This window comes from Neopelma chrysocephalum, unplaced genomic scaffold, assembly GCF_003984885.1.
Source record: "Neopelma chrysocephalum unplaced genomic scaffold, ASM398488v2 Primary Assembly neopelma1_22, whole genome shotgun sequence".
Classification (NCBI taxonomy): domain Eukaryota; kingdom Metazoa; phylum Chordata; class Aves; order Passeriformes; family Pipridae; genus Neopelma; species Neopelma chrysocephalum.
The window spans coordinates 25,042,811-25,103,996 of NW_020897689.1; the positions used below are offsets into that span (position 1 = coordinate 25,042,811).

The window sequence follows — 61,186 nt, forward strand, 5'->3', positions numbered from 1 at the left end:
TAATAACTTACCACTAATAAATATGAATCAGAACTTCTTGATGAACTCGCTGGCATTTGCAGCACTGCTTCGAGATTGGAAACTACACTTCACAGTTCATAGTATGCTGATTTATTCACATTGTATCAGCACAGTCGAGGTATTTTCTTTTGATCTGTTTGGACTTGGGCACCTGGTCAAGTTAATGCATGTTTAAAAAAGAAAACAACCAACCAACCAACCAAAATTCCTGTGCATCAGATGAGCTCTGGCAGCTGCATGCGCGTGCTCTTAGCCTAGAGAGCCTTTTCTTGTCCTGCAAGTGAAAGAGAGTCACCTAGCATTTGCCACGAATACACCCATAATTGTTTACTGTTCATCACTTAGAAAGCTGCAGTAATATTATTATCATCTGTCTGATCTCTGTGTTCATTTAATGTTGTTTGAAATTAACAACAGTTTGTGGAAGATCATATAGGTGCAATCCTAGTATTGTACCATGTCAGTTGAAAAAAATACTCTGTTAACATAAAGTATTTTCTTCATGAAGCTCTTGGCAAACATGCACTGGTGTTATGAAGCTAATTTTTATATTTGTTATTAATTGTCTGTTTTCTTCTTTGTTCCAGCTAACCACATGTACAGTGCTTAATGGAATCTCATGGGATGCAGTCAGAGAAACAGGGCTTTTTTTAACCACACAGAGCAGTGCAGACGGGCTGTCGTTCCTTTCAACATAACTATCACAGGCTTCAGGGTTAAGATTGCTATTACTGTCTCCTCCTTGCTTTGGCACAAAAGCACGCTGAGGGTGTTTAATTGCGGGTTTGCCTCAAGGTAGATTAGATTAATTATTACTATGTAATGCAAGTTAAAGCAAATAAAGCTTAGCTAGGTGTATAAAAAAAAAAAAGAGGTGCTGCCTTTTTGGATTTTTAAAAAAAGCCTGTCAATCACAATGAAATGCAGCCAACTTTCTTCATACCAGTGAAAGAAAAGGACTGTTAACCCTGTGAAGGGGATATTTATGTTAAGATGAGCATATGAAACCGAGTAGAAGAGGAAGGTTTCTCAATGAGAAGGACTGCAATTGCTTTCAAGACTCTAAGTTGTGCTCTTGAAGACTGCAGAACTAGCTTAAAATGAAGCCTTATCACTTGAACTTCAGTGCCTTCACTGCAGAGTTCTTTACAGCCTTAATGCTAACCACCCACTATGGAATGGATCAAAGTGTTAAATATTTTGCATTATGCTTTACAAAATACTGATGCAGCAGGTTTGTAAAGGGGGGAAACAAGTAATTGCCTTTAATCTATGCATTTTTGCCAAGCCATACTGAATTATTTTATTGTTAGAGGCATTAGAAACTAACAGTAAAAAGAACCACCGAGTTTGGAAGCATATTTTGGGGTACATCATTTCTATAACTGTATAATGTATTGCCTTACAATTTTAAATGATAACGTACATTAAGTTAACAAACATTTAAGAAATATATGCACTGTTTGAACTGTAAATTATTCTTAGAACACTTTTACTTGGTTTTACATTGTTCTTTTAGTGCCTTGATTTGAGATAATTGTATTATTGCCATGTCAATAAATGTAGAAACCTAAAACTAAAGAAACCTCTAAAAAACTGTTGCATATCAGTAGTTTTTACTGAATTTTAATTGGTTGAAGTATTTGTAGATGCTAGATGCATTTTCTAAATTAAGTACAATCTTTGAATGAGAATTCCTCTTACAAAGAAAGACTGATTCTGGTTCATAAGCCAAGAGATGTGTAGGCAATGCAAAAAAAAAGCATATGACGCAAAAGCTCTGGATAATTCAGGAATTTCAGTAAATGCTATCAGACTCTTGCTTTGTAGCAGGAATACATTCATGGTATGGGCAGTATGGTTTTATTTTATTTTATTTCTTAACCAAATACCTCCTCAGTAATTTATAATGGCTTTGCAGTTATGTATTAAATAAGAAGCACTGGAAAACTGATTCGTCCTTAGGACGATTTGCATGTTTCAAGTGGTATTGAAAGCCGCACTGATGGATATGTAATAATAAACATATCTGTTATTAATATGGTAATGACTCTGTGCTCATTTAATGAGAAATAAAGTAATTTATGGAAAGACCCTTTTGAAAACGACTGGCATGGTGTTTTCTCCTGACTGCAGCTTAAACATCTTTCTAAGCATTCAGACATTGCAGCAGCTTCCTGGTACAAGGTGCATTTACACTGTAACACCTAGGAGACTCTGAAATGTTTTGGGGTTTTTTTTAGTATTCTACATCAATAAGTTTCTGCTGTGCCTTTTGCAACCGGACATGCCTATCTTGTATTGGCCTTATTAGCCACCAACGCGCTTGCAACAAATGTGGGTAGAGCCCTTCCCAAATCTTCGTTCGCGAAGCCTAGCCATGACATCAATAAGTAAATACGATATTAAATTTAATTATTTCATTCCCTTATTCTCCTGGCCTGCTTAATTTTAAAATTAGTAGCCTAATTTATATTTGTTATTCAACCACCACCCTAAGCTGGCCTTGTCATTGCTTCATCCTTCATGATGCAGGTTTGAAGCTTCAGAAATCCCACTTATTTGGGGGAGGGAACATTGTTCAAAAGACAAGGTGGTTTTTGTTGGTGGGGGTTTTTGGGGTTAGGTTTGTTTGGGTTTTTTTGGAACAGCTTGTTCATCCCATGAAGCTACTGTCCCTAAATCTCCCTGGGTAATCTGCCAAGAGCTGCAGAACAATAGAGCAGTAAGGACATGAATGATTGTATGTCCTTTGAAGGTCACAGAGCCGGGAAGTATAGATAAATAGAAGCAGTTGATGTGGTAATTTCAGGAAGTTGCTCTATGTTGAGATTGCTGTATCAGAAGTGTCAGCAATTTCAAAGCTGTGGCTGGAGCAGACTAAAGACAACCTTCCATATCACCAGTCATGTTGTGAGCTTGTCAAGCAATATAAGGAATAATTATGACCTGCTTTAATCTACTGTCACATACTGAGAGGGGGAATAATAAAGTATAATGATTAAACATATCTTACTTAAATACATACATTACTATAGGAAAGTTGGAGCAGTAGGAAAGGCCTATGGTATCTCCAGACCCAGATTAGATTGTGGATTGCTTTTCTGCTTTCCTTTATGTGTAACTGGCTACCTCTACAGGGCCAACAACTCTTGCTTGAGTAATTTTATTAATAAAAAAAAGCAATGTCTTGTAATTTCATATTTCATTAATCTGAAAAATAGCATAAACTTTATTATGAATAGATAATGACTAGTGGGAAGAGGGTAGGATTGTGGAAAAATTATTTTGCTCTACAGATTGGCACCTACTGTCACTTTTGTAGTTTTTTAGCAATGCTGAAGTTCTGCAGTTCTTTTTAAATGCTGATTTTGCTTGGGAAAGCAGCAGAAGACATAATGAAGTGTAAAATTACATTGACTAGTGTGTTTGGGATAAATTGCAACTAAAATGCTTTAATAATAAAGTCTAGACGTGCAAATTACAGTTTGTGTGTTCGGGTACACTGATGTGGCACTTGTTTACTGTAAGCAAGGTACCTGTCTACAGCAATAGCTATACTTCGAATAAGAAATTCAGCCAAAGGTTTCTACTGCTAGGAAAAGTAATGCTTACAATCTCAACTGTGCAAACAGATATTTCAGGGAAAAATACCTATTATAAAACTTTCAGGAAGCATTAGCTTTACCATCCAGAAAAAAACAATCTGTGCTGCCATGTTCACTACAGCTCCACTTAATCCGACTCTTGCCACATTATTTTGCTTTTACTCTTGTCACTAATGATTCCTCTTACAGCAGGAGGACATTTTGATTACACTTACCTAATACAGCACCAGAAAGTCATCAAGAGACGTGAACATGTAAGCTGTGAGGAGCTGGCATAAATCAGCCTGGCTTCCTTCATACCAGTGACGCTATAGTTTTACACGCTCCTTGACAAATCAAGAAGTCTAGATTCTTATATGATTGGTTTTCTGTTGATTTGCCTCTACCTTTTTTTCAATTTTTTTTACAACTGTATTAGGTTGAAAGTTCATTAACATCGGTAAAATGCCAAAATCTGCTTTTTCATTCCCTCTTCAAGCTGCCATATTTCTCCTAGGCAATAAGAAATGGTAAGAGTAACTAACTGTAGCAAAACATCATGGTAATAAAAGGATAGGGCCTCTCCTGTAGGTGGGATTTAGCTATAGTTGTCACTGAGGCTGTAGCCAGAAGCAAGTTGGGAATTGTTAAGCGAGAGGTGGGGCAGCAGGTGCTGAGCTTTCCTCTGAGCTGGTGAACACTACTGGGATTTTTTTTTTTTTTTTAATGTACTAGTTACAAACAGAAAAAATGCAAATAGCTTTGTTCTTGTTCCTTCCCCCACATGTGCCCCCAAAATGCAAAAAGTTTGAAAACCACTGAAATGGAAGAGGTAACACGGAAATGGGGGATACTGCGTATGTTACTTTAAACACCTCCTGGGTTGCTATGCATTCTTTACCCTGCCATTTTCTATATCATCTGTTATTAGCAGTCTCACCTTATTGATGCCGTGTTTTAGTTTGTAGCAGCTGTGAGATAGGGATCAAGTGTAGCAGTGGCTTTCAGGTTGGGCGTGCCTGGGCTGTGCCATACCCTGGATCCCTCCTGCATGGGCAGCCACGGTGGTCTTTGCTTGGGCCTCACCCAGCCCTGCGCGGTGCTGGGAAGACCGTGTGCACCCAACTTGTGCTCAAGTATCTGGTTTCTGTTCCTCTTTTTCTGGGCACTCATTTGGAGACAGTCAAGGTTTGCAGTGCAGGGAATTGGAATGCTTAATTTATCACGGAAAAGAACTTTTAAACATGTAAAGCACTGTAGTATATCAAGACACTGAAATACTGGATCTAAACCACTTACAACTACTATTTTTTTTGAGTTTAATTTACATGGAAATTATCTGGAAGACAGCAGTTAATAATGTGATTGGATCCTACTTGTGCTGCGAATACACAATCATTAAAATGTTTCAAGCCTGAAGATACATAGAAGATACACTGAAGCTGTGGAAGCCTCATCCCTGTAAATGTTGGAGGCCAGGTTGGATGGGGCCCTGGGCAACCTGATCTAGTAGTTGACATCCGTGCACATGGTCCTTTCCACCACAAACCATTCTATGATACACAAACAGGTTCCCATGAACATTATGTCCCCCACAGAAAACAAAATGTATGTTAATAAATGTGCCTGTCAACGTATCGGATAATATATCTTGCCCTTTAAGGAAACAAAAAATGTAAATGTAGTATTTTAACTCCCAAGTGTCTGATTATTTAAAATGAATCTTTGTTCTATTACAGGCATTACAAAGGTGCCTAAAGCATGCCTTGGAAAGGGGTTTGCTTCCTCACACCTTTCGCTGTATCACAGCACCTGCTTGTACTGTCTGAGGATACACCTACCACTTGTGCTCATCAGAACTGGGCCAAGGGAGATTTCACAGTGTAAAAGCCTTTTCTAAACAGATCTGGACTTGCTCTGACCCATCTTCTGGCATTAATAAATCCTGCCAGGCCTGTTGGCTTGCAGCGCAGTATTTTGCTATCGACACAGCCCCAGCTTTTGGATCCAAGCTGGCGTACATCTATCCAGCTCAGGATGAGAAGGAGCCATGCTCGGATGGGCCTGCAACTAGCCAGAGAGAAACAGCCAGGGCAGGCAGTTGCTGACAACAAAGGTTCCCTCAGGGCCTGTCTTCACTAAGAAAAAAAAATGCATTTAATAATATTCAATCAATCTTTTCCATTTTAATGTCATCAAGGTAATCTGCATTTTGTATGTATAGATCACGTTGCACTCTTTTTCTCTACACTCCTTGTGACAGTTTGTGTAAGACTCAGGGAAACCAGCATCTATTGATTCCCTCCTTAAGGAAAAAGGCACACAGCTGTTACTGCAGGAAGAGGCCTACACGGTCTTGGAGGAAAGAAGAGGGAGGTAGTGGTTCTTCACCTTGCAGAGGTTGGGATGATTTTTCCTGTAGATACAACCCCCGATGCTTCTCTTTCAGCACAGCACCATCTAGTGCCTGTCTCAAATCCTGGAAATGCATTGTCTGTGACTGCCTGGGCCTTGATCCACTAAGGGTTGGTTGCTCTAAAGGGGAGAATGTGTTCAGTGCCACTTCAGACAATAGAGCATTCCACTTCCATTTAGCAGTCCCAAATAAACGGTCTCTATGTAGGTCACTGTTGGTGTTAAGGGGCTAGACTGGAGATATCCCAGACTCACAGGCAGGCAGCTGGGGTCTGCTCTCACTTGAATAGATGATCTGCAGGATCTCACCCTAGAATGGTATTAAAGCTTTTCTAGAAAGCTCCTTTCAGCAAGTCAAAGTAACAGAAGATTCATCACTCTTGCTGGTCAACTTTAACAATACTTAAATTGCCTCAGTAATTGGAAACTCCACCTTAATTCAAGATCCAGCTTAATTTCAGCATAACACCCATTGGAGCTTCTCTGTGAAATGTAATCCTTGGTCCCCCCACACCTCCTTTTCACATCTAGGAGCCTACACTGAATAAAATCAACTTTCGCTCTTCTCCACGACAGTCAGAAAAGACTGGAATTTTAAGCCAAGATTGAAATTTCTAAGCCTTCCATTTAGGGCTTACTTTGAAACCTTGGATTATTTTTATGGCCATTTTGTATATTATTCTTCTACTGTTTGGAATTGAAAATCACATTTGATGAACAGCACATTTATCAAGGAAAGATCCTTCTTTTTTTGGATATCACTTCTATGGCAAAAACAGGACCAGAAGTGCACATGCAGACAACCAGATGGTGATATAAGCTGTGTCAGAAGCTCTTAAGAGCTGCAGACATAAGCAGCAAAGGACTGCCAGGTTCCAAGAGGTGGTATCTAGGAGGGGTCCATTTCTGGCATGGTCTCCCTTTTTGTATGTTTAAGCACTGCTTTGGTTTCTTTAACCACAGCCTAATACTGAGAGCTTTTGTAGAAGCACTTGAGACTAGTGTCTCCATATCTACTGATTTCAGTATCTTTAAAACTTGAAGGCTTTTGTGCTGAAGGCTCCTGGTTGTTGCCATCACACTCATGTTTCAGCACTCCTTATCTATCACCAAGTCTCAAAGTCATTGCTGGTAGATTAGTCATCCCCTCTCCCCTCAGTAAAGTTCTTCTGTTTACAGTTTCATCTCTTACTCCACCTTTTCCTATAAACCAAACATATTTCATCCACGACAGCCTTTTTATTTTTTCTGCCTTCCTCCTCCTGCCTTGTGCAATCACAGCAGATTTGGGCAGACCCCCCAGGGGGTCCATAAGCCCACCTCAGCTCTCACAGAATCACACAGAATCGGTTAGCTGGAAGGGACCACAGCAGCTCATCTGGCCCAACCTCCCAGCTCAAGCTGGGTCATCCCAGAGCACATGGCACAGGATTGTGTCCAGACAGTTCTGGAATATCTCCAGTAGACTCCACAACTTCTCTGAGCAATCTGTTCCAGTGCCTGGTCACCCGCATAGTAAAGAAGTTCTTCTTTACTTCAGGTGGAACTTCCCGTGCATCAGTTTCTGTCCATTGCCTCTTGTCCTATTGCTTGGCACCACCGAGCAGAGCCTGGCTCCATCCTCTTGACACCTCCCTTCAGATACTTATAGACATTAATGAGGTCCCCTCTCAGTCGTCTCTTTGTAAAGCCGAACAGGCCCATGTCTCTCAGTCTTTCCTCGTGAGATACTCCAGTCCCCCTGATCATCTCTGTTGCCCTCCTCTGGACCCGCTCCAGGGGCTCCACGTCTCTCTCGTACGAACTGGACACACTCTCCCTCCAGCCTTGCGCTCCCCACACCCATGTTCCCCGTTCACGGCACCAACACCGGGGCCCGTTCCCGCCCCACCCAGACCCTGCAGCGGCGGCTCTCCCCACGGCTCGCAGGTTTAACCGGACCCGGACCCGCCCGGACCCGCCCGACCACCGCCCCCGCCCCCGCCCCGTGCGCGCTCCCGCTGCCGCGGGGGGCCCCGCCCGTTCCGGCGGTGCGCGCGCACCCGCCCCGCCCCGCTTCCGCCGAGCGGCCGCGCTTGCAGCGTCATCCCGGGGGCTGGTTTGAATGAGACCCCGAGCGGGGCCGGGACCCGCCGCCGACACCGCCCGCCCGCTGCCTCCCACCCCGACAGCACCGCTTCCCGCCACGCTTCCTCTTTCCCTTCCCGCCCGCCCGGGACACGCCGCTCCGCCATGCCGCTCTTCTCAGGTGAGCGCGGCCCCGCCGCCCCGCGCACTCCCGGCGGGCCCTTCCCGGGCGGGAGCGGGAGCGGGCGGTGCCGCCCAGGGGCAGCGGGAGCGGGAGGCGCCGCACACGTGAGCGCCGACCCCGGCACACGGGCCGGCGGCGGGAGCGCCGCGGCAGGCGCGGCCCGGCCGGGGAGCAGGGCGGGAGGGAGGGAGTGCTGGCCTGGCCCTGTGGGTGTCCGGGAGGGAGGAATGGAGAGCGAGTGTCTCACGCGTCCCGCGGGTCTCGGCACTGCCCTGTCTCGGCTTGTTTGGATTTTCTGCTAAAAGAGAAGTGATGCTGCCCGTCAGGTGAGCCAGAGTTCTGCATCCGTGCCTCCGAATTTATTTAGGTGCGTCTGCCTCTGCTCTTTTAAATCCATTATATCCTAGGTAAAACTGGACGAATCACAAACTCAGATAGGTTGGAAAAGACCTCTGAGATCATCGAGTCCAACCTGTGATGGATCACCACCTTGTCAACTAGACCATGGTGCTAAGTGCCACATCCAGTCTTTCCTTAAACACCTCCACGGATGGTGACTCCACCACCTCCCTGGGTAGTGCATTCCAGTAGATAATCACCCCTTCTATAGAGAAATTCTTCCCAATGTCCAACCTAAACCTTAAGTTAAAGCTTACTTAAATTGTACTGCGTTCCACTTACCCTCCTTGCTGTGAGGCAAAGTTTCTATGGAAGACTGCAAGAGCCAAACCTCCAGTGACACTTCCTTGCTTATATCTCACAGGTCTGGCCTATTGGGGGTTTTTAGTTTTTTAAGTTGTAGGTGACATCAGTACACAGTTTCTCCACTATTTTAATTGTGGTTGTCAAACTGGGATGCTTATGTCAGTGTAACAGAACTTTTCCTGAACTCATCCACATTTTGTGGAGTCTTCCTCACTGGAGATATTCAAGAACTGTCTGGACATAATCCTGTACCATGTGCTCTAGGACAACCCTGCTTAAGCAGGGAGATTGGACCAGATGACCCACTGTAGTTCCTTCTGACCTGACCCATTCTGTGATCTGTGTGAGCTGTGTTTTCTGATCAGTGGGGAAAATACGTCCTTCCTTTTTCTTACTTTACATTATTTTCAAATTAACAAATTTCTCTTTTGTTTTGGATGAAGTCTTGGTTGCGTTCTTTCAAGAGAAGACACTCACGCTTTTCAGTTCCTCCTCTTGAGTGCTGAGTTGTCAAAACCAGTGACACTACAGATTAATAATTGCTAACTCTTCTGCATATTTAGCAGTGGATGCATGACTGTTCAAAAATTCAAAACCCAAAAGTCTGTGCAGCTGACTTGTTCAGTGACTGAGTGGGTTGTCTTCCTGGAAAATGGGGAAAACTGTGTGCTTGGTAGGTCTTAAATATGCAAAATAATAAATGTGTTTAAAAAAACCCAGAAGGTTGAGCAAATCAGAAGGTACTTTCTGCTAGAAGTACTGAAAAGTCAGTCATTTGAGTTGCTTTGTAGACTAATTTAGTCTTAGCTAATTTAGACTTACTTGTGATTATTCTGTCGTATTACCCATCACAAGCACTGCATACATCTGAAATCTGAACCTTTTTGGAAGGGTTTTTTTAAATTATGACTTCTAAGAGTTTTGTGTTTAAAAAATAAAACCAAAACACAGGTAGAAGAAGGTGGCTTTCCTAAACTCTGATATTTCAGCCATTTACTGTGCGTGTAGAATATTACTGCCTGCTGTATTTTACAGATTTTCAGCGAACCTTCAGCTTGCTGAAGAAGCCTTGTGTACCTGTGATAGTGATAGGAAGTGGTCATAGATGTTCATTAGAAACACACGGCTTATTCCAGGCACTTTTTTGTCTGCTCTTGGTCGGTAATAACTTCCCTAAAATGAAGTTAATATTCCATTGTGCCACTCTGCTTGATGTTTCTGCTTGTGATCCCCTTTCCAGCATCAAGAATTATGCTTTGTGTAACCAAATTTCACTTCACGTCTTAATTCCCATCCTGCACCTTTCCTGGGATCAGTAGCCTTGCTTTTAAAGAACATTGTATTGTTTTCCGCTGAAGGAGAACGCAAATGCTATGAAAAACTGAACTGGAACTGCACCCCTGAACTTCTTTCAGAAAGTCCATTTGTTTGCAATGAGCAGTACCAAGAGAATGGGAGGGTTGGTTCCAAACTGCTTTTGTGAAGACCTGCCTAAAGGATTTCCGATGCTGTTATACACATTCATTTCTTGCAAAGTTTCTCAATATGTATGTTGCTTACAATGGTTTTGTAGGATATATTTAGATTTGTTGGAAGTAGTATGTTCTGATGCCTGGGGTGCCATATAAAAAGGTGTCCTTCAGCTTGGTTATTAACAGGTTTTAAGAGCTGAAAACTGAATGTTTTGAGACAGTGTAAAGTCTTGGTGATCTTGGTAATTACATTCCTATATATTAGGAAATAATCCAGTTTCAAAACATTTTGTTTGCAGTTAATGTGAAATGGGGAAAAGAGAAATTTGATGGCGTGGAGCTGAACACTGACGAACCTCCAATGGTCTTCAAAGCCCAGCTATTTGCACTGACTGGAGTTCAGCCAGCTAGACAGAAGGTTATGGTTAAAGGAGGAACTCTGAAGGTAGAAATCCACGTTTTTTCTATTATTTCTAACTTTATTATGTGATAACACGAGCAATGACCATATTTCCAGGTGTTCCTCCAGAAGGTCTTTTGTTGTACCTGTTAAACTGATTGCACTTTTCTGAAATAATTGTGCACAATTTGTTGCCTACTGCTAGAAAATACTGGCAAAAGTTTGTAGCTAAATAGTTTTGAGATACACTGTTGTTTTAAAACACTTCTTTACTCTTTTATACCAAACACTGCTCTGCTTGGTGGTTTTCTTTTCCTGTTACTGTTTCATGTTCAGAATCCAAATGCAACTTTTTTCTTTTTAGCTTGTTTAACAAAAGTTTCTCTAGCACTTCTTTGCTGGAGACTTTCTGATGTAATGAGATAAAGTCAACTTTGCTTCAAAAACCTGTTTACATCTAAGCAGTGTTGAATAACAGATGAAGAATTTTATTGAAAAGATGACTGCTGCTTTTTATTTCAGTCAGACAAAATTGATGATGTGTAAAGGGTTAATGTTGTGTAATCTTGTCTGAAACACAGTTATATATTTAGAAATACATGATTAATATTAATGAAAATGCTTGCTTGTCTTTTGCTGCAAGATAATTAACTTGTCTTTTATTTTATTTCACAGGATGATGACTGGGGGAACCTAAAAATAAAGAATGTAAGTTCTCAGCAGTAACTAAATTTTACTGGTTTGATTTTTATTTTGGCGTTTAAAGAAAGACTTAAAAGTGCTTGCTGTTTCTCTTTGAATGGGTAGCGCTTTCTTAAAAATCACATCTTGATGAAAAATAATTTTACAGGTGTCATACCTAAGGATGCTTACACTGATTTGTAAAAAACCTTTCTTTGGCATCAGTAGGGAAATCGCACCATCTTTTTTGAAGCACTTGGGAGCATGTATTTCTTTCTTTTTTACAAGAAATGCTCTGGGTCTGAGCAGTGGTCCTTCTGTGTAGTCCATCTGTGACCATAAAAATAAGTGATGTTATGTAGAGAGAGCTTGTGAACCTGGGCACTGTCTGTGGATCGTTGTGCTCATTTGTCCCCAGTGTGGACAACCTCTGTTGGGAATGCTGAAGTTACAGGTCTTTCTATGTCCTTTTATACCATCCTCCTGAGATTTGTTCTCCTGTACTAAATAGCTGCTGTTTATAAACAAAGCCATTAGTAATCTTAATTCATACCTTTGGCTAGTTCAAAAAGAAAACAAAAAGTGAATGTATTTTTGCTGCTTACCTATATAATGTTGCACTAAGGAATCCCACAAGTTTTTGTTTGGTTTTTTTTTTTTTTTAGTCATTTTCGTTTCTGTACATATCTTGTAACATTTTGGAACATCTGTTACAGGTTTTGCTCCAGTTCTTCACTGAGCAGATTGACTTAGGTAGCATTACTCTTACCCTTGTAACTAGTTCGCAGTTATCCGTTAGCAACCTGTAGATGCAGCTATTGTAGCAAAGTCATTCACCAAAAAACCCAGTAATATTCTTGTCCTTTTCTGCATACTGTTGTGCTAATAGCTGCCTTTATTAATTTTAATAATATTATATAAAAGTTCTAGGGATTTATTTGCACTGTCAAAGCAGTTTCTTTTCATTCTGTTGTTCATTCTCTTCCTTAGCACTATATTTTTTTCAAGGCCCCAGATAGTAATTTTCTCCTCCTTTGATAGATCTTATTGTGTAGATGTACTCCTATTGAATGCTAAAAGACTCCTTTTCCTTATGCTAGTTCAGCAAGCATGGTAACTTGATTGCTGCTTTTTTCCCCCCCTTAAATATTGGTCCTCATGCCTAAACTGATGGGGTAATTTAGGTTATTTTTTACTTTCCAATTAGTTTAATGACCTCAGAACTTGCCAGGCCAAAAGATGGCACCTCCCTTTCCTGCTTGCTTTTCAGGTGAAAAAAAAACCATCTGAACTCAAAGCTGTGGTCCTCATTATTACCCGCATCTGTCTGAAATGTCTCCTCAGATTCCAAGTGAAGGATGAGGGACCTTTTTGTTGTTGTTTAGAGAATTCTGAGTTTGAGAACTGGAGACAGTTGATTGAAGCTCAAGTGTTGCAGCTTCTTTCAAAGCAGAATTTAGTTGCTCAGTTACCCTTGGTAATTTGTAAGGCTTAAAGGAAGGAGGAATATTTGCACTCAAGTGTTGAAGGTGGTCCATCCCGAGTGATCCATCAGGAAGGGAGCTTCTCTGAGCACTTCATGTTGGGGTGTTCCATGAATGTTTAGTCCCAGTTGGCATTCCGCGTTGTCAGCTGTTGGCAAGCTCACTAGATGTTTCAGTGGAAACATCTAGCATGGATAATGCTGTGGAAGTGTTCTCAATAAGTATTTTCTAGATAAGAGGAAGTTAAGGTATACCCTTAAATCACAATAGTGCGGTATTGGTTCTGTAAACCAAGAGGAAGGTTGTGTTTATTCTCGGGGAAATAGCTAAAATATGTTAAGAGTTTAATGATTTTTTTTAACTGGAAATAACTGTCCTTAAATATTTATTGCTATTTTCACTGTGTTTCAAGGGGATGACCTTACTGATGATGGGTTCTGCAGATGCACTTCCAGAAGAGCCAATCGCTCGACCTGTCTTTGTAGAAGACATGACAGAGGAGCAGTTGGCTTCAGCTGTAAGCATATTTCAAACTTTGGTTTCTTGTAAACCTCAGAGTAATGGCAAGTTTTTAAATACTTGCAGTTGCTTAAAACTGGATTTTAAAACTGTAATGTGTGTTTACCATCTTCTCCAAGAAACGCAAATTTACATTGATGACCCAACTTGAAGCAGTGAGGAGAAGTCTGGGATTTAATTTAAAAGTCATATAATTAGTGCTGTTTTTTCTTTGAGCAGGCAGCTTAGTAGATTTTCTAAAAATAGCATTGCTAATGTTTTTAAAGACAAAATTGTATTGCCCTTGCTGTATTAGTGTCCTGAACTTTGTCTGAACAAGGGCTCTTAGATATGCGAAATTGTTTCCTGCCTCTTTCATAGCTGTGGAGGGAAACCAGTGTTTGTCTGGTGTAGGGTGTGTTTGGGGTTTTGTATTTCTGTTAGTAGTATTAAGTCAACTTTTCTTTGTGAAAAATGAAAGTAAGTTTGCCATTAGTAGAACAGATTTTATGTCTTGCTTTATTGGAGTAAATTCTGAAAGAGCATAATTAATCTATTATTTTTTAATGAAGCAACTTCTGAGTTGTTTTCATTTTTACCATTTGAAAGACTTCATTTTCTCATCAGTCATTTGAACTGGGAGCTCTTTGTCACACTTAACAGTTGCATGACTGTTGTCAACTGCACCTGCAGAATGGGAATACTTTTATGCATGTCTGTATGAAAAAGGATCTGTAGTTTAGGATTGTGTTTGTGCTTCAGTATTTAGTGCCTTCCAGGCTGCCTGCAGGTGAAGGATATTTATGTATTTTTGAGATTAACCCCGTACACAGACTGAGATAACTGAGAGGCAAGCAAGGAGATGATTCAGTGTCAGATAACATTTTGAAAAAGTTAGTCTCAATGCATTTCTCTGATTGAAATTTTGTAATACATCAGAATTCAGTTGTCTGTACTGCATGTGTTCAATAATGGAATACACAGCTAAATGTGTATTCAAATATTTAATTGGTATTGGTATGCAGTACTACTTCAGTTTCATTGAACTATATGATTTTCCCTGACAACTACCTAAGCATTCAGGATTAAAAAGAAAAAGAAATAAAAATGCTATTACATGGTAATTTATAGTTGTTTCTGAAACTGGTTAGTTTAATTATTAGTTGGCCTTCACGTTTGTCAAATTCACAAGTTGTCTGAAAAGATCAGATTAATGATCTGTTGTAGACTTCTGAAGAGGAATTTAAATAATGCTTTTGTTTCAGACTACAAACTCCATCACTTTCAGAGTTTTACTGAAAACTGATTTTAATTAAAACACCAGTGTTTTGTGCAAATGTATTCATGTGGAACTTTCCTGGAAATAGAACTTTAAGGTCAAAACTTGAATGAGATTATAATTGAACTTTCTGAATGACTGCTTGCTTGAAGAATATGTTCATTAAACTAAACATGCACAGGAAAGAAAACCAAAGCATTCCTGAATGTCCCCTAAAAACAGCAAATGGTGAAATGATTAATATAATCATAAAATGCATCTGGAAAACTTCATAAAATTTGATGGAATATTCCATGTTTTATGCATCTCTGATAGCTCCTCTTCTTAGAAGTTGATGTAACATTACAGCGTTTATAATAAATGGTTGCACATCTCTCTGGCCTTTAAGCACCCTTGTGAATTTTTTGGTAGATGGAATTGCCATGTGGATTGACAAACCTTGGCAACACTTGCTACATGAATGCTACGGTTCAGTGTATCCGCTCAGTGCCAGAAGTGAAAGAGGCCCTTAAAAGGTAGGATTCAGGACAAAAATACCACGACTAAAATGTTTTGTTTAGCTTATGAAATAAGATATTTTGTGGAACTGCTATCTTAATACTGGTATGGATTATCATAACAATCTGTTACTCTTAAAAAGTATTCACGGTTAACATAATGATTGAAAGTTTATCCTATGGCTGTGTTAGTCTGTACTTTATTAAAGAACTTACGGCTGTGTATTTCTTGGAACTGGCTTTTAGTAGAGAGAACGTGTTTTGCCTAGCTGGAAAGTGCTTCCTATCAAGACTTGTTTAAAATGCTAAAACAAGCTACTGAACTCCTGACCCTGTTTTTTGGTTAGTTTTTATGGTCTTGTTCTGTATAGAAGAATCATATGGGAGTCCAGTTCCTTTGAGGAATATTTCCTTCAATGTCTTTATTGTACAATGTGTTTTCAGGTGCGAAATTCTGATGTTACTGACATTTGCTACTTGGAGGTACAGCAGGAAGTTCTCAGATAGGACCATAGGTGTTATTGTGGTAGCAAACTGGAATATGCCAGAGTCATGTGGATGTCTAGGAAACAGAAGACATACCTTTATGGAATTTTGTTTCATTTTCTAATTTGTTCTGATTGTAGGATAACTTTTCTGATTTTTGTTTGTTTGTTTTTGTTATTCTGGACTGAAATGTGAAAATGGCCAGTGTAGGTTTTGTTTGTTTTTTTTTTTTTCTTGTAAGGGATCTGCAAGAAACTCGAAAATTATGAATATCAGAGGAAAAAAGAATAACTGGTAATGTGAGCCTGAATTTGTCCTCCTGATGAATTGTAATGAGAAAACAATCAGTATTTTAAAAAAGTGAGAATTAGGTAGAGCATTACCATCTTAGGGTTAACTTAATTCCTTTAAAACACACTGCTTTCTTGGTTCCATGGTACCCAGCTGGATATTCTGGATTACTGTAAACACTGGTTATTTAAGTAGTTTTAAATTTTTCTTCATTCTGTTAGCAGGTGAACCTTAATTATTTAGCCCTGAGGACTATTTGTGAATTACAGAAACTTAGTTTTAAAGGTTTTTATTGTTTATCAGTGTTGCTATTTCAGGAAAGTCTGTTTATTTCCATGCGAAGGACTCTTGAGTTGCTGCGCTGAATTTGACAGATTTAACATTCCAAATGGCAAAATGTAGCCTGTGAAACTGGCAGAGTGCAGTACAAGATGTGGCTGTATTGTCTGTGGGAAGTTAGGTTCACACTCAGATTCAAGCTCTGTTTTTCCTGGAGATTTAGCCTTTATTTGGTCTTCTCTGCTTGACGACAGCATGGAAAGCTGTAGGGTATATGGCAGTAGGAGAGGAGTGAAAGGGCTCACGTGGGAAAGCTTAATGTTACAACTTTGTTTCTCACCACCTGCTCCAGTGGTCTCCATGTTTTGTAGCATGTCAGGGAAAGTTTCCTGCTCGTCATCTACTGATTGTCAGAATTTTAAAAATGCAGTCTGAGATTGGAGCATGTGTGAGACCCTCCTTTCACTTAACAGCGTATATGCTTTGAGGAGTCGATCTGTTTCTCATCCAGCTGCTAAATTAAGACTTCTTTCAAAGAAGAGTGGTAAGTTCTAGTAATGTAGGTGGACTCCCATACCTCTTCAATGTAGGAAATATCTCCCCAAGGAAACATTGCACCTCTCAGTGTTTTGCCTCTGCTCTGCAGGGAGGAAGCAAGCCTGCCTTCCATCTCTGTGCGTTGTATCTGCCATCTATCCTCAAAAGTGTCTTTTTTCCATGTATCTGAAGGATACATGTTTCAGAAATAGGGTAGCTTTTATTTAGACTTCTTATTTTTAAAGAAACTGAGAAATCAAGTCTTTAAGGCAAATGGATTAGGGAAGTAGCAGTGATGTATCCAGACTTCTTGGTCTGCCTTTATTTATCGTCTGAAGGATGCCAGTTTTCCTTTGCTTCCATGCAGTGCTTGCAAAATATCTGAGACTTTGAGGTGAATGTGAGTAAATCTTACCTTCAGTTACTTCTGGTTTGGTGATTGATTTCCTTTGATATATTTAAATAAATCTAGCAGCTGCCTGCTTCGTGATCTAAAAACCCAACTGCTCTTCTTAGTTGTGTTTAATTGCATACAAATTATTTTTCTTCTCCTTTAGGTATGGTGGTGCCTTAAGAGCTTCAGGAGAAATGGCCTCTGCTCAGTACATTACTGCAGGTTAGTGTTTAGAGTAGAAAACAGGGTTTAAAGCTGGTGTATTATTTCCTGCTAACTGCAGATGAAATTTGCACTTAGAACCCTGTGTATTGTTCTTTGGTACATATGCCTTAGGAATTAAAGATCTGCTAGCACTGGAGGATTCATTTTGCCTTTAAGGGTTATTCTGCCCCTGCCTGCAAAGTGTGTATCTCTGCATATTGCCCAGCTGCACTGTGGGGAAAAGATATTCAAGTGTGGTCTAGGCTTAGATAGAAATAATCTGTATCTTTTAACCATTTCACATGTAGGCATAGAGTAATTGGAACTTAGTAAAGCAGACTCCATCCATCCATTGGTTGATTTGATCATTTTGTTTAGAAATATTTTAGTGTGCTGTTCTTTGTTCCACTTTAAGGTAGGCTAACGCCATACTCCTGGAACATGTATTTCATTGGTAGTTTTTAATATGATTTATTGGCTGAGCATTATTGTTAGGGTAGTAGCTGATGCCTTGTCAGTGGTCTTAGCCTTTACCCTAAAGATCCAGCTTTCATAACTGAAATGGAAAGTAGTGTCTTCAAAATGAGAGTTATTCTTTGTTGTGGTGATCTGGGTGCTCACAACATGGGAGCTCACGATGGCCCCGTATCTCAAGTTCTAACTAGAATTCTAGTTAGACCCCTTACACTTGAACAAGGGTACTACTTGTCCGCTTTTTCTTTTTTTACTCTATTTCATTGCCCCACTAAGATGCTGGGCCAGGACATTGGGATTTCTACCAGTCCATTTAAGGAAAAACAAAACAATATAAGGAAGGAAAGGTCCAGTTTGTGGGTATGCCTGCTGATCGAATTTTGGGGTGGTAAGTTCAATGGTTACTCTATACAGCCATGCCTGCCCCTCCCCTTTTAACTGCCTTTACTTCGTGTCCCTTGTTTTCTTTTAAGGTGACAGCTCTGCTTCTTAGTTGTTTTTTTTTTTAATAGTTTAAGTAATTTGTAGTTAATTCTTGGGTGCTGAGCTGTTCAGGAACTCCTGCATGACACTTGTGGCATTTTTTTTTAATTGCTGTGTCATATTAGTTACACTTTTATCAAGGTCAGTGAAGATACTTCTGAAAGAGAGGAAGCAACTGACCTTGGTTCCTTGTAATCTTGCCTTTGTTCACTTACTCGAGTACCATTCCTTAGTCTCTCCATTTGTAAATTAGTGACCATGCAGACTGTTGCCTACCTCACAGGGTTGTTGTGAGGATTAACAGGTCTCTGAAGTGACCTGTGGATTTAAAATGCTGTAGCCTGAGTAGATAAGACATAGGTGGTAGGGTGTGGAGCAAAAAAGAAAGCCATGTGTGTTGTCATGCAGTCAGTATCATTTGTTGGATTGCACATAGTTATGAGCTGTCTGCACATATGCATACACATACTTGTTTTCCTGAGTCTTAAGCATGAGTATTTCCTAGATATTTTAGTTGGGAAAAATAAAAGGTTTTTTCCCAGTAGTTGGTGAAACTTAAGTTACTCTAGAGGATGGATTGTGGATGCCTTCTGGTTTCTCTAAGTGTAGTCCTCTTGTTTCTCAAATGTGTTTCAAATTAAATCTTAATTGCTCAAAAAATTTATTTTATTTTATTTTTTGTTAGCAGCCAGGAAAGACAAGGCATTATGTGCTGAACTCTCAGAATTGTCATCTTTATGGTTGCAAAGTCATGCTCAGAAATGAGATCTTAGGTACACCTGTTATGCCACCTGGAAAACTTGATTCTACTTTGGAAAGATCAAATTGGACACTGTTAAATGATTTGTCTTTAAATGTTGTTGCTGGTTTACTATTCTTTTTGCACTTCCTGGCGTGTTTGAATTGGTTTTGCACTTCTCAAAGCATTCACTTACTTTTTCTTCAAGCTCTTAGAGACTTGTTTGATTCCATGGATAAAACTTCCTCCAGTATTCCACCTATCATTCTCCTGCAGTTTTTACATATGGCCTTCCCACAGTTTGCAGAGAAAGGTGATCAAGGCCAGTACCTTCAACAGGTAAAGACTGATTATTAGCTTATTGTTTAAAAATTCTATAGTATGTTGGAAGTTGGGAACAAGAATATAATATAATTTATCCCAGTAAAGTGTCTTTGTAGCATGGAAAAGTTGAACATAGTATCAATTGCTAGCTCTGAAAATGCATGGTGGAATTAGGGAGAAATTCTTACTTAAGGAATCCTTACAATATTTTTTTTAATAGAATAAAGGTTGATGGGTTTAATATTACTGAATCATAATGCTACTGGTCAGATGTAATGTTGTGTTCTCTTCCTAGGATGCCAATGAGTGCTGGGTGCAGATGATGAGGGTGCTACAGCAGAAGCTGGAAGGCATAGAAAGTGATACAGTTATGGAGGTAATTGTAGTCTTACTCTAACCAGCTAGGATTTTTAATATTTCACATGTTTTTTTGCCATGTATTATCTGTTAGTGAATTCTTTAACATGTAGTCCAATCAGTGAAATTGCTTTCTGATGTGTTTGGTCAGCATAATGCTACCTGCATCATGTCAGCCATGCTGTGGAGTGTACTAAAGGGATGCCTTCACTGTGGGCTTTGTAAGGCATGTGTTGGACCAAGCTGGTGGTGACATACTCACATGCATGGCAGCTGGCCCTGATAACCTGTGAATTCAGCACATAAGAACTTATCTCTGAAAAAAGTGTGCTACAGTTTTAACTTATACTATTTTAAACAGACAACTAACCAAATCAACCTGATCAAAAATTGCTTGAAGTTTTTTCCCCAAGATTTTACCAGACCAGCTCTCCTCTTTCTCTGTAAACTGTTGGCAGTGGCAAAAATCTGATAGACTACCCTGAAATTTAAGATAGATTTAAATGGGGGAGGGAGATGTGAGTTTTTGATTGAAACCTTGCTTGCTAATGTGCTTTGATGTGGTTTTTAGTAGCATGCTATAAGTACGTTGGTTTTGAAACCTTTATGCTGTGTAAAAAGATTGGCTGATTAGGAAAAAATGCACTTATAGAAAGATTAAGGAATAGGCTTTAAAGAATTTAAATAAATGGGGTTATTTTGTCTGTAGAGAAGACTGTATTTACATGCTATTTAAAGTTATATCATAAGAGAATTTGTTTTACAGACAGACTCTGGAGCTACAGCAGCGTCTTCTAAAAAGAAGAGTTTAATTGATCAATTCTTCAGCATTGAATTTGAAACAGCGTATCCTAAAGATTAAGGCAAGACACAATGAACAGCAATTTCACACTTAATCAGTTGAGTTCAGGGATGAAAAGCATTGTTCAGAGTAGTATAGAAAATTAAGGTGGGTGTTGTGGAAGAGGGGGAATGATGTCGTGCAGGAGTACACGGAAGTTGAAGTTAAGGTTGGATATACTTTGATAGAGAGGATGATGTGGGGAGGAAGAATGGTAATGGAAATTTACAGAAAAAAAACTCGTTGACTTTAAATAGCAGATTTCTTCCCCAGAGAAGATTGGCACTCGTCAAATTGGAGGATGCTGACATGTTTTATCCAAATAAAAGTGGTTATTGTCCTAAATAGGCCTTTTTTGGCTTGTAGGGGTGTGTTGCTGCTATACTTGTCGTACTAAACGTGCACAAAAGGTAGCGTGATTGATTTCTTAAGAAATAAATTAGATGTCCGCTCTTAGATGAGTAAGAAACAAATGCAGCTGACAACTTTGTAGTAGCTTCTTTACAGTAAGAACAAAAAGTATATGACCACATGGGGCACACATCTCACAGTAAGTATTACGCTTTTCCCACTTTTCCACCCCAAAATCCTGGCTGTCATGAAACCAAGCACCACTTTAGAAAGAATTACACTGTGCATTTCACTTGTCTGAAATAAGGAAGCATCCCCTTAGGTGAGGTGCTGTATCTCATAGCTTGGTAGTAATGAAGAATAAAGGCCTTTTTTAAGGTAAGAGTCACACATCTCTCTCCCTGTATCGTGATATTTGTTATCCTTGAAATAGCTGGAGTTGCAGAATATGTAGCTAAGAGTAATGATGCCTAAGCAGTAGCAAAAGGAAGAGGCTTGTTTGAAAAGGGGTGTTGCAAACCTCCAAAGTGTGATTGTGGCAACGTTTGTAGAATAGGTACAGTCAGAAAAATAGCTAGTTGGAAAGAGGTGGATGAGAGAAAAGGATAGGGGTAGAAGTATGAAAAGAGAGGACAGACAGAACAATTAGAAGAAAGTGTAGAAAACAATGAAAGAATGGGCTTCATTTCAGTGAAGAGGACAGATATAAAGCAGGGAAAGGAGGCTGTGCATGTTGAAAGAAAGGAGAAGTCTGACCAGCAACAGGAAGAGGAGAATTTTATTAATTATAAACAGCAATGGAGTATAATGTTGCTCTGTAACTTGGTGTTGGCAGCCAGTTGGTATGTTTTGTGTCATGGGGGTTGGATGGTGGGGTGGAGAAGAAAGAGCAAAGTGGGCCTCAGCTTAAATGGTGATCAAAGACTTATTTTACTTTGTTTGCTATGCTGTCTGCCTCAGATGCCCCTTGTCATTAGCCACGAAGGAACAGATTGGTTAGAAGGAAGGGCTCTTTCAAATCTTTTTTACACTAGTATCGATGCACAAGTACAGAAATCCCTTAAATTACTGTGCTGTTTTCACCAGACTAGTAGTTCAGCTCTTGGTGCATGATGGTTTTCCTTAATTTTGTGAAGCATGAAATGTACAGAAGCCGAAGAAGAGGAAGTAACTAAGGGAAAGGAGAATCTGCTTCAGCTTAGCTGTTTTATCAATCAAGAAGTGAAATATTTGTTTACAGGACTAAAACTGGTAAGCCATTGCAACTTTTATTTAATTGAAATTCTAGATGACCTCTGTTTTTAACCTGTGACTTGGAATTGATATCTGCTCTCCAAGCTTTACAAAGTTTCAAGAATCTTTTTGGTGTTCAGTGGGAAGCTGGCTGGGAAATGAATTGCATGTTAAATGTCAAGTAGACTTCAACAGAGCATTTTCTTGACCCTGACATGGTCTTCCCCATGCAGGTAACCAAGTGCAGAACAGTTTGCTGCTTCTTTGTTTAGCTGGCTTTCACTCTGAAACAGACTGAACAATATCATGATTTAAGTGTGCAGTAGTTGCTTCCCAAAAAATCGAAAAGTCAACTTTAAAGTAGTGTGGCACTTTGGTTGCTCAGATAAAAATAACCCAGATGATGGAACAATTAAACTTAAATTTGATTTTGTAGGAGGTGTTGTTTTTCGTGAGGCAGCATCATGTTTAAACTTTATTTAAGTAGAACTTCTTAAAGTAGTCTGTGCTTTATATGTATCTGTGTATATATATATATTTTGAAATTCTATGGGCTCTCCAAACATGGAGAGTCTGAAGTAGCAAGGAGAGGAGTACTTGTATAAGGTCAGGACAGTGATCTGGTTTGTACTTGACTGAAACCAAGTTGCATGGTTCTCAGAAAATCTTTGTATCTGCTTTTTCTTTTTCTTTTTTTTGACAGAATTTAGAAGAAAAAGTAAGATAAAATAGCAAATGCTCACAAATTAAAAGGATTATGAAAAAAGAAAACTTCACTTTTAGGCCAAAAAAGATCTAGAATTCTTATGCTGGATTGCCTGTAGCAGGAGAGTTGCAACACTAAGAACCAGGCTGGTCTTTCCCTGATTTTTATAAGGAGACACCAGTTGTCTCTGGTTGAGACACAGCTGAGAAATTTGCAAATATTCTCATCACAAGAAACTTCAGATTTTCTTTAGTTGTTACAACCATGACACAATACATTTGTAACCAAATCCAGATACAGTTCATAACCAAATCCTATTGTTCTATTCCCGTAGAGTAAAATTTTCTGCAGAGAGAAACTTAGTGTTGTCAGGGCTCAGGAATGAGCCTGGAGCTGAAGGAATGAATGGACATGGTCTTTTGGCCAAGGAATTTCAAAATCCTGCGTTTCATAATGGCTAATAGCAACACAAGAGACTGGCAGAACAAGATTTAGTTTATGGTTTGTTTACCTCCATTGTGCTTTTCTTTAAGCTGTGTTTTATGATGAACATGTATTACTTGTTTTTCTTTAAACAGCGTCTTCAGGAGGAAATCACCAAACTCTCTCCAACGCTGCAGAGAAATGCACTCTATATCAAATCTGTGAGTGGTACTTCTGTTTCTATCTGTAATTCCTTTAAATTTTGTCATTTTTCTGTCCCAAAACACAAAGTCATTGCTGCAACAACATGTGATTTATGTTTGTAAAGCATCTGAATATCCACTACCAAGAAACTTAAGACCAGTTGAAAATTATTTCTTTGAGTACAGTTCTATACAGAGCTTCAAAACAGGAGGCCTTGTTATATTCCTATGGGTTTGTGTACAATATGTTCCCATAATAAGTTGCAGTGCTTAAGATCTGTGAATATCAAAAGTAATAGCTTTTTCTAATTTGTTTTTTTGTAGTCCAAAATTAGTCGCTTGCCAGCATACCTGACTATTCAGATGGTCAGATTTTTTTACAAAGAAAAAGAATCTGTGAATGCCAAAGTTCTTAAGGTAAGTTTTTTACATATTAAAGTTTAAATCTTCTTTATACTTTTCTATGACTTTTTATTGTAAGTAGACAACTAGTACTTGAAGAGTATTTACTAAATTGTTTGCTTTTAAATTGCATTTAAAAATATTAACAAAGTAGCTTTGTCCCAGTTGTGATGGTGTGTGGCAAACTACACTATCAGACTGAGGGAGGAGGTGAGAGGCAGAAGTGAATTTGCCCCAGTGCTGTTAAGATGTCTTTTGGTGTCTTTTCACCAGTGGTTCAGAGGAGAATGTTTAATTAAGGAGAGGGCCATGCTTTCAGTTGTTGAGAATAAGTTGATGAGAAATGTCTATGCTGTCAAACACTTCCTGTCTTAGTTACTTTAATTGTTTGGCTTTCTGATGGACAAATACAGGAACCAGCTGCAAACAGGCAAATGTTCCAGTTTTGTTTTCTGTTGGCCTTGGCTGAGAGACCTCATAGGCTGCCTAGGGAGCATCATGATAGATGCTCCTTTCTTTCAAGAGGAGGAAAGGAAATAAAGATTGAATTTTAGAGGATTGTTTGGATAGCAAATACTGACATTTTTTGCAAGTGTACAGTCATTCTACATGCCTTTTTTTTTTCTTTACCCTCTGTAAGTATTTCTGTAGTGTAAAAGTAGGACAGTTAACAGTAAAGAATCTGATTTATTAATTATTAATGTATACTGAATGTAGTAATTTATTGTGGTTTGTTTGTACTGAATTAGACATTCTTCTGTGGTGGCATTGTAGCCCTTTAGGTAAGTACTGTAGAGCAGGTTGCCATAAATGTGAAGAGAGTTGCATTTAATTTGACTTATTGTTGTCTTCCCATGGGAGAATGCTTTAATGTGGAGTACCAAATTATGCTAGTAAGTCTTTATGCTCTTTACTTCCTAGGATGTTAAATTTCCTCTTATGTTGGATGTGTATGAGCTGTGTACGCCAGACCTTCAGGAAAAAATGGTTTCTTATCGATCAAAATTCAAAGATCTAGAAGACAAAAAAGTAAATCAACAGCCAAAGAATGTAAGTCTCCTGACATTGTAATTAAGTCATACACCTGAAATTGGGGTACTAATAAAACTAGAGAAAACTTGACATCCTTAAAGATATTATTTTCTTATGTGTTATCTTTGTATTGAGCTTTAGATCTCTTTATCATGCATCTTCATGAAAATACAAGATCTGCTTTGGTATAATTGCTTGATGAGAAATATAAATGCTGTAGACAGACAGCATGTATTTAACGTATTAAAATGTAGTGCTTCTGCTTACCAGGGCTATGCCTAAAGGTTTTCTGTGAATTACAAAAAATTATTCTCTTCAAATTTTACTGCTTGCTGGCTGGTCATTTTTGAAGTGCCGTGTAGGAAGCTGTTCCCTGCTCACCAGCTGGAAAGGGTTGTACAAGGGACTGCTACGTGTCTGACTGATAAAATTTAGAATATACGTACCACTGACCTTAAAATTAGTACTCTGAAAACTTGGTAAATGGTTTCATGTCCTATCCTACGTACATGTTCTAAAACTGACTTCTCTGTCTTGAGTGAAAAAAAAAAAGTGAATGAGCTAGAAGTGTAGTGCTTTAGCCGGTTTTTTTAAGTTTGCTAGTCTTTTCCTGGCTTAACTCCTGGCAAATTCATTTAAACATTTGGATAAGGCTTGCATCTCCTCTTGCACAGATGGGAGCAAGGAAAGAGTGTTTTTCTCAAACAAAAAGTATTGGCACTTAGAGTCTGTCTCTGGTATTTTTGTATTGGCACTTCTGCTGCCAGCAGGCCCCTAACAAGGAACCAATCTTCAGCTGCAGAATTGTTTCGTAAACAAACCCATAAATCTGGTGGCTGAACAGCGTAGGCAACACATGCTAAAATGGTTATATATTTGTTTTAAAACTGGTCTTGCTTAGATAAGGCTTTTGTATGTCCACCTAAAAAATACAGTAATGGCACTTGTTTCAAGTTGAACAAAAAATGTTTAGGCTTAGAAACATGTTTAAATCAATGCAGAGTTGGAATTTGATACAATTGTGCTAAAGCTTTTATTAAAACATTCCACATTAATTCAGCATATTCTGTTTTTTAGTCTAGTAAAAGTGATGGTGCACAGAAAGAAGTTAAATATGAACCATTTTCTTTTCCTGATGGTGAGTACAGGGAAGCAAATCTACTTTAAAGTAACTTTCTGTTTACTTGTGTTTAAGTGTGTCTGATGGTAGGAGTATTTTGGGAACCCTGGCTCCTTTTAATGCCTTTGAAAATTATTCTTCGGAAACTGACAGAAATTTAAGGAATGGAAAGATTAGATGAGCCAGAACGTTGAGATAGTCAAAGGCATAATTGCCATCCATCTGACAGGCTGGTGATAATAGAAGACATGCACATCAAAAGACATTTGCATGTAATGTGCAGTTGTTTTGCTCTCTGCCTTGTCAGTGGGTGGTAGAAAGTTGAAATCAAAACAAAAACTTCAACTGGACTTGTAGAAGTGTTGTGGTTGTGCTGGTGCTGCCTCAGTTTTGGGGGGCTTGGAGATTGAAGGCCCAAAATATTCACCTTTTGTATTACATCAGTAATGTTTATGGATATATGTTTTATTTAATGAGAACACACAACATCCTGTGTTTCCTGAGAGACTCTCCTGGCTGAGAGCTGCTGCTTTTAGTTCACAGGGGTTTTGTACTGTCCTGCACATGGGGTTTTACACAACTACAGTGCTGCAGCATGGTTATGTCTTGGGTCTGCAAGCTACTCAAAATTACCGCAGCTGTTCAACTAGGACTCGACATAACTTTTCCCCTCCCCTCTTCCCTCAGATATTGGTTCTAACAATTGCGGCTATTATGACCTGCAGGCAGTGCTAACACATCAAGGCAGATCAAGTTCCTCTGGGCATTATGTGTCTTGGGTTAAAAGGAAACAAGGTAAAAAAAATTAACAAATTGCAGCACTGTTAACCACCCTTCACAGCTCCTTTCATTCAAGGGGCTGTTCAGCAAGCTTAGATTTTATGTATAGATAATCCTCTTGTTTTTCTTGCAGATGAATGGATTAAATTTGATGATGACAAAGTCAGCATTGTTACACCTGAAGATATTTTGAGGTTATCTGGGGGTGGAGACTGGCATATAGCTTACGTTCTACTCTACGGGCCTCGCAGAATTGAAGTGGTTGAAGATGAAGCTGAACAGTAGTCTTCCGTTTTAGTCATTCTGCCTAGGTGTGAAATAAATGTTGATTACTGATCACTTCTTTAACCCCAGAGCTTTAGCAAGTGGATACATAATTTGTTCAAACCTTTTCATGTGAAGAGGGATATTGTTTTAAAACTGATCCATGTACCAATTAGTCACTACTGGACTGGACTGCCAATTGTGGTGGTGACAATACTTAAAATAGCTTTAATGTCTTGCAGAAGATAATTTTTTTTTTAAATGAGCCTGTCCTCCTTCTTCTCTAATGTCATCAAGTATTTATTACACACCTACTCTCACATTTGTTACTCTTGCATGGTTTATACCACAATTCAGTATCTGTCCATCCTTTGCCTTACCTGGCAGTTTTGTTAGGAAGGTAGAAGAGGAACCGTTGCCTTGTTGTGTAACTCAGTGCTGCTGCCTGTAGCCAACAGCTGTGGCTACAATCAAGTATTTGTCCAGCCTGACCTGCTGATTCAGTCTGTTCTGTTGCTGGCATCTCATGATTTCAAAATAAATTGTGATCAGCAATGTGTCTCCATTAAAAACACTTCCTGTCCTGGTAGTGTAGACAGTATGCGTTTGTTTTCACTTCTTGGGCCACCACTGATGAATGTCTCAAAGCAGTCAAGGAATAAAGCCACTTTTTTTTAAGCTGTAGGGATGCTTCTCCTGTCCTGTTACTCTTTACTCAGTAGATAAGTCCAGGGTGGTGGCTGCAAAACGACTTAGTTACTAAAGAAGTTCTTGTAAGTAAGCAAACTGTGAGTCAGTGTGACTGCAGTAAAAGAAACAGCCAACACTATCAAGAAAAGCACTATCAAGGCCATCACCACACTCACCCCTTGGTGTGGAGGTTCCCAGTTGTTGATGTGTCCCAGTCTCTTCTGGGACAGCTGGTCCATATTCATATGAAATACCTTCACTTTTGTTGGTATAGGGGTGAGTTTGCCTGTGCCTCACTTGCTAGGAGGGGGGCCCTCTTTTATCCTTCCCTGGGGACAGTGGCATCAGCTTTGGCCTTCACAGGTGGTTTCTCTGCCTTAAAATTGTGTTGCCGGTTGCTGCACTGCCACCTTCCCTGCACAGTGTCCCCTGGGAGCACACCAAAGGCCTCAGGGTATATTAAATCAATTGCATGGTACTTCAAGGCAAGCCCTGCCCAGTAAGGAAGCCCCAGTGGTTCTGTTCTTGTGTGCACTACAGAAACACTACAGACTTTTCCCCATGTTAAATGCTTGTTCTGGCTCCTGTTAAAGAAGAAGGAGGGATGGTGCCTGTGTGTGGTTGCTGCTTTGTGGAACTACATCCTCCCATTGTCACCCTCAGCTTTCCCACCTAGGAGGTGGCAGGCAGGCCCCACTGAAGAGCTGTCAGTCATCCCTGCACACCTCCACTCACAATATGTTCAAGTCCCTTAAACAAGTGAAACTGTTACATGTCGTAGCTTCTACTAAACTGTACCTGCAGCAGGAGGCAAGACTTGGGCTGTTATTTCCAATAACTCTTGTATCTTGGCCCCTACTAACCTTCACCACAGGACCCAGCATTCACATTACTAACACATTTAAATCCGAAGTGGGGCAGCAGGCACAAAGCTCTCATCAATGGCTCTGCAGACAGGAACTCGCTTCTGAGGTGGCATCTCACCACACTAGAAATTCACAGCTGTGATTTGATAGCTGAAACAATACAGAGAGGAGTTCAGTGGTATGTAGTTTGCCAAACACTCATCAATCAGAGAGATGTTGGTGAATGGCAGAAACACTACAAGAAACACCCACAGAACAAGTTGTAATCAACTGCCACTTGACACTACAAAAATCTCCCACTCGTTGAGGGAAAATGGCTTGTACCCATCTACAGACAGCCATGTCCTTAAAACTCGCACTTCACAGTAACCTGGGACAAAAAATTACCATGTTCCCCATGACTCAGGGGAGTTGCTACATGGAGAGGCTAAAAATAATCACTAATAAAAATAAGCATGGAACCCCCCGATCACCTAATTAAGGTTCAGACAGAACCAGTTCTTCAGCGGGCAAATGGGACAACAGCACTTCACTGGAAGTCAATGCTATGACTTCGAGTTCTATCACCACCCTCTTATTTTACCTATAACAGGTATGTTTTGACAGTCTACAGTTCCCCATCACCCAAAGGGTGACTCAGAAGTCCCTAACACACAGTCCCACCCTGCTTTGAGAAACCACGCAAAGGCAGCAGCAGTTGGAGAGGCTGCTCTGTCCAACGGGAGCAACTTGAGCTCTGCTGGTGCCAAACCCTCCTGCTGCCCGCACAGAAAGCTGCCTCTCCATCCTCCCTTTTATGTTTCCACCACCAAAGATGAAGCTTCCCGTTTCTGGATTGGGATGACTAATCCTTTTCTCAGAAAATCCGGACAACCCTACAGTGTTATTAAAAAGCTTTATCATTCCTGAACAAAAAATACCTATCAAAAATCTGTTACCTAGCAACAATAGTAACAATTATCAATGACAACCACCAGAACAGTCACAATTAATGACACCCCCAGCCCCCCAAGTCAAAGAGCAAGTTGGCAGCTGAAGCGAGTTAGCTGCTGCCTTCGGTGTCGTTGGTCAGGCTTTCGGCAAGGTCACTTAGCCCAGCTTTGGTCAGCGCCGTGATCAGGTTATCAGGAGTTGCATGTGCACCCTCCTGATCCTGCCAGGCCACCAGCAGCTGCTTAGCTCTCATCTTCACATCCTCGCTGTCCAACTCGATCTGCCGGATATCAGAATCCTTCATTTCCAAGTAGGGGGCCAAGGCCTTCCACTGCTCCCCAAGCCTATTTGCAAATAACTCGATCTGTTCGCCCGTCATGGCTTTGTCCCGTTGTACCTCTGGACCTGGGGGAAAAAGAGAAGGAATCAGTCAGACATAGGGAGCATCTCCAGACACTGCAAATTAATCTACCCTGATCTGCCCCAGTATAAATTTTCTGTTTATTTACTGACAGACTGACTCAGGCCTTTCCTGTGGTTGTTAAAACCTATTCGAGCTCCGAGAGCAGGTTTTCACAGATGTATTATTACCTGGGTTTCAAGAGGAATGTCCCTTATTGCCTGTGATAAAGAAAATCTTGCTTTTTGTGTTATCTCCTGTTATATTGAGAGATAATTGCTACATCAGAACTACTTCCTCCAAACGAAAACACGAAGTTTTACAGGCAGACTACAGTACTCAACACAAGTCAACTATAACATTAAAATACAGAGTGATCTTTAATATTTATCTTTTGGAACTTTTTAGTCACTTTAGTCAAAGTTAACCTAGGTAAAAAACCCCGTTTCCTTCCCTTTTTTCTCATGTTCCTATTGGCAGCAGGACTGTAACAGTAACTTTAGTGTATAGTCAGTACTTTAGGGAATTTTCTGTCATTCTGGCATTGAGATAAAAATCATGGAATACTATGCTCTGCTGAAAAGCCAAGCGCTGCAGTGATTACACGGGGGGGTTGCACATTCATAGCTTATCATGGTCTGCAATCTGTGGCTTACCACCTGTGTTTATTTCACAATTTTAAACAAAAAATCCAAAGACTGAATTACTTACATATAGAAATTAACCATATTCTTAATTTTTATTAAATATCTCACCCTTGTGCCACCTGAAGAGCTAGCTGGCATGGAGCAGAAGTTTCAATTCTGTCCAGTACTTATCAGTCACACTCATTTATCCGAACTCAAGTCACTACATCAAGGGGAAAGGATGGAAGATCCCGGACAACAAAACAACAAAAGCCCTCAGATCACTTCTCTTAAGTCTAAGGACAGTGGTGTACAGCAGACCACGGCTCTGTCATCTTTGCTTTAAGAAAATATTTAAAGAAAGATGTAAATCCCACACAGTGACACCACCAAGGCTGTGCTAATTAGCATTAAGCTAAAGAGAACTTCTCTACTATTGGCAAGGAGACTGTGGAAATGGTCAAGTGGTGGATGGAAAAGGGCAACAGAACAGAGATTCACAGAGGCCCAAAGGTTTTCCACTAACAGAAAAAAGCCTTCAACAAAACCGCCAGAGGTACCCAGTGTTTGGCTGCCACGCCCTGCATATCCCACCTGCCCACACTGGATCCAGGAGCTGGCACATGGAGTTACAACACGCAAGGGAGAAGGTGTTGTGAGATGAAGGCATGAATGAGGATGGAAAAGGGCAGATTTACAGACAAAGGAGATGGAAAAGGACACCTGGGAGCAAGACATACCAGGGTTACAGGCAAGAGACAAACGGAACGGTTCGTGAAGGGGAATGAGCAAAGGATGATATCTGTTAGGAAGATCGCTCTTCTCACAGAGAAGCTTTTGCCTTTGAGATATTTTAAATGAAGAGGAAGTAAAGAACTCAGAGTGGGAATATATCCATTTTTCAAAGTCCCATAACTACCCACCCCAACAGGGACTATAGGGAAGCACTTAGCCTGGCAATTAGAGGGCAGAGAGAACAGGAAAGAGGGGCAAGGAGTGCTCAGGTAGGCTTTTACACAGCAATACTGGCATTTCAGCTGTAAACACCTACTGACAATGTAAATACACACCACATAGCAGAAAAGGTGAAAGAGGCTCCTAATCAAACTGCTAATCCAACAAGTTGGATGCTTTCAGCACTGCAGGCCATGAGCCTCCCAAAAAGGCTGCACTTTTTGGTACGAATGCTGGTTCAAGTCAGAAGCACTGGGGTACACAGGACTGATGGCCCTCAGCAGAAACTATGTTTAAACACAGCTCCTACAATACACATCAAGAGAAAAACTGAAAAGACTGAAAACATGCAAATCTTACTTTCATTGTTTTCCTTCAATAAAGCATCATTATCTTCCTCATCTTCATCTTCGCCGGTTTTTATTTCTTCAGAAGGAGGCTACAATGAAAGAACTAAACATCACTGAATGAATTTTGTATTAGAGAAATTTTACAGCTCTCTGGTTGCCTCTGGGATGTGTGTTAGAATGGAAAACCTGACATGATCCCACATGAGAATTAAAAATTACCCCACAGTCTCCTGCATCCAAAACACCAGTAACAAGTGCTCTAATAAAACATATTACTAACTAAAAAACCTAATAAAAGTATTCACTGACTTCACAGGATAACAACAACTAAGCATTACATAGTGAGCTTTATTACTTACTTGCTTAAAAAAACCCAAGCAGCAAACTTTGAGGCCACTACTGATGAACATGTTTTTTTAAAAAAATTATTCTTCACTAATTTTATTCCTCACTTGAGAATTCCCCAAAGTTTTGACACTTTCAAACCTCTGAAAGGTGGCAAACAAATATGCAAACAAGAAACTTTTCAGTCTCTGATTTAGCAACTCATCAGTAAAATAGTTTCCTCTTTTTCTACATTTCAGCCATTAGGCCTTATGTGCTTCTTGCCATAACATTTGGTACATGACAGTGACACCATCAGGAATATTGCATACAATGACATCTTAATGCATTAAACAAATTACAACACATTTCCCCTCCCTGTATTTTTTCTAAACCTGCTGTTAGCATACAGTTAACTCTGATGGCTGGACAAACAAGAAACCTATATACTACAATCCAACCTTTACACCTCAGTAGTTTCCCATTACAGACAAGGAAGGTCTCAATACAGAGGCAGCAGTTCCTATCTGCAAGAAATTGCTGGGTTTTGTGCTAACTCAAAGGTTTAGAAAACACCCCCTTCCCCACTGCTGGCCTGTGTATATCACTGTGTATAAAGTGATCTGAAAGGCCTCTCCCTGGACTCAAATTTGTACTGTTGAACACGCAAAGGGTTAATGCCTTAAATTTACAGCTTCACAAGGTCTATTTTTACTTTACATATTTTAAAAGTCAGGGACCTGACAGAAGAGCTCTGGCAAACCTTGCTGTAAAGCTCTGGTAACACTTAGCACAGTACTTTCAGCTGCGCGCACTGCCCCTTTTCCTGCCATCCCAGTATATTCATGAGCCATAACGCTGGCTTAGACCTTTCATAAACGTGGTTTGCACTGCAACACAGAACCCAAGTAGCTGGGCACAAATACATTCCTGCCTACCAATGGGATTGCCACAGCTGGGTTTTTTTTCCACAGAATACAAGGCAGGGCTCAGCACTTACTTGGTTATTCAATGTTTTTCAGTTTAGTGTTACTGGGATCTTCACAAATTACACTAATTTTATTTGTAATTTTTACTTTAGTGTACCAACTTTTTTCCTATTTTTTTGTTTTGTTTTTTTTTTGCCCCTCTGTGTTTGCATGTACCAAATGGACTGCAGAGAAACAACCAGGAAGTCAAATGAATTCAGCATGTATTATTATAGGATAATATTACTTACAGGCAGCTCCTTGGCTAATTTGATTACCATGTTTTCTAGATATTCAGGTAAACTCTTGAATTGTTGGTTTGTTGGCTGGAAAAAGTGGGGACTTCTGCGTGCCAGAAGTCTCAGTGCTCTCCAGCCATAGTTAGAATTGTTCACAGCCCTACAATAAAGAACAAGTTTGGTTGGCATCTAACAAAAGCACAAAAAAAAAAGATATGAGACATTTAGAAATTAATAAAAATCTGTCAAAATGTAAAATTTTTTTGTGCATTACTGGAGTCCTGCACAGATATTAGTACTGCTGACAACAGTCTGTTTTCTTTAACAATCCAAACATGAGAGATCAAAATCAAGTGAAACACGAAGATCAACATACTTATACTTATTTTCAACCATGTTTTCAGGGTCTGCTTGTTCAATAGCTTCTTCAAAAAATTCTTCCAACGTTGGCATATATTCCCTAAAAAATTAAATAAGAAGCTTTAATACGCTTCCCAATCTACTATAAAATAGCTGTTTTTCAGTTCCTGCATACACATCTCAAGCTTATCCACTGAAGAAAAGAAAATCCTCAAACCAACCCATTCAAATTCAACAACTGCAAATTAGCAAAGACTCTGTTTGATACATGTTTCTATAAAATTTATTTATTGAATAACCACTGCAGCTTAACAGCAGTCACTAGCAGTGCCTATTATTATACATTTAAACCTTCTGCCATACCAAAAAGTGACATCAACATCTGTCAACAACATTCACAAAGCTCACAAGTGCTCAGGAGTCTAAAATGGTTGTTAGTTTTGTGAGATTTGACAGGACCAGTAAAACATGGCAATCCCCCCCAACACCCTTTCAGTTCCGTCTGGCTCTTGGAACAGCTTGTGGTTTCTTCTGACAGGAATTTAAACCAGCACAAAAGGAACCCTGACCTAAAAAAAAGAATAGAAATGATATTTCCAACGATCAGGACAGTTTGCTGCTGTGAAGGCTAAAGGCCAGAGACACATAAGAGCTGTAGGTTACTGTGAGCCAAAATTCTCAGAGGTGCAAAGCAAGCTCATAGTGATCTGCATTTCTGCTACCTAAGGCTGACAGAGATACATCTGCTTCTGCAAGGGAATCTAGTAATTAGTTGGAGCAGGGGGTAAAGCACACTGGTCTGTAAATTCAATTTGGTTTTGAAAAATATGTTTTGCCCAGGGCAGCAGCGCCCCATGCATGGTTTAAGTGTAGCACTATCACTGGAACTAAAGCCAGCACTTTGAAAACCCATACGATTTGAGTCCTGCTATGTTATCCCCAAAACAACCATCTGAAAAGACAGGTAAGGAAGTATTACCCCATTTGAAGGGAGATGTGAGGAACCAAAGCAAAAAGCTACATTCACTTGACCACGTACAGTCATGAAGTCTGTAATAAAACTTGGCACTGAATCCAGACCCCATGGGATCTTCTCCTTCCTGTTTACCACGGCTTGCATTTTTGGTTTACCTCCATTTGTTTAGGTTTTTTAATTTTTTTATTTTTATGTAAAGACATTGTAGCACAATACAATCATGCACAGGGAATCAAAAGATTTGGACTCTACACAACTTCACCTTCAGCCCTTGGCCTAGTACAGACAAGTATTCTGTCAGAGGCTTTCCTGTACAACCCAGCTCACAAGAAAGGAGAGCACTTCCTCTGCAAAGCTCTAAACCTCTGGAAAAGCAATTCCTCCACTCGGGACATCTGCACAGCTAGCAGCCCTCTGCAGGCAATCAGACTTTACAGCCACTAATAGCAGAGCTCTCTTTGGGAACTGTCCCATTCCTTTTCCAGATTTTCTTACTAGGTATTATGTGAGCACAGAAAGGGATTTTGCTATCTGTAACAAAGTTATGTAGCAGAGTACATATTAAGTATTTCCTACAATTGTGCAAGCAGAAGGGACAACCAATAATTGTGTTCTTCTACCTCTGCAGCACGAGTAGATCCGGTATGCACTGGAACAATGCCTGCCAGCCAATTTCCTCTTATCTAGCATTGTTCAAAGCACAGGCCTACTTGAAAATCATAGTCAAATAGCATGCTAACTTCATTAGAGCCACACTTGGCAATCTTCCTTCATTATATAAGGTAATTAATTATACAATCATGCTCTACAAAATGGGAGTTTTCATCTGGTTTTTAGCTTAGATTTTACTTTACTAAGCAATGAAAATTACTGACAGCATAAACACTAGAAGAAGCGAAGAAAACTGTAAGGGGATTTCAAGACAAATATTCATACAACCAACTTCTCTCAAGACACAGTGAAATGGCACACCTCCTAAGATCACCTCGTATACTTTCCTTTCCCAATTTTGTAATAATTGCAATTCTCTAATTAAAGTGCCGAAAGTTAGCTTTAGACAATGACACACCCATTTTTTACCTACCTACTCTCAGATTTACAAGCTTCCATGTTATCGGGACATAAATTCCAAAGGCGGGTCAGTTCCTCACTGAAAAGGGAAGCATAAACACACATTAAACTCCACATTCATCATTCTATCATTCCACACTTACACACTGTTTAAAAGGGATCTACAAGAGATGGCTATAAGGAAAGAAAGCCTATTGCAAGTTTTAAAAGAATGATATATCCCTTGGCTGTTCTTTCCCGGTGGTTCCAAAGTAAGGAAGTTTAAAAATTACTGCGTAGAAAAAAACGAAGAGTGGAAAAACCCCCCCATAAAATACCCAAAACCAACTAACCAAACCAAACGCAGAAACCCTGTAAATAAAAAAAGAAAATCCAACGTACTTCCCCATAAGGATTTTTTTGTTTGATCCTTTTCCTAAGAAGTCCTCTGGAGCTGGCCTCTTCCTCACAGGCCTCGTTGGTTTAGAATCAGGAGGTCTAAACAAAAAAAGATGCTCTTTAGTATCAAACCACAAATATTCCGAGAGCAAAATAAATCATAATGAAAGTAATCAGAAGGACTGTGAGTCTCAAGTGGAAGGAGGCAGGAGGGAAGAGGAGACAGAAGGCAAAGTAAGGATAAGGAAAGGAATCTGCCAGATACCAAAATTAGTTCCCTCACAAATGCAAAGGTCTATCAGAGTCCCAATATAGAAAAAGAAGGAAATCACATTTGTGCCAGCAGCACATATAAGTATGATCTACCCTGCTCCTGGGATCATCTGCTCTATGATTGCAAGGTCTCTTTCCCCAGCTGCACCTGATTTCATGGGATCAGAGAATGGAGATCCCAGAACACTGAGGTTAGGGCAAGACCTACCCAAGCTGAAACTCTGGATGAGATCTACAGGAGAATATTTACAAAAGTCAAATTTCATAGTTGTACTTCCTCACAAGCCCCCTGCAACAGTAATTTCTCTCTTCTCACAGTCCCCTCCCTTTTTCTTCAAACAGCTCAAGTCACGAAGAGGTGGCTGCACCTGATGTCTCCAATAAAAGGAAATCTTCAAAAGATAATGACTCAGATGCTCCTTACCACAAAGAGGCTACAGTCTGTGTGTACAATGAAGAAGGATGGAAGAGGGATGTTTGATCACCCCCCTCAAGATAGTCTAAGCAGACATCTGGAGTTGAAGTTTTGCTACTAGTTACCAACGAATTACACAGGAAACCTCTCAGTGGTGAAAGCCACTTGTCACTACCTTTCAAGTAAGTGATCACCACCAACTGGCAAACCTAATAAATAAATGGCATAAGAGAACTGCTGCACAAACTCCAGGTATGCTGCCCTGCCACAGCCATAATGCCAAAGGCTTCATTAGAGGCAATCCAAAGCGATATATGGGAAAGTCAGGCACTAACTTCTTCGGCCTGGGGTCTGCCAAAAGCAGGAGAGGACACAACCTGCTCCAGTCTCCTCAGTACAACAAAGTGTTGCCATGACACAGTGGGGAGTGCACTCCTGAGAGCCCACACATCCATAACCACCTCTTCCCTGACACAGTGGAAGCCTTAAGACTTTTGGCAGAAATCTAAGAGCCTTCTGCACACACTGAAGGGACAAATCTCAAAGTTTTGCAAATGGTTAACACTCCTATGAACCATGGGTACCATATTCTGAAGGGAACCACCATTTCAAACAAGCAGCAAAAAGCTTCTACTTTGCAATACAGTTACCTTTCTTTAACAAAGCTTGGGCAGCCCTCATTTTTCCATGAGTTCCAGTTTTCTTCAGTATTTAATATATGCTGGAGAAACATAGAAAGTATTGCACATTATTAGGGTCATAATCAGTTTTGGACTTGACTCCCAAGTTTTTAACTGAACTACTAAAATCAAGGAGAATACTCTGGTTATAAGTTGTGTATTTCAGTCGCTTTTTTGAAGGTCATCAGTGTAATCTTCGACACCTGGTTTAATCTTTTCAAAAATGGTATATCTCCTCTCTTCAATAACTGTAGGAAAGGCTTTATTTCTCCTAGTCTAAACAAGAAAATAGATGCAGTCAAAGTAAAGAAAGAAAGGAAAGCAAGAAGACAACTTTTTTTTTAAATTTCGCTTTTATCTTATTTCCATGTCTTTGGGCACTGCACTCCTCTCTGCAAAGATTTCTTAATTTTTAATAACCAATCTCTCCTGTATGTACACATGCATATATATGCATATTTCCATTTCTCTCCAGGAAAAGGAAGAAAAGAGCATTAAAGAAAACATGGGAAAAATATGACTACAAAATAAAATGATGAGACCTTTTTTTACTGAGATGAGGTAGAAGTTCTCGCAGATATAACACCTGTGTTCCAAAAGCTACTTCAAGTGGAAACTGCTTTTTTATATGCTAAATAGACTTTGTTCAGACAGGCATTAAAGTACTTACCTCTACCATTTTTGAGAACCTTTCCCCATCTGGAGGATTTTCTGAAAGAAGCTATGAATAGGAGAAAGAAAAGTGAACCTTTTGCATTATATCCGTAGCAGAATATGTAGAGAAAAAAACCCAAAGAAAACGGTGGTTACTGCTTCAAAGGTGGCTGATAGAAAATTACATGCTAAATATTCTTCCATGCCAGTTTTATATAAGTAGACACCGTACCAACCTGGTAAACAGCTTTCGTAGTATCTTCTATCCAAAGAGATTGTTCATCTGTTAGAACATAGTTTGAACTACAATTGAAAAACAAAACAACACACCAAAAAGTGTCACTAAATCAGCTGGGTTTTGTTCTTTTTTTTTTTTTTTAATTTTAAGAGTTCACTACACATCAAAATAGTGTTGAGGACACATCATTTACATTACATACCTTCTGAGGGGTATTAGAGGGGATCTGAAAAAAAGTGCTTTGAATTTGCTCTGGTCTAGTCCCATTTATTAGTTTATGGAATTCTCTGCTTGAGAAATTTACTGTCAAGGTTTAGATTCATCCAATAGGAAGCCCATTTGTGTGATTCTAGACCACATCTTGATGTTGGACCCAAAGCACAGCAAATGGGGACAATGAAAAGCCTTACCTCAAAAAAAAAAAATCCCCAAATGTTATATACATATATATATACACACACCATTTGTACCTCAGACCATCCTTGATCACTGCTTTTAATGAACATTTTAATGAATTGTGATTGAAATGACTGTCCCCTCAACAGGACTGAACTGCAATTCAGAAGACCTGAATTCCATTCCTTCTCTGGCATTGGACTGCCTTGGTAAATAATCTATAGAATTAGGATGATGATCCTAACCTAGTTTACAAAGTTCTTTAGAAGCTATTTATAAAAAGCAGCATATTGCAGGTGAAAGAAAGCTGCTTTGTTTATGATGTCAATCATTATGCACACATATGGCCAAGGGCACAGGAAACGAAGAGACGTAGAATTTCTTCAGCATAACACTGAGATTAGGAAAATACAGGGTTTGGTTCTGTCCTGTTATATATAAATAAATGCAACATATATATGCTTTTATATATATATGTATGTATGTATGTATATATAAAAGCAACAATCACCATTGTTATTTCTTGCTAATTTAGAATTCTGTAGCACACTAGGAAAAAACAAATCAGCAACCAATGTCACATTACAGATTCGATATAAATTCAAAATGATGCCACACACAGATAACTTGCACTGGTCTAACAACTTGCTGCTGCCAAAGAGAGTCTCCTCCCTGTATTTACCAATCCAAGGCTCCAAGTTTCACAAGAACCTCAGAACAAGTAGACAAAACTCTATTTTGGTTTATCTCCAAGTTCTTAGTTCCCCATCCCCAAAACACAAAATATTTTCACATTACCTTTTAAATTTGACCTGTCCCTTTAGATACTGAAATAGTATTAGGTACTGCAACAGGATGTGACGCCGGAAGTTACTGTCACTCAACTGTAAATCCATCAGCTAAACAACCACAACAGAAAAATTACACATTAATGAGACTAAACAAGCATAAGCGTAAAAATACACCAAATGATTTTGATAAACTTCACAGGGACTATTTTTACAACAAGATCGTGATAAGTCTATTCAGCATCACCTGTACTTTCATGACAGCACTTCATAAGGTACAAAGATGGGTAAACTGTCATCTAGCACACTTTAGGAAAGGGCATAAAAATTTCTAATTAAATCATTTTTTTGAAAGCATGAGGAACTTCCTGTAAAAGTATCCCTAGATTTTTGTTTAACAATTTTATAGTCCTGGATTTAAAAACATTCATTTTGAAGTGAACAAGATTTTGGAAAAACAAATATTCAAATATTTCATGCAACTGAAGGACAACTCATTCCCTTTTCCTATGAACCACTCGCTACAACATGTGGATTTGGCTACCACAGAAGTATTCACTCTCATCAATGCTTGCACAGTGACACACTGCTTGGTTTCTATCCTGTATGTCGCAGCATGATAGATCATACAAAGTGAACAATTGAAGAAAAAGGCCTTTGACTATTGGGTGTTAATTAGGTTCTGTATCTTCTATAACACATTATTTAAAAATTGTCAATATATAGGTCAAAGACCTATGATGAATTTACTCACTCTTCTAGTCCAGAAAAACTCATGCTGCACTGAGATTCCCTTTCTGTCACCTACTAATGCATACATTTAAAAGTTTAAGTTACATAGCATTCCAAAAAGAAGACACCAATTTTAGGATTAAATTCAACAGAGCGCTGTAATTTTGGATTTACAGTAACAGAATAAAACCCTCTCAAGATATTTTTGAAAGCAATTTAAAACAAGACCATTATGGAGCAGAAAATATAGTTAGCACATCAGACAAGTTTTGAAAATGTAATTCTAAAGGCAACAAACAGATCTTTAAGTATTTTCTCTGTTTTAACTTCTTTTTATAAATGCACCATTACAAATGAAATGCAATAAATAAATGTCAGCTTTACTGCAGACTCTTGTTACACAAATAGAAGTCCCTGAATCATTAATTAAAAGAGGCAATCCAAAAAGAATAAAATATATCTATCTAAATAAAGTGATCAAACAGTGTAACGGGATACTCAGAGAAACAGCAGAGTCTCTATCTGTGGAGTCATTCAAAACCCAACTGGACATAGTGCTGATCCACTGCTCCAGCTGAGAGCTTTGAGCAGGGAGGCTGAACTAGACACAGGTTCCTTCCAACCTCAACTAGCTTGGGATTCAGAGAAGACTAATCACATACCTTTTCACTAGTTAGGAACTTTGCAAAATATACATGTTCTCCTCCTGTTTTTAGTTCTTCCAACTTTTTTCGGGAAGCCTGAGTGTCGTCCAACTTGTAACTTTTGAACACAGCCAAAACTTCTTCTGAGTACTATGAAACAGAGTTATTTACCACATGAAAATCATACAAAACCTTTGTAGTTAGAGAACTACGCTAGACTTAATGCCAAGCAAGTAAAATGATTTGTAAACTTGCTACCAGCCCATTGAAACAACACATCTGCTACCAAAATGTACGACCTTTCTGAACACAAATGACACTGAAAGCGTTATCATGTCAGAACATCTAATTATATGAATATTTAAAACATGCTAAGAAATACCACATTTTGGGTTGTGAACAGTGCACAACTGCTTTGTTGTTTTAGATATCATGAAGAAAAAAGGTTCATGTGATGATAGTGCTACATTAATTAAAAAATTTCATCTGAAAGACTTAAGACTGGCCTTCTTCAGTTTTTGAACTGCACATGTGGTGGTTTTGTGTGGTTTTGTTTTTTTCTTTTCTTGACCCCATTAGCAGATCTCATTAACTAGATTTATATTAGGATGTCTGAAAAGATGTCACCTCTTATTACCAGAACACAGAGACTGAAGATTAAAAAAACCTAGGCTTCTTGCTATTAAATAAACACTGAGTGACAAATTGTGAAGGAACAGTAGCTTAGCAATAAATCACCCTCAATATTCATACTAAGCAAAACTGAAACAGCTAGCTGAAGGGGACATTCAAGTCATTGCTTCTATAAAGAGTGTTGCTTCACTAGAAACCAATCTTCAGAATCCCACTGGGATCAATATGACTATTCAAAAGTAAGAGCTAGATAGGCTATTTATCTGCTCAGAGTAAAAAAAAAACCCAAACCCTCAAGTTCTGCTTTTTGCAGCTGATAAATCACAGAAAAGGTACTTGTGGCATTGTTGCAACATATGAAGTCTTTTTGTTATTGACTCACACAAGTTATATTAGGGGGTTTACTGTACATCTTAATACACTGTTTACAGTCACGGGCTCACTTTAGAAAACAGCAAAATGCACTTCCTCATGCAGTATCATTTTTCAATGGCATTTTCCAAAGGCCTTTGAACTGTTCTGTGCTTACACAGTCACTCTGCTACTCCTATGAACAATGACTTTTACTTAGGCTGAATGGTTGAAAGCATCTACTCAGATTACCTTAAGGAAAGTTTTCCATGACACCTTCTCATAGCACTGCACAGGATTTCTAAAATAATCTTGAAGTGACCAGAATTTTCTATACAGGTTATAATCTATTGGAATGGAACTGTGGAAAAAAAAAAATAATCATATTGAAAGTGATATACTAAATTCAAGCCCATTCAGGAATGCACAACTCCAGAAAATATCATTCATTTTGGAAGTGAATTAATGAGTCTGTAGTGAACCCTTACAGAGAAATCTGTAACTTAGAATTTGTCCCTAAAAGAGTTTTCCATCCAGTCTATTGCTACTTTCTCACCATAAAAGCAAAAATAGAACAAAAAAGGGATCCTAGGAGTTTTTCACTATCTGGGGGATGAAGAAGAGTTAAGCCTTTTCTCCTAAAAGCATATACAGCATATATTCAAAATCTCTGGATACATCTTATCACAAGTGTTGTCAAGGGAATTTGGAAAACTGTCAAAACCAGACTGGTACTCAGACAGGGTATGCAACTTTTTCAAATCTGTACATTTTTTTCTCCTCTAGGCAACTCCACCTAAACAGTTAAGCCACTGCCAGGTCTCTTAACTGATTAAATACACTAATCTTGAGAGGGCAGGAGGTAAGGAGAATTCTGACCACAACATCTGAAGATATTTCCCAAACAGCTTTTTACTTCCAGTTTATAAAGCTTTGTTTAAATTTTTAAAATTTCTGTAAACTCACCAACTTGTTGGTGCTTCATCATCTCCCATTTCACCTTCTTCTACGTCCATTCCTTCTTCTCTCTCCTCAGCATGCTAACAGGAAAAAATAATTTAAAACTTATGAAATACCACACAATTTGGATACAGTTCTCAAAGTGTTCTTTTTTATAAATGTACTATCACATTTTAGATCAGAAAGCTTAAGTTGGTAACTCAAAAGATCTCTAAAGTACTATTACCATATAATGCGCAACAAATTCTTGTCTTAATACCTTACTAAACTTTGCAACGACAGCCTGACTTCTCCTGGAAAAAGCTGAAGAGACTGCTCTATCCTCCGTACACTGTGGGGAAAACTTTGTACAGTAAGTGACACTGCTATTGCTCACAATCTAATCAAACTTATTCCCCTCAAAGTGCACAGTTTAATGTACCAGGTAACATGCCCATGTCCCAGTCAACAGCTCAGCCTGGAAGAGGGACAACCAAGTGACAAACATACAGTCCCAACCACTAATCAGAGTAGCACATTTTTGTGCAAACAATCTTACATGTTTATTGCAGAATGAGTGAAAAATGACATAGGAATTTTCACCTTCTGTCCCAGAGTGCTCTCATGTTCATTGGTATTGAAAACAGTGACATTTTCCAGGTTAAACTGACTCTGCAGGTTAAGTCCTGTGAAAAACATAGGGTCAGTCTTAGAAGCTTTGAAATTCCCAAGTCTGTTCATTCAGTTGATTGTTTATCAGATGCTGACACTAAATTCTCAGTATTCCAAGCTTCTCACAAGCATTCAAAGCTTGTGTTTGAAATCAAAGCAAATGAAAGTCACAATAACAAGGACAGAGACAAGAACTAAGATACAAGTGCAAAGTGATCTTCTCCAATTGGATTTGGTCTGCAATCATCACAAACTTAAAAGATTCAGCATATTTAGTCTTGTTTAGATGTTAAATGTGATGCAACGCAAAAAATCTCACCTGACTTTTCTGAAAGCGGAAATAACCTAGCCAAGAACAGCTGAATTCTTCCACAGAAGACTGTGTTTTGTGACTTAGATAATCTTCTAAGGAGGTCTAAATATTGTAAAAAGTAAAGGATATTAGTAGTTATCCCTCTTTTCAATTCTCATGCAATAGAATTCAAGCCTTGCTAATTACATGACCTACAGAGCTAATAAATGAAAGCTCAGATTTGTAAATTTAAATGCTGGTAACTCTCTCAGATCACACATTTTTTCCAAACGCATTCTACCAATCCTCCTAGTACCTTTAACACCAATAAAAAATAAGTTCAAATGAAACCTGTTCTTCTATAATGACCTCCACTGATGGAAAGAGTTCCCTGAAGCCTGAATTACTTTTATGTTAATTAGCAAGACTCATGAATATCTGCAGAGTGATGCAAGTTATAACTTTATTACTTATTGAACACATCTGAATTTAAATCAAATCATTAAATTCACTTTCATTTGCTGAGAATGGAAGTTCTTTAATTCTGCTTCTCCCTCCCCGATGTCCCGAAAAACTACAACTCACCATTGCACATTCGTAGCAAATAATTTTTCCCTGCAGAGTAAAATGTATTCTGAAACAGAGTAAAGGTATTCAGAACATTAAGAACCTTTAGAACATTAAGAACCTTCTTGAGCAGATATTAATCTAATTAAAAGCTATGAGTAAATATGAGTTGCTCCTACTGATAACTCTAAATTCGAGTCTTCCCTTAGATAACAGGCAGGTTTCACAAAAAGGACACGTAAAATAAGCAGTATCACAAATTCCAAGAAAGCATAAAACACATTTAAATCCAGCCTTCATACAGGAAAACTATACGTGACAATGAACTGTAAGAACAGCATCCATTTTTTTTCCTGGAACACATTAATTTTTACACTCATTGCCTTTATTATTCCATGTATTAATTATACAAATAAGCAAAATACACACACAAAAGATTTAGAGCATTTGCAGTACTAGTAATTTGGCAGCAGAAGAAAGAAATTGGTAGATACTTGAATTAATGATAAAGAACAGTTTGTAAATATGAGGGGCCACAATGTTATTTGAAACAGAGCAGCCTGAATTAATGACTGTGGGAAGTAGTCCTGGTTAGAAAATGCAGCTTAGGAAAACTCTGAGAAAGCGGAATGATTTTCAGGTGTTGCCTATAGAGTTACTGACACTTAACTTGTCAGAGGCAAAGACAGCTAAAATCCATTTGTAAAAATGGGTCAGGCAGACAGAAGGTTTGGCAAAACTATATAACATTTTGGAAAAATACCTACTGATTTCCATGTAGCAACATTTTTCTCCACAAAAGTGAAAATTTTGTCACACTGATCCAAAGGGAGGCAATCCAGAACATCCCCCAAAAGCACAAAAGGAGTTGATGCAGTGCAGATACCTACAAGGAACAGGGAATATTTTATTCAACAAATTTGAACTGAAATGCAAAAAATAAAGATGCATGGCACTTGAGGGACATTAAATTAAACAAAAAAAAAAGTAAGAAAAAAGTTCTCCTGGGTTCCTACAAACCCTAACAAAAAGCTTGGGCTAAATCATGAACTTTCATTAAAGCTATTTCTATACACAGATATACTCAAATGAGCTTTACAAGAGCTTTGCATTAATGTAAAACAAATAATAAAAAATAACTGTTCTAAAGACCTAAAGTCTGAAACAATGTCGCACCTGTTTGCAGACTGCAAGTGAACTCTTTCAGACTTCTAAATCCACAGTTAGTCAGTCTGCACCCACCCATGAAGCCTGAGAGCCTTTTCCTCAAGTAAAGCACTGCTAAAGTAGTGCTCCAAGTCTGTCTATCCATGCTTGTAGGCAGTATCAGCATTCCTCGTAATCACAGGTCAAGTTATTCCACAGTTCATGAAACATACATGTAGTTGAGCTATACCTACTAAAAGAAACCAGTATTTTATCTGTAATGTGAACAAATAAACAAGGTGAAGAGCGCAAAATACACTTCAGAAGAGATCAGCACGCTGATTTCTGATACAAAAGACAGTTACAGAAACAGATTCAAATATCTAAAAACCAGTCATGTACTGCTTCAGTGGTCTCATGTCTGAAATTATGATGGGATAAATCTAAGCATTTTAGAGTGGACAAAGACAGAAAATGCTAATCATGCTGCAGCCAAAACCATGCATCTTTCTCTATTAAAAAAAAAGAAGAAAGATTCCAACACAAATGTCACACATATGCCTGAATTTGATTATATTACACCTAATTTTTCTTGTGAAACAAACTTAATAACCACTAGCATAAGGGCCACATATTACAAAAGCTAGCCACTCTAGATGACTTAAAGAAATCATGATTTTAGAATTCCCCTAAATGGTCTCTAAAACTGCCAACAAATTCAAAAGAAAGATGCTCACCTTCTGTGACTCCATTAATAGCAAGAGATATAATTGCCAGGAGATTGTCACATGGGGCTTTGTTTATCTAAACAAAGAAAAGAGTGTTAAATTTCTCTATTCTGACCTAAACACATCTAACAGAACTAAAATTTTTGTTTTCAAGTAGGCAAATTTTAAACAAATACTGATGCTCAACTTCCCCAAACTTTCAACTATCTATTAAATTTGACCTGTCAGTTAACTACGTGAAGTTTTTACTGAGTGAGGAACCATTCCTGACTGCTTCCTGCCACTAGAGATCCTAATGTGCAGAGTCATTTACCCCTGAAAATTAATACCCAACATTCAGACTTCATTCAAGTATTAATTTGATCATACATAATTTGATTCCTTTCATCTTTCTTTTCTGACAAGCTGACAAGGTAGCTTTGTTACATGCTAGTAAAAAAATCACAGAATCACCAAATGGTTTGGGTTGGAAGAGATCTTAGAGATAATCTAGTTTCAACCCCCTGACATGGGCAGGGATACCTTTCATTAGACCAGGTTGTTCAGAGCCCCATCCAACCTGGCCTTGAACATTTCCAGGGATGGGGCATCCACAGCTTCTCTGGGCAACCTGTGCCAGCGCCTCACCACCCTCACAGTGCAGAATTTCTTCCTAATATCTGATCTAAACCTACCCCTTCCACCCACTCTTAAAGTACACTTGTAGAAAAACACATATTTATGAATTAGAATTTTAAGACATAGCAGACTTTCAGAAGCACTACAAAGAACTGCTGGAAAAGGCTCAGCCAACAGCTCTCACTATAGTGTGGTGTCTGTAAATTCCACCAATCTCTTTAAACCATTCATATTCAATCTTAATTACCTAACTACTACATAGTTCATGTTTGTTTTAATAAACGGTGTTTTCTTATACTAAGTTGCTATTAAATTAATATATTAGCCTGCAAATAGAAATTTGAGGTTCAACAAGAGACAGGCTGCAGCAGTTTGAAGTACTTACTATTTCTTCTTCCACAACAACTCTAAAAGCTTGATCCAAAGTGCACTTCTTCTCATTTTCACTGAAATGCAAGCATTCCACCTTAGTTAGTAACAACCATTAGGGACAAGATTACTAAAAGCTATCCGAATAGGCACTTTTTTAAAAGCAAGTGACATTTACTTACCTCCCAGGAACCTGGTTAAATGCGCTCAACAACGGCTTGATGTTGTCGTTAATCAGAGCCTCTCTGGTGGATGTCTACCAAAACGCAAAGAAAGAAAAGCTACAAAACCGGCACAAAACCAAAAGGATGTCCTCCTTCCTCTGACAGTGGAGAGAAATACTAAGGAATCTTTCTGCCACACCCCATGTGTCAGTTTACAGCAGGAACTTTGTAACAAGAAAGGCAAATAACAAGTGCATAGGAAATTAGGCATGTGAGCTGGTAGAGCATCACACCTCAAACGTGGGCTAACAATGTGGTGAAAATAGTATTTCTAAGGGAAACACAGAGGAACACACTGTTGTGACCAATGCTGTATCTACCACAGTCTCACGTCCCACACATACAGCTTCAGGTGGTTGTGGTGATTTGGGACATGAATCACAGAATATTCTGAGTTGGAAGGGCCCCACAAGAATCATCGAGTCCCCCTCCTGGCCCTGCACAGACAGCCCCAACAATTGCACCCTGTGCCTGAGAGCCTCTCTGTCCTCAAGGGAGTCAACAGCTCCCAACTGTGTATCATCTGCAAACTCGCTTAGTGTCCCTTCAAGTCCTGCGCTCAGGTTGTTTATGAAAACGTTGAAGAGCACATGAGTCCTGCTTAACAAGATGAACTAAACATTACTACTTTCCTGTTACGAAATTGATCTAATGGATCGAGTGCCTGTGCCTCGACCACTTCGGTGCAAAGCCCATCCCCTTGTTCTACAAACTGAGCCGCAAACGAAGGGATCCAGAGCCCTAGGCACACATCCAGCTTCCCTGCACCGGAAAGGGAAAAGCATCATTCAGCAGAGGCGCAAAGGAGCTAAAAGCAATATGCTCGGACGTTTTTGCTGCGGGGACCACACCGTAATGTCACTGTATTTTACATTAATTTATGTTACTCTAAAGGCTGATCCCCGCCTTGGCTGGGCCGGTGTGCGACCCCATCCTCACTCTCACACCGCTGTATCTCAGCTCCTTGAAGGAGCGCCCGGGCCGCTCCTCGGCGGGAGCTGCGGCCGGGCCCGCGGGCCCAGAGGCACCCAGGCACAGTCCTACACCGCAGCTTCCCGCCCGCCCGGTCCCGCTCTGAGCGGCAGGCCTGGAGGAGGGATGGAGGGAGGGGGGGGGATGCCGGGAGGCGGAGGAGTCTCACCGTGAAGCGGAGCCGCGCCTCAGGCAGGCTGAACAGCGGTGGAGACATGTTCCCGGCCGGGCGGTGCTGGCGCTCCGCGGCGCGCGCCGATGACGCCATAACTCCCCCTTTCCGCGGGAAGGGGGAGGAGTCGGGAGTAAGGCCGAGTTCGTGGGAGGGGTACCCGTGGAGTCGTGGAATCACGGCGTAGTTTCGGTTGGAAAAGACCTCCGAGGCCATCCAGTCCGGCCGTTAACCCAGCCCTGCCAAGCCCGCTACTAAACCGTGCCCCCAAGCGCCACATCCGCACGCTCGTTGAACGCTTCAGGGAAGGTGGCTCCGCCACTTCCCTGGGCAGCCTGTTCCAGTGCCTGACCACACTTTCAGTGAAGCAATTGTTCCTAATTTCCAACATAAACCTCCCCTGGCGCAACTTGAGGCCATTTCCTCCTCCTATTCCCTTATTACCTGGACGATTCACTCTCCGCCCCCCTGCCCCCCCGCCCCCCCGCCCCGTGCCACAACTTGTTCTCAGATAGTCGTAGAGAGCGATAAGGTTTCCCCTTGGTGTCCAGGTTTTAGAAACATAAACTTGTCGGCAGAATTGCCTTCTTGAAGTCAAGGGCTTGACACGTTTCAACGGTCTCAGATCTAGGGGGAGGTTAACAAAGCTCGGGGAGAAGGATAGTGGACACAAAGAATGCAGAATTTACAGGACGAGAACATTTGGCAGAACTCTCGAGATAAGGATGAAACTAACAAAGCCAACTCAATGCCTGTGCTGAAATCAGCTCTGACTGGGCAAGAGGTAATTCTGACGGGGAGATCACAACCACCAACTCATAGCCCGCCGACTCAAGAAATCTACCAACCCAAAAGAAGAGAAAGACTGAGCTTGTCTTGGACTAATTAGTATAACAACAGAGGGAATCATTTAACCAAAGGAAGATAGAATACTAATTAATAAGAGTACTATGTAACTTGCAGCCAATGAGCATTAATGCCTTTGTTTGCTACAATGTATAAATAGTGGAAAGTTTGGGTAGTCGGTGTGCTGGCTTTGTGGATTTGCCACCTAGCACCCCTTTGTGCGCAGAACTGTAAATAAGATTGGCCTCTTGCACACTGGGTGAAAAACCTATTTTGGGACAACACCCTCAGTTTCCTCAGCCACTCCTCATCAGACTTGTGCCCCAGACCCTTCACGTTTCAGTATGGCCGAAGTGAAAATGACTTTACAGATGTGGCTGGGTTTTTTTTATTGATAAACCACCGTAGAGCCACAGTCTGCCACCATTTTCAAAGTATTGCTGAAGTAAGAATGATTAGGTACTTTTATATAATTGGTAAAATCACCTCAGTGCTGACAATTTACAGGCTGAGCAATAGCGTACAGATACCTCCTGAGTGACAGAAATATTTCCAGCAGAAATTACACTTTTCATGATCACAGAATCAGAATCATAGAATTGTTTGGGTTGGAAGGGACCTTGAATTTTTCCAGGGATGGCTCATCTTCCCCCTCTCTAGGCAACGTATTCCAGTGTTTTACCACTAAGTTACAGCATGCAGTGCTCCAGTGTATGCTTCGGTTTCTGTTAACAGGCTAAGAGCAAAAGTCTTTCCCTGCATCCAGCTTTGCAGGCTGAAGGCTTCAGCTTTTCTCCACTGTGCATCAGTGGGCTGGGATGAGCCCTTACTGCCTTGCTGGCAGAAAGGACCGCACATATGCTTTGGATTGAGGTGGCTGGGTCAGCAGGTTGGCTCATCCCTGCCTGCCCGTGGTTTGTGCACACTCAGCCATTCATGTCTGCACTGCTCCCTGGAACCTTTCCAGTGGCAGAGTCACCTGGGCCAAGGCACTGTGGGGTTAAAAGTGCTTTTTGGGGTGGTTGATGTATGAGGCAGAAGAAAATGACTCAATCAGCAAAGTTGAGTAAAGAACCGCCATGACTTCAGCTTGTGTTTTAATTCAGAGAACTTCTAGAAAGCCAAGCCCCAATGTAGTTTCCTAGGTTTCCTTAGCCTGATGTTTGGTGTCTGGGCAAAAAGCTTGGGTACTGCCAAAGTCTTGTTCATAAGTGGGAAAAAGCTCAGACATCCAATATCCTGCTCATATCGAAAGAGGCAAATAATATTAAAATAAAATTTATGATTATTATTAAAAGGAATAAGGAAATATTTAAAATAATGTATTAGAGGATAGCTGGGAGTGTGTGGTTTGCTACCTTTTTGTTTTTGTTTTTGTTTTTTTTTTTGGTGTCGTGTGGCTGTAGTTAGTTTTTGTACCGGGAGGGGGAAGTGTTTGCCCAGAAAAGGAACGGGCAGCATGAGGGGCAGGTTGACCTGCACTTGGGTGGCTGGCGCCGATGCTGCTCTGCTAATGGGGAGCTGGAGGCAGGCTGCCAGCCCAGAGCTTGTCGCTTCATCTATAATTGAAACCATTGTTTCACACTGCCTAAAAAATGTGGGCTATGTCAGAGCCATGCCAATTCGTTTCAAATCATAGGGAAAGGGGCTTCGTAACACTGAAAATAGGCTCCACATGATCTATCTTTTTCAATGAGTCACCTGCATATGCTGTGAGACATGCTGAATGTTATTCATTCAGACTTGGAAGAAAGTTTATTTGGTCATTTTTTTTTTTGCAAGGTTTTTTCACTATTTTTCATCTCTTATTTTGATAAATTAAACCATATTATCAGCTGAATAAAAGGCTATTCTAAATAAATAATTTGAGATTATTCTAGCCGCCACCTCTTGCTGTATGAAAGAGAACCAGAGAAGAGCTCTCTGAATTTGCTAAAACAAAAAAAAAGCTTTTAAACTTTTACAATGATAATAGAAAGAGAATTACAAGCGTTCTAAGGAGATACTATCAAAGTAAATGGAATCTTTTTTAGAATACAAACATTCCTTAAACCTAGACTGATGTTGGATGTGAATAGAGAGAAGCATGCTGAAAACAGTTCAGTATACTTGTTAGTGCATAAAGCATAAATGAAGACTTTTTTTTTCTTGGGGTAGGAACAGACAAAGAGGAAGAACAATGATTTATTAGTGTTTTATAACCACCTCTTGTTCAATACTGAATTTTTCCTCTCTTTGGAACAAGTGCTTGTTACTTTCTCATAGATCTCATGCAGAGGAGCAATCAACACAGAGCTGTTAGTGCTTGTGTTGGGTTATCTACAAATGAGTCTAGCAAGCTGGCTGCAGTGTCTGAAGAAGTTAGCACCCCAGCAATTGCCGTGCATCCCTGGCAGAGATAACTACTTCAACAGCAATGTCACCAACATGTCACTTCTGCTTGCCATTTGGTGTTGTCACAATGCCAAATCTGACAACATCGCTTAAAGCCATCTTCATCATCCATTAATAGAGATGCCAAACCATGCAATGGACTGGCAGACAAAAACTGTTCTCTTTTTGGGGATCAGAAACTCAGTCAGAGGAGTAGTAGTGTAAAGTGAAATGCCATAACTGTTCTGGATGTGAAGAGGAGTCAGTGTATTAAGTTAGCTAGCAAGATGCTAGAAAAGGCCGTGTCTTGTAGTATGTACTAGGTGGGAAGCTAAGAGGGAAACAAATGAGTAAATATTACTTTCTTTAAAACAGTTGTAAAAAAAATTTTTTTTCAGCCCAGATTTAAATGCTGTCACCGTCTGAGAGCTCAGATGGATGAAAACAATTAACAGCAACAGTATCTCAGGACATCTCTATAGTTAGAGATTAGCTGATAGAACAGAGATTGTATTATCTTACATCAGAAGGTTGTGTAGTTTGAATTACAAAAACCTCACCCAAACCAGACGCTGTCTTTTGGAATGAAATCCTGTTCCAAGGTGAAATTGAGTTTCCATTTTAATTTCTGGTATCATTCCTACAGCAGAGTATGTTTGGAGACTCCAAAGCCTTCCACCTCTGATGGCACTAGAGAATAGTGCTTTGTTCTCTCCTTCATTACCCACCCTTGTGCTCAAGCGCTTTTCCTTTCAACCTTCTTCCTTCCCTACCACCTTGCACTCCATCCAGTGTAGAAGTACTGGCATGAAAGTCAATAAATTACCTTATTTGCCTGGTTTAAGTAGCTTACCCATTATTTCCAAGCCAGTCATGGGAAGTTGCACAAGATACTTTTATCTTTTAAACAGTGATAAACACAAGCTGTCTTACCCTAATACTTAATTTTAAGGTGGTATCCTGCCAACCACTTTAGTTTGTTACTGACTGTGAGATATGATTAATAATGTGTGGACTGATGAAGGAGAAGGCAGATTAACACAAAAAATAGCCCCTCAGGAAAATTTAAATAACATTTTTATAAAGTGAATAACAGAGAATCTTTCTGCAGTTTATTAGTATGTTACACTTCTCACCAGAGCACACATATAACCTTTATGATTTTTAAATCTAATGATGTTGTTCTGCTGCTTTTAATACTTTCAGGGTTTCTTCTCTATTTCCTGAATAAATTTCTGGGGAATTACCATATGATCCCATTCTGTCATGCCAGTTACAGCAGAAATGTTTCGCTGATATATGTTGGTGGCATTTTCACAATAATTTGGTAAGAGTACCTAGAAAGGGTTCATTTACCTGGATTCACCCAGAAGACAGCTTCACACATGAATCTGAGAATGCTTAATTTTTCTACTCCTTATCTTTAGTCTGGGACATGGGACATGAAAGCATAATAGTCCTAGAATACTGCCACTCCGCATATAGGTAGAAATATCGTCACAAATGGCAATGGTTGTCACCCACTAATGACTTTAATGACCAAGACCATGGTTTTGATTTTGACCTTAGAATAAAATGATGAAATCACAGCTTGAGGCATGATAAAAACATTTATGGACTGATTCTGCCCAAAGGAGAGTCTGTTGTCTCCACCTATTCTGAGCCTAACAAACTGTACTGTTCTAACAAGAGGTGATGATCAGACAACACACTGCAGCTAGACACCTGCAATGGCCCAAAACTCAGGAGCTGAATATTCCCTTTTTTGTCATTGATTCTACATGGTGAGCTAGACAAACTGTCTAAAGCTTTAGCTTGTGTCTAAAGCTTTGCAGCACTATTCTATATGTTTTGTTGTTGTCATCGTAATTATCAAGATACAACATTTTGTTTGTAAACATCAATATTCCATGGAAATCAAAGTCCTTGAAATGTTTCCAAATGGTATTATTGGTTACCTTTAAGTGTCTCTTTTGTACTTGGCTAATTTATAATCAAGATACTTGTGTCTTGAGTATCTGTCTGCGAAAGTGTTTACCACATATTATTTGTTTTGTCCCAAAGCAGAGAATGTGTCATTTTGGTTGCCAAAAAAAAATTTACTAGAATTTCTAACTCTGTGCCACTAATATGACAGAAATCTGCCTCTCTTTCAAGAGCAAGGTGTCACACATCTGGCTGCTATTTGCAGTAATCATGGTATCAACAGCTCCTTCTCTCACTCAGTAATGTTTTTTGGATTCTAACCTAATAACACTACTGTGTGTTCAGCAGAGAACTTGGATTAGTTGGACATTTTTTAGCTAGAATTTCTTCACAACATACCTCTCATTTTGAGCATACTCTGACATGGAACCCCTCTAATTTTATTCATGAGTGATTTATAATGTCAGACTTAGTTATTAAAGAATGGAGGAAGGCATCTTCTAGACCACATACTTATGTTTCTCTACCACAAGTGCCTGGGGTTAGTTCTTTACTTTCACATCTGCAACTGGTATGAATTCTGAAGTGCGTTGTTGTTTTGCAATTGTGCTACTGAAAAACGATACTATTTTTGCAGGTTCAGTTCCTATAGATTGCAGTACTGAAGCTCATTCCTTCCTCCTTGTCATCCTCTTTTTGACTTTCCTTGTCAATTCAGGTAAAATACAGCTCTGCTCTGAAGAACTTGAAGTCTTGTTCAAACATACACATAAAAAACCAGACAAAAGCTGGTGACACAGGTAGGCAGCTCATGCTGATCATAAGCTTTTGAAAATGCAATTTTCTTTGAGGATAAATTCAAAGTGAGAGAGCAAAGATACTCAGCAATCCAGGCTTGGGATAACATGGAAGAAGAAAAGAAAGTGAGAATACCAGAAAGATATTGGTAAAGAGAGTGGATATGACGACCCACCCTTAAGGAGAAGGAAGTGGGAGTAATATATAAGAAGGAGGCAGAGTCAGAGCCATGAAGATCTGAAGGATGAGTTTGGCCTCAATGAAGAAGGAGAAAAAGAACCCTTGGAGGAATAAAAGAGAAGCTAAAGGCAGAGAAAGCCCATCTTAGCTTAAGCATTCATTCTGCTTTGCACTAAAATGGAAGAAATCCATCATGCTGCAAATGTTTTTTCTTTGGATCCCTAATTGCTTTGTGTGTGGGGACTTGGTTAATGAGGAAATGATCCCTAACCGGTGTTTAGTCCAATCCAACTAACCTCTGACTGACACATGCATAGGCAAGAGGAAAAGAAAGAATCAACTCTTGTAGTTCAAGCTACAAAAATACAATCAGGAAAAGCCCTGCTGAGGCTGTGTAGCAGGAATTAATTCAAAAATCTCCCCAAACCAAGGCAAACCATTTGGGTGAAATTTTTGTATGAGAAGTTGTTGCTCTGTCAGCTGCTGTATCTCTTCTGTGCTTCAGCACAGGACACAATTTAGGAGAGGGGATCCTCTGTCTCAGGTGCTGCTTTCATGAGTTGATTCTCATCAACAAAGAATGAAGAAAAGAAAGAGTGGGAAAACATTTTAAAAACCATAGTGGAATTCAGTTAAATATCTTAAAATACGGAAGGTCTACAGCTAACAATTTTATTAAGACACATAAAAAAAACCAAACCAAAAATGTAGGGAGGTCCAGAGGGGAATTAGTAAACTGTGTGTGTCACATCTCCCAGCTCACCTCATTAATATGACCCTTTCTACTGCAACTGTGTTTGTTTGTTTTTTACACTGCAAAAAACTTAAGTTCTCCATGCCCACATGGAAGTTTGTGAAGTACCCTGCTCTTTGTGGACCTGTGTTTCACCTCAGCCTGCTGCTCTCCAAATGTCATTCTAAACTGTCTCTGGGTGGGGGTTTTGTGTCCCCCTCTCAGACGGATTGTGACTGCCATCTTACAGCAACTGATGACATTCTTTAAGAGCCAGCTTAAGACAAAGTGGAAAAATCCAGCCATGTCTATGTGTAAATTCTAGCTAAGGCATGTGTCATTGATAAACTTTGCTATTGGGGCTCTCTGTTATACTTATCTATATCAACTCAAAGCCTGAAAGAATGTTGCTTTGGCTGCCTTTCAAAACCTGAAAGCTGAGCATATGTGGATTCATTGAAAGGGAAATTAGTCACTCTTATTGCTTTAGAGAAACCAATCACTTTAAAATCCCAGCAACATCAATATGCCTCCTCGTGAAATAAATGCCCCAGAGTATTTCTTGTTTTGATCATTGTCTTAATACAACTATCTAACTACTAAAGAACAGTTCATCTACTGAAGTATGGTAAGGCATTTGAAAGTATGGGTTGTTCAATCAAAACATCTGAACAGACTTGTAATCAGCAGGGTGTTTACATTTTTGTCAGTCATTTCTAAGTGCTCACTGCTAGTAAAAACTATCTTTTTTCAGTCAGCCTTGCCTGTCATACAGTACTAGAAAAGCTCAGGAAGAGATCCACTGTCCTTTAATGCTGCAGTTAGTAGCAAACCTAAAGATGTTTACTCTTGCTCCCACGTGCACATGGATCCACACATTATTTCCTTAGCTTCCCCAAGGTGAGCTGTTTCTCTAGGTGCAAGAAGTTCAGGCACAGAACATCAAGTGTTATTGACATGGCACAACCCACTCTCATGATGTAATCAAACTCCTTTTCAAGGGCTCCTCATATTCCTTCAGTTTGTGGGGGACCATAGAGTCAGACAGGTTGGAAAAGACCTCTGAGATCATTAAGTCCAACACTTGATCCACTACTGTTGCAGTTACTAAACCATGGCACTAAGTGCCACATCCAGTCTCATCTTAAAAACCTCCAGGGACGGAGAATCCGCCACTTCCCTGGGCAGCCAATTTCAATGCCTGATTACCCTCTCTGTAAAGAATTTCTTCCTAATATCTAACCTAAACCTCCCCTGGCACAGCTTAAGACCATACCCTCTTGTCTTATGGATAGCTGCCTGGGAGAAGAGACCAACCCCCACCAGGCTTCAACCTCCTTTCAGGTAGTTGCAGGGAGTGAGGAGGTCTCCCCTGAGCCTCCTCTTCTCCAGGCTAAACACCTCCAGCTCCCTCAGCCTCTCCTCACAGGACTTGTGTTCAAGTCCCTTCACCAGCCTCATTGCTCTTCTCTGGACCTACTCCAGCACCTCAACATCCTTCCTGAACTGAAGGGCCCAGAACTGGACACAGTACTCCAAGTGTGGCTGCACTGAGTACAGGGGAAGAATCACTTCCCTGGACCTGTTGGTCATACTGTTCCTGATACAGGTCAGGATGCCATTGGCCTTCTTGGCCACCTGGGCACACTGCTGGCTCATGCTCAGCTTCCTGTCAATCCAAACTCCCAGGTCCTTCTCTGCCTGGCTGCTCTCCAGCCACTCTGTCCCCAGCTTGTAACGCTGCATGGGGTTGTTGTGGCCAAAGTGCAGGACCCGGCACTTGGCCTTGTTTAACCTCATCCCATTGGAATCAGCCCATCTATCCAGCCTGTCCAGGTCCCTCTGAAGAGCCCTCCTGCCTTCCAGCTGATCGACATTCCCCCCCAACTTAGTGTCATCTGCAAATTTGCTGATGGTGGACTCAATCCTCTCCATCAAACAGGACTGGGCCCAACACTGATCCCTGGGGGACATCACTAGTGACCGGCCGCCAACTGGATGCAGCACCGTTCACCACCACTCTCTGGGCCCGGCCCTCCAGCCAGTTCCTAACTCAGCAGAGAGTGCCCCTGTCCAAGCCGTGGGCTGCCAGCTTTTTCAGGAGTATGCTGTGGCAGACAGTGTCAAAGGCTTTGCTGAAGTCCAGGTAGACTACATCCACAGCCTTCCCCTCATCCACCGGGTCGGTCACCTGATCATAAAAGGAGATCAGGTGGGTCAGACAGGACCTGCCCTTCCTAAACCTGTGCTGGCTGAGTCTGATCCCTTGTCTGTCCTACAGGTGCTGTGTGATTGCATTTAGGATGATTATAACATGTGGTGAGACTCTCTTGTGGAAAGGCTTCCCTAGTGTCCCAGCAGGTGAATCAGTCTAAGTGACAATAGATGAACAAAGAGAACACTAATACCCATGGTGACAAAATGGCACTGGTTGGCAGCAGAGCTCTCTTGGACTCTGAGACTGCTTGAAAGACGTCCCTAGTTATCACTGGGGAGAGTTGTAGGGCTCTTTTCCTCTGGGGTGCCTCCTCTTGAACAACATTCCTACAAAAGGTGTGGGAATGGCAGGCTCAGATGCATTGAGATGAAAGGTGAGGAGCTGAAGAGACCTACTAATTTATATTCAATTATATATCTCATAGCTCGCTCTGTTCCTTCAGTAAGGCCCAGAACCTGGTTATCCGTGGAACTAGGTAAGGAGCACAGCCTTCACAAATACCTCTTCTGATAAAATCAAGGGTTGATTCAGGATTTAGGTGGGATAAGTGACACTGTGGTGGTCTGTTGTCCTTACAGAGAACCCAGGGCACATGGGCTTATTTCTTAGGCACTTGATTAAATACCATAAATTAGGTGAGATGGATATAAATCTAAATACCGATCCTGTGAATCTAATGAATCTAAATACTTCCTGTGCTGTATTCCTAAATGGCAAGTGGAGCAGACCAGCATACTGGCAGGGTGATTTTCATTCATTGTACACACCCACCCTTCAGCAGGCTGTAGCCTAGGAGTAATGGCTAAATTTACTTGCTCAAGATAATCTCAGATCTGTTGCTTTTCCAAATGACTTCTTGCTTTAAATGCTTCATACAAAACTGAAGAAAAATCTATCAACCTGCTCACTTTTTCTGGGACTTGGTCATGGTCTTGAGACAGAGAATCATGAAAACTGATTTCAAACTGGATGTATCAAGAGATATATCTAGCACTGCAGTACCTGAAATGTCACTGTGATTTCTCTCCTTGGTTAGTTGGTTCCTTAGACTCTCACAAGCCTGGATTCTTTGCATATTCACAAACATATTATTCACAGTTACAGTTTCCTCACAATGTTTGGTATTGACTTCTTGTTTTTCTTCATAATGAGACTTAAATTTTCCAGCTATTCTAATAGTTTGGCATAGTTACTGGCCACTGGATTTTTTATTGTTGAGGAATTTCACAATCGTATAATTAAAATGAGAGTGTTTGTATGGCTCAGAGCATAAGAAGCTCTGAGCCACTGAGCTATGGTTTTGGATTTTAAGCCAGTTGTTGAAGCTTGTCCTCAGGGCTGTGACAGCAATAGATTCATAAAAGCAATTCAGGAATAAGATTTTACTATGTCATTGTTAATAATACAGTCTGCTAGCATTCATCTGAAGCATGCAGGTAGCCCTAAAGAAAAATTCCTAGACAAATTCCTGTGCTATGCTGGACCTTGGATCTGGGCAAACAGCTGAAGGAGAGCATTACCTACCACACGAAATAGTTCCCCTGACTCCTGGGGAAAGAAGTTAGAGGATGGGTGGGATATGACACACTGGAAGTAGTTTCAATTTCTTTACTTTCCCTTGACTCTAACTGCCAATTTAAATTACCTTGTGGCACATTTTCTCCTTGTTTTCAAGTTGGTTTGCTCTCCTTCAGAGCAGGCAGGAGGAATAAAAGGAACATAAAATGTAGAAATATATGCAAAGAGTTACCTGAAGGTCAAGAGTTACCTAAAACTCAATCCACCAAACAAAAGTGAAAGAAGTATTTCCGCCTAATTTTTTTTAGAGCAGGATTAATAATCTGAGATGCTGCTGTACTTCAGAGCACCAGGGATGCTCAGATAACAGTGTGGTTTCTAACCTGATGATAAAATACCCAAATGGCAAAATATAAAACCTGACTACAACTTTCTATCAATCACATTGTTTCTTGTTATATATAACTCACCTACTTTAATTTCACATATAAATTACTTCTTTGGATTACCCAGGGGAATAGTAATAATTTACTAAAGCATTCACCTGAAGGTTCTTAAGATTATTAAGCTATCTATTAGACTTGAGAGCAACTAAATATAGCCATAGGGGGCCTTTAAAATCCAGGGCTGGAAGAGTAATTTCTGTTTCAGCAGCAACAAGCAGGGCCACCTTCTTGGTGAAGCTCTGGATCTAAAAATGTTTTAAAACCTCTGTTCACGTGAGAAAACCTCTTGTTCACATGAGAAAAGTGTAAATCAGAGAAAGAGCTGTTGCAAGAAAGGCCATTTGAAGAAGAACAAGCAGTACACACAAATCTTTCCCCAGCTTTTTGAGCAGGGAGCATTTGGCACAGGGGACCTCAAGAGGTGCTAGTGAAGAGATCGTCCTTCCTGGAGTAGTGGTGATGCTGTTTGTTTGCAGCTAGTCAGCATTGCCATATCTCACTGCTCCTGTAGCCCTGCTCTCACAGGTAAAGGCTGGCAGATCTGGACTTAATTCTACAGCATATATGACAATAATGGAAGTTCATGGTTTTCTCTGCAGATAACATTTTTGCTGCTTTTACAAAAGGAGGGGTAGGGTCAATCTCAAAGAGTCCTTCTCTTAAATCCTGCCCCCTAACTTCTGTCTACCCACTCAGTGTAGGCTCTTCTTTATTGCCTTATTTAAGGATAAATAGTATTAGTTTTGGTCAGCTGCTGTCTCTTTGGTAAATGAGGCACAGGGTAGTTTGTCTCAGTTAGTTACAAATATCTTGTGATTTAGCGGATTTTTTTCTGGGTGTTTATATTTCTAGTCCATCTTCCAGCCAATTTTAAAATATTTTGCAGGTGTTTCTGCAGGAATACTCACAAAACCTTTCTTTGTTGAAAAAATTCATCAGCATCTGTAGTGAATAGTGAGAGAAGTTGGGCTAAAGAGTCATTTAAGACATTGATCAATAGGACTAGTGATCTGTTTAAAGCCAAGAACAAATGTAAGTGATTTACTACACTGGTCCTTTAGATCTTTGCCAAATGTCATCCTGAAAATTGATGGTAGTACCCATATCTCCTTGAGCTCTGCCAGGCTCAGACTTTAATTATTATAGCAAACTAATGTTTAATTTAGTAAAAAAAGGAAAAAAATCTGATAAGCTTAGAAGAAAAATGAACTGGTTTTCTGACAGACTGCTACACATGGAAATCTTGTGTGACAACAGTGTGGCTCACTCTGGTTGACTACTCTGGAGAAAGGACTCT

General features: G+C 39.9%; 3 protein-coding genes across 9 annotated transcripts in view; 2 read left to right on the plus strand and 1 right to left on the minus strand.

The window, feature by feature from the left end:
• ROCK1 (Rho associated coiled-coil containing protein kinase 1) overlaps positions 1 to 2,126 on the plus strand; it is an 87,090-nt gene extending 84,964 nt beyond the window's left edge. For 3 of the 4 annotated variants that reach the window (XM_027675562.1, XM_027675589.1, XM_027675580.1), the window contains one exon: positions 609 to 2,126. Coding sequence is in view for 1 of the 4 variants with exons in the window: in XM_027675571.1 (XP_027531372.1) it covers positions 609 to 612 (4 nt within the window). In the remaining 3 variants the exon portion in view is untranslated. The remainder of the gene's footprint in view (positions 1 to 608) is intronic. The other variant, XM_027675571.1, reaches the window with a different exon arrangement.
• A 5,975-nt stretch (positions 2,127 to 8,101) lies between these two features.
• On the plus strand, positions 8,102 to 27,897 carry USP14 (ubiquitin specific peptidase 14). The gene is made up of 16 exons (XM_027675651.1): positions 8,102 to 8,271; positions 10,751 to 10,896; positions 11,527 to 11,559; positions 13,429 to 13,533; positions 15,205 to 15,308; positions 17,441 to 17,499; positions 19,386 to 19,516; positions 19,797 to 19,877; positions 20,625 to 20,704; positions 22,187 to 22,301; positions 23,568 to 23,633; positions 23,940 to 24,032; positions 24,939 to 25,067; positions 26,127 to 26,187; positions 26,857 to 26,964; positions 27,083 to 27,897. The coding sequence occupies exons 1-16, from the start codon at positions 8,256 to 8,258 to the stop codon at positions 27,232 to 27,234; spliced, it is 1,479 nt and encodes a 492-aa protein (XP_027531452.1). The 5' UTR covers positions 8,102 to 8,255; the 3' UTR covers positions 27,235 to 27,897.
• A 967-nt stretch (positions 27,898 to 28,864) lies between these two features.
• THOC1 (THO complex 1) lies at positions 28,865 to 49,049 on the minus strand. Of its 4 annotated transcripts, XM_027675611.1 has the most exons (22): positions 48,849 to 49,049; positions 47,666 to 47,739; positions 47,500 to 47,560; positions 46,506 to 46,572; positions 45,390 to 45,508; positions 44,641 to 44,689; positions 44,083 to 44,178; positions 43,695 to 43,777; positions 43,372 to 43,443; positions 43,119 to 43,192; positions 42,405 to 42,513; positions 41,187 to 41,318; positions 39,803 to 39,903; positions 38,607 to 38,673; positions 38,387 to 38,437; positions 37,687 to 37,757; positions 36,352 to 36,447; positions 35,984 to 36,049; positions 33,940 to 34,023; positions 33,576 to 33,723; positions 32,043 to 32,121; positions 28,865 to 30,107 (listed from the first exon to the last, which is right to left on the minus strand). In XM_027675611.1, exons 1-22 carry the CDS (start codon positions 48,945 to 48,947, stop codon positions 29,812 to 29,814), a joined length of 2,094 nt encoding a protein of 697 aa, XP_027531412.1. In that variant the 5' UTR covers positions 48,948 to 49,049; the 3' UTR covers positions 28,865 to 29,811. The 4 variants fall into 4 exon arrangements, with proteins under 4 accessions (XP_027531412.1, XP_027531421.1, XP_027531429.1 ...); XM_027675620.1 differs by lacking the exon at positions 38,387 to 38,437; XM_027675628.1 differs by lacking the exon at positions 43,372 to 43,443 and having other exon boundaries at positions 48,849 to 49,046.
• Positions 49,050 to 61,186: the final 12,137 nt, after the last annotated feature.

Bases quoted from the DNA above. Each gene is read 5' to 3' on its own strand.
- USP14 (XM_027675651.1), top strand. The intron at 19,517-19,796 runs GTAAAGACTGAT...TTCTCTTCCTAG, and splicing joins AAGGCCAGTACCTTCAACAG to GATGCCAATGAGTGCTGGGT. The intron at 19,878-20,624 runs GTAATTGTAGTC...TTTGTTTTACAG, and splicing joins AAAGTGATACAGTTATGGAG to ACAGACTCTGGAGCTACAGC.
- THOC1 (XM_027675611.1), bottom strand. From the start codon at position 48,947: ATGGCGTCATCGGCGCGCGCCGCGGAGCGCCAGCACCGCCCGGCCGGG. The intron at 47,561-47,665 runs GTAAGTAAATGT...CTTGCATTTCAG, and splicing joins TTTAACCAGGTTCCTGGGAG to TGAAAATGAGAAGAAGTGCA. The intron at 38,674-39,802 runs GTAATGTGAAAA...TTTCAATTGTAG, and splicing joins GGACAGGTCAAATTTAAAAG to TTCAAACTATGTTCTAACAG.